General features: G+C 41.6%; 2 protein-coding genes across 3 annotated transcripts; one reads left to right on the top strand and one right to left on the bottom strand.

Moving 5' to 3' along the window:
* Nucleotides 1-8,280: 8,280 nt before the first annotated feature.
* Nucleotides 8,281-36,768, top strand: ALDH9A1 (aldehyde dehydrogenase 9 family member A1). Of its 2 annotated transcripts, none has more exons than XM_065881256.1 (11): nucleotides 8,281-8,461; nucleotides 10,248-10,393; nucleotides 18,706-18,835; nucleotides 19,595-19,729; nucleotides 21,009-21,205; nucleotides 21,873-22,013; nucleotides 27,381-27,569; nucleotides 27,795-27,882; nucleotides 31,649-31,790; nucleotides 34,753-34,865; nucleotides 36,444-36,768. In XM_065881256.1, exons 1-11 carry the CDS (start codon nucleotides 8,281-8,283, stop codon nucleotides 36,536-36,538), a joined length of 1,557 nt encoding a protein of 518 aa, XP_065737328.1. In that variant the 3' UTR covers nucleotides 36,539-36,768. The 2 variants fall into 2 exon arrangements, with proteins under 2 accessions (XP_065737328.1, XP_065737337.1); XM_065881265.1 differs by having other exon boundaries at nucleotides 8,281-8,431; nucleotides 36,444-36,538.
* A 17,533-nt stretch (nucleotides 36,769-54,301) lies between these two features.
* Nucleotides 54,302-59,790, bottom strand: MGST3 (microsomal glutathione S-transferase 3). Its single transcript, XM_065885404.1, has 5 exons — nucleotides 59,673-59,790; nucleotides 58,489-58,562; nucleotides 57,578-57,635; nucleotides 55,253-55,325; nucleotides 54,302-54,547 (listed from the first exon to the last, which is right to left on the bottom strand). Exons 1-5 carry the CDS (start codon nucleotides 59,787-59,789, stop codon nucleotides 54,411-54,413), a joined length of 459 nt encoding a protein of 152 aa, XP_065741476.1. The 5' UTR covers nucleotide 59,790; the 3' UTR covers nucleotides 54,302-54,410.
* Between the last annotated feature and the right edge of the window lie 8,643 nt (nucleotides 59,791-68,433).

Raw genomic sequence — 68,433 nt, 5'->3', positions numbered from 1 at the left:
TGGCATCAAGTCCAGAAGACAGTGGGATAATATTTTGAAAGCTGGAGAAAATAATTATCAACCTAGAATTTTATGTACAGCTAAACCAGAAGTTTGGGAGCAAAACTGGGGAAAATATTTTCAGAGCTACAAAATCCAAGATAGTTGAATTATTAAAGGATACATTTCAGGGATGGGAAAGAATACCAGGGGGAAGTTGTGGGATCTAAGAAACGATGGTCAACACAGAAATTGATAAAATATATGTATAAATTTAAATATTTTATGGATTATCTAGTTTAAGGATTATCTCAAGACAACCCCACAAATTAATTACTGTTCCTGCCCTCATTTAACAGATGAAGAAACTGAGGCAAGAGAGGTTAACTAACTTGCTCAGCATCCCTTAGCTAGTGAGTGGCAGAGTTAGGATTCGAACCCAAGCAGTTTAAAGCCATGTAGTCCAGGCTCTCAAATGCTATGTTGTATTATAACATCCCAATATAGCATGTGGTGAGTCTCTTCCCATCTCTTTCCCTTATCTCCTCAGCTAGAATATATGAGCTCTAAAGTTGAGGCTTTGTCTTTTTTGGTTGTTGTTCCTGTTTCCTCAAAGCCATCACATGGGTGGGAGGGAGCACAGCAGGAGCTCATTGAAAGCAGATGAAATGGAATAGAAATCTCTATTGCAAGGTTACCTTTATCAGAAAAGATGCCTGATAATGGATAGTGATAACTTCTAATGGTCTTTTCTCCATGTCATTAACTGTTCCAGGCAAAATAAAAATTAAAAGGGTGATAAAGAAGGAAATGATGATCACGATAACAATGATGAGAAAATGATGGAATATCTAAAATAAAGCATAAAGAGAGAAGAAACCACACTCAAAATTCTGCTGTTACCTTGTAAAGTGAAAATATATAGTTCATCCTCCCATCAGCCCTCTTAGGTTTTGAAGTTGGTGCTTTCTAATCAGATTTCTAATGGATGTTGAGGTTTTCATAAACTATATTTCAGTGGAAGAGGGTAAATAAGAGGGAGAAGTGAAAAAGGAGAAGGGAGGAGAGAGAACATCTATTCACCCTATTCCTAAAAGGACACAATAGCAAGGATGTGTGCAGAGGAAACAGAGCTATCACATCACAAGAATGTATATTCAAGGAGATACTAAGGGCTACTATAGCCTCACAGTTAGCTTTTTAATTTACTTGCCCTGAAAAATTTTCAAGACTAGCCATTTGGATGACTCTAAATCCAGACCATCACTGAATTAGTGGAGATGACATTTCAAGCCAGAGAAGCCTCTGAACAGCTCTCAAAACAGGTGATTTGGCTACTTTGCTTATGTAAAGGATAGATTGTCCCCGTCCTAGTTAAAAAAAAAAATCAAGCATTATTAATATTTACATTAGGCTACTCAGGTTGTGCTCATAATATACTTAGTAGTAAACTTTTTAAAAATGCAGGTAAACCTAAATTTATTAACAGATAAGACTTCAAAATCTAAGCCAGTTTGAAACCTGGAAAGCAAACGAGTGTACTCATATGCCTTTGACCAGTTTGTGGTTCCTCTTCTCTCATTTGTAAATTCTTCTCTTCAGTTTGTTTAGTAATTTAAAATGACATCAGTGTGTTGATGAGCATCCAGAATTTTCCCTTACATCCAAATCAAAACCGTTTTGTCACAGGCTAGTGTGTAGTAGGGTTTTTTCAACATAACTTAAACTTATATTGTGTATTTCAGTCCTGCCCTTCAATACAAGTAAAAGCACCATATACTTTCTCCTTTTTTGGATTAATTCTGCTTAAGTTACAGTCTTTTATTTTCTTTGAATTTACTTCTTGCTTTGAGTTTTAAAGCTTTTTAGAATGGAGAAAAACCTCAAAAATAAATGAAAGTTAAAAAGATGTATAAAGAACACCCAGATACTGATTATTCATCTTCAGCAATTAATTAATGGCCAATCTTATGTCTACCCCTTCTTGCTTCTATTCCTCTTATATTATTCTAAAGCAAATCCTAGGCATTGTATCTTTTACTCATAAACGTTTCAGGGCTTTAAAGAATATCTATATCTCTCTATATATGTCTCAATACCATTTTCACACTTTAAAAAATCGACAATTCCTTGATAGGATAATTGTCTATAGATGTCAGAATTTTTTACAGTTTTTTTTGAATCAGTTGGTTGACAAGCGTTGTAAATCTCTTCTAATCTATTATCGTGGTTCTCAAACTAGAATACATCAGAATCACCTAGAAGCCTTAAAACACAGACTGCTGGGCCCTACTGCAGAGTTTCTGATAAGACTGCAGTGTAGCTTGAGAACGTGCACTTCTAACAAATTCCAGGGTGATGCTGATGTTGGCTGGTTTGCAGTCCACTCACATTTTAGTTCCCCACCATCTCTCTTTCATTTCCCCCCTTGTTATTTATTTGTTGAAGAAACTGCATTGTTTCCCCTGTAGGGTTTCCCTCAGTTTGAAATCTGCTGATTGCATGCCTGTTTTACACACTGTTGGTTGTCTCTTTTTGTAATGTTAGCTTTTGCTAATCACTAATCACTAATTACTAATAATTAGGGATTGAAAAATTATGATACTCTACTATCTCTTCATTTATTAGGTAAAAATACCTCTATAGGTAGAAGCATCCCTTCATATACCGTTTGGTTACCCAGTGTTAAATTTTATAGGAAAGGCAGACTAAATGCGTGATTATCTGGTTTTCAAAATAATGAGCTGTTCACTCTAATGCTCCAGGGGTGAACAATGTGTGTGATTAGCAGTTCATAGGTTTAAACATACTTGATTCATTTCAGTTCACTGAAGTTATTTTTCTTGCGGATGCTCAAATTGTCCTATTTTTGGCCAGTGAGAGGCTCTTAAAGCTGACTCCTGGGACTGTTTGACATGACCCTAGTTTTCACTGGTGGCATCCTTGCTAAGTGATATGACAAGATGTTCCAGGGCCACCTCATATTTCCTGCCTGACCAGAAGGCAACACTTTCTTCAAGGAGGCCTGATTATTTTTACTGGGGAATGGTATTTGGAGACTGCAGTCAGAGCATAAAGATGCTCGTTGAGACTGGGTTAGTAGGTTTCTAGGCCCTTTTTGTGGACTAAGATAGGTAATACGTTTTGTTGTTGTTTTAAGGTAAAATGCATCATGTGTTTATACCAGTACTCTATGCCCCTCTTAAATTCCGAGCTACAGAGTTTTTCCTTAATTTCTTTAACCTGTGTCTCTTTTAATTCTCATGCTAAGAATTCCAGTTTTATTGCCAGAAATGATGGAATATCATATACTTAGTTTTTAGCATAATCCCACAATATCCACCCAAAAGTCCCAGAATATCAATACCAACATTACTACCAACAATATAATTACTAAAAATAATTGAAGTTTTTTGGGGGGGAGAGTGGGGGGAGGTTCTTTAAAATACATCCCACTCCAGGTATACAGTCAGATTACAGAAATTTCAGATTATCTGGAATAGTTTCTTTCTTTTTTTTTTTTTTTTAATGAAAATACCCTAACAGATATTTCAAAATACACTCATTATGGAGACTCACGTTGACACAGGAACAATGACAATACTGAATTGACAGTGCAGTTGTTTTGTTTTGTTTTTGGGGTACGCGGGCCTCTCACTGTTGTGGCCTCTCCCGTTGCGGAGCACAGGCTCCGGACGCGCAGCCTCAGCGGCCATGGCTCACGGGCCCAGCCGCTCCGCGGCACGTGGGATCTTCCCGGACCGGGGCACGAACCCGTGTCCCCTGCATCGGCAGGCGGACTCTCAACCACTGCGCCACCAGGGAAGCCCTGGAATAGTTTCTTTTCTGAGTTTCTCATTCATGTCCTCATTTCTGTCCCCTTAATTTCCCTGAAGTAGCCTCCCAGGTAGTCTCCTTTACTCTGGTCTCTCCTGGCTCATCATCCATCCTGTAAAGTCAATAATCTTTCTAAAATATAAATCTACTTGTGTTGATCCTCCAAGGAAAGTTGTCCACCGGCTTCCAGTAACCTGTAAGTAAATGTAAACTATTTAGCATAGAAAATCATCCTAGTCTGCATCTCCAGCCTCTCCCACTCCTAGGATCTACCCTTCTCCCATCCCTGTCTCGCATACATCCTAGGCTCTAGTCAAGCAAATTTATTTTTTAAATTCTGCATTTTTCACATTTTTAGACTTTATTACCTTTGTTTTCTCTGCCTGAAATATTCTTCCTCTTATTTGCCTGATTTTCTCATGTTTCCTTCCAACTCAACTCAAGCATCTCCTCCTCCTAAAGGTTTTCTCTGACCTTTACGTGTTAGGTTTCTTTTCCCTGTATCTGTTTGAGCTTTTCATATGAGTCATTTATTAAAAATGGGCAGATCTCTTAACTTTCTAAGCCTCAATGGCCTCATCTGGAAAATGGGATGAACACTCCAGTTAAAACTGTCATATCCAACATCACTCATCTGTGTCTTCAGCTAGATTCTCTTAGTTCCCTCTGAAAAGCCTGCTGCCTGCTGCCCACAGCACACTGGACACTCTCAGCCGCACGTATGCACTTTAGCTCTTACCAGGGAATTGTATAACGTTACTTGTTTTACTTGTTAATTTTAATTATGTACACTAAGTATTGTGTAAATTAATGAAATATGAATGCAAAAAAGAATTGTGTCCATGAAAACTAATTTGAATGGTTTGGAATGACTCAATAAAAGCAAATTGCTAAAAATAATTGCTTTGACTTACATATGGGTAAAATAACAGAGACTGAAAAAAGTAATAAAAGTTTAGAAAGATTCAGTACTCATATTCATTCTTAGTGTTTTAGTTCATACTTCACTTTAAAGAAATCAAAACTGGAAATCAGAGGTGATACATTTTCGTCTTAAAAACATTTTATTTTAGGGCTTCCCTGGTGGCGCAGTGGTTGAGAGTCCGCCTGTTGATGCAGGGGACGCAGGTTAGTGCCCTGGTCCGGGAGGATTCCACATACCGCAGAGCGGCTGTGCCCGTGAGCCATGGCCGCTGAGCCTGTGCGTCCGGAGCCTGTGCTCCGCAACGGGAGAGGCCACAACAGTGAGAGGCCGCATACCACAAAAAAAAAACCCGCAACATTTTATTTTAGGAAAGCATTGCCACAAAACATGGAATTTTCATCATCACAAGTTCTGTTTAGAGACTTCCCTGGCGGTCCAGTGGTTAAGACTCCATGCTTGCACTGCAGGGCACGCGGGTTCAATCCCTGGTTGTGGAACTGTGATCCCGCATGCTGCGTGGCATGGCCAAAAAATAAGATTAAATAAATAAAATTTTAAAACTCTGTTTTTAAACAGTCTTTGAAATCTTTGAGTTGCAAATGTTTGATTCTGTTGTTTTATTGCTATAAACTATGCATGGAAAACAAAGAGTTCTTTGCAATGAATGAGGCAGTCATGGTGAATCAAACAAACGAGAGGTGATACATTATGGGTTTAGTGTATACAAAAAAAGAAAAAAGGGACTTCGCTGGTGGCGCAGTGGTTAAGAATCCGCCTGCCAACGTAGGGGACACGGGTTTGAGCCCTGGTCTGGGAAGACCCCACGTGCCGCGGAGCAACTAAGCCCGTGCGCCACAACTACTGAGCCTGCGCTCTAGAGCCCACAAGCCACAACTACTGAAGCCCGCATGCCTGGGGCCCATGCTCTGCAACAAGAGAAGCCACCGCAATGAGAAGCCCACGCACCACAACGAAGAGTAGCCCCCGCTCGCCGCAACTAGAGAAAGCCCGCGCGCAGCAACGAAGACCCAAAGCAGCCAAAAATAAATAAATTTATTAAAAGAAAAACGAGACTCAAAAAAATAGGCTCATATTCAGGGAAAAAGCCTTGACCCTACATCAGAAGTGAATAGGTATATATTTGTTATAAGTTAGAAGTGTCTGAAGTACATACAAAAATTTTTTCATGATTCTGTAATTAACTTTTTAGGTTAACCTACAAATTACTGGTTCTAGTCACATCAGCGACATGGATATTTCCCTCATAGTGTTTTGGATGGATTATATAAAGCAATTGACATTATGCCTGGCATATTGAAAGCATTTGATCTTCAAACACAGCAGTCCTATAAAGTAGATAGGATATCTTTTTATTGTCCTGATTTTCTATGTGACAGATCAGGTTCTGAAATGTTGTGATGTGTCCAAGATCACAGCAAGTGGCAGAACCAGGAAGAGCCTTAGGCCCCAGGGTCCATGCTCTTTCCACTAGAGCATCCGGTAGGCTGACTCCATTGGGTCTACAATATAAGACAGCTGAGCTGGAATCCTGTCTGGACTTGTTACCCTTTATGCAAAATGTCTTCATGTAAGGCAAGCTGGGGTTCCCAGGGAGTATCATTTAAGTGACTATCACTGTCTCTTTTCCCTCTCTTTTTAAAAAACTTCCCCACATTCCTGTTTCACCATCTGAATGGTATATATTAACATGACTTTGTGAATCTTAGAAGAAAATTTTAAATTATTAAATCAGGAAATTGTCCACCTGTCACAAATGAATATGGAAGAGGATAAACATAAGTCTACTAAGAGATGATGTTTTTTAATTTCAAAATTGCTTTTTTTAATTTTTATTTTTCAAACTTACTTTACTGAAGTATAGTTGATTTACAATGTGTTAATTTCTGCTGTACAGCAAAATGATTCAGTTATACAAATATATGTTCTTTTTCATATTTTCCATTATGGCTTATCACAGAGATGACTTTTTTTTTAATCTTTGAGTCTTTAATTTATTTTATTTTTGGCTGCGTTGGGTCTTCGTTGCAATGCATGATCTTATCATTGTGGTGGCTTCTCTTGTTGCGGAGCACCGGCTCTAGGAGCGCGGGCTTCAGTAGTTGTGGCACGCAGGCTCAGTAGTTGTGGCTCACGGGCTCTAGAGCACAGGCTCAGTAGTTGTGGCGCACGGGCTTAGTTGCTCCGTGGCATGTGGGATCTTCCCGGACCAGGGCTCGAACCCGTGTCTCCTGCATTGGCAGGTGGATTCTTAACCACTGTGCCACCAGGGAAGTCCCAAGACAATTATATTCTATATGTGAAGAATGTGTGCATTCTCAAGGCTTAAAATGGAATTCAATCTGTAAACTATTATAAGAGAAAGTCCCTGTAAATATGGGCAGGAAAAGGATTCTGAATAATTTTTTTCCTCTTTTTGTGTGGATGGTTTTCTGGTTCCTCATTGAAAGAAAAGTGTAATAGATGTATTATTGTATCCAGGAAAAAAGTTGTATGAGTGTTTATTTTTAATGTAGTTCTAGAAGATGGAGTAAGAGCTGGCTACTCCCTAAAGACATTTTCTTTTACTCCTGGTGGATGTATCAAAGCATGGAGTACCGCTAATGATGAAACTAAGCCAAAGCAACAGCCTGGCAGCTGGATGACATGGGGGTGAGAGGGGAGTGAGGGACCCCAAATGGGTTCCCAAGGGCTCCCTCCTTTGGGAATCCTGGAGATGGGGGAAGAGGATCTAGTTGCTTTTCTCCTTCACCTCCAGTTCTCTGGGGAAGGAAATTTGGATATGGAGGCGGCTTTAGTGGCACCTAGGCTTGGCTTTAAGCAAATTGTGAGGTAGGCAGTTTCTCTCAGCTTCTCCTCCTCCTTTAGCAACCATTCCATTCCTCCCACTCCTCTTTATCCCTTCACCTGTGCCGTCCCTCGTGCATCCATCTCAGGAGGTGCACTCGTCTCACTTGGTGTGTGCCTGTCTCTTTAAATTTTCACCCAGATCACAACTGGCCAACACCCTCTGTGGCTTCTCAGCTGCTTTGGGAGTATTGCTAAGAAGCTCCTCCCAGGAAATTTACAGGTTCTTTAAATCTTTTCCCCAGGGCCAGCTTCCTGGGTTTCAAAATCCCCCTTTTCTTTGATAAATGACTACCCAATTAAGAGTGAATTTTGATGGCAACCTTCATGGGGACAACATCTGGACCTGGTGTAGTGAGAAGAAATGTGCTTTGGATTTGCACAGACCTGGATTCCCATCCCAGGTCCTCCAGGCGGGGAGATCTACAACCTTTCTGAGCTAGTTGCCTCATCTACACAAAGGATGATAAAAAGGTCTCGCAAACTCCGCCCCGGAAGGCCCGGCTCCTTTCCTGGAGGCCCCTTAACTCTAGTCCAGCGGCGCCACGCCCCTCAGCCCGTAGCTAGCTCTGCCTCCCCGCGACCCCGCCCCTCCCACGGCTCCCGCCCCTTCAGCGGCCCCCGCCCCTCCCCGCCTCCCCTTAACCTAGGGCACGACCCTGCGCCCGTCCCCCATGTTCCTCCGAGCGGGTCCGGCCGGGCTCTCTCCGCTTCGCCACACTCTCCGGCCTGTTCTAGTCGCCGCCATGAGCACTGGCACCTTCATCGCGTCTCAGCCTCTCAATTACCGCGGCGGGGCCCGCGTGGATCCTGTGGACACCTCCGGCACCGAGAAGGCGTTCGAGCCAGCAACCGGTAACGGGACGGAGACCGGGCGGCAGGACCGGGACGGCGGGGCGGGGAACGAGGCGGGGACCGGGGTGGGGGCGAGGGTCGGGCGCGGATTGACTCTCCCCCGCCCCAGGAGTGAACCTAGTCTACCTCCCTGAACCTTCATGTAGTGCATTCAGCAGACGTTTACTGAGCACAGGTAAGTGACAGTGTAGAGTATAAAGTTGTATGTGTAGGCAGCTAACGGTGCTGTGCAAACTTGAAAGCATGTGGACCGGACACGAAGGGGGTCTTAGGAAACTGGACAGGCTGGTGAGTTGCTCGACGGGGTCATGGGTAGTTTTACAACGGCCTGAACAGAGAGTCCACAAAGCCCCGGTGGGTGAGGTGGAGTCTTCGTTAATTTTATTAAATTTTAAGGTTAGGACTGCAGTAATGTCTTCAACCGTGCACGTAGCAGAGGAGTTCTAGAAGGACGAGGTGAAAAGAAACACTTGTGCCAAAATGGGGGAACGCGCACAGAGGTTTCTAGTTAGCGTGAATGAGGACTTTGTTGCCATCCCCTTATGTTAAAATATTTCCGATCATGAACCAGAACTGGGAAAGGGAAAAAAAAATCCTGCTTTTATCCCGTGTTTAATGTGTGCCCAGCACTGTGCCAGGCCCTCAGTTTGCCCTGCGAGCTCCATAGATCACAAAGCAAATGAGGAACAGGTTTTTTGTTTTGGTTTTGCTTTGTGTTTGTTTTGCTGGGTGTTATGGGATATTTATGAGGAGAAAAATGTAAATGTTTGTGCAAACCAAGTGGTATGTAGCCAGAGGGCTAAAACTGGATTTCAAGAGACTGGAGAATTTACATTTGACCAATAACACCAAACCACAGAGCAGGAAGGGGCCACAGACACCATCAGGCTCTTCTTTAGGTAGGAGGAAACAGCCTCTTGACCCCCACCCCTATAATGATACAAAAGAAAGAAAAATTGCTCTTTATTTTAATTGCCTACAGTGTGTGTGATCCTTAAGCACTGCCTTTACCAGTTGGCTACTTAAATTTGTAACAAATAGCAGGTTTGTGAAATCTCTGGAAAAAGCAGAGTCCCAGGTGTTCTTGTGGGAGGGGAGAAGAAACTGCTGACTTGACATCTTAAAGAATTCTTTTTAGTAGAGTCAGTCACAACGCTTGGGATTTGGGTCTAGAAAAACTGATCATTTCATATTTTGCCCAGGATAGGGAATAAGACTGAAATAAGAAAATGAGGGACTGTTTGTCTTTTCCCCATATTTGAGAAAAAAATTTTCTTGCTTTTAGGAATATCTTTTCTTGATATTCTGTTTATTAACCATATTCATCAACTATCATTATTATATGACTTGTATAGAACATAAACCAGTGATTTAAAATCAGAGTTCATAACTCAGGAGACAGAGTACTTTGATTTTGTAAGACCTCTGGGATTCTCAAACATAGTTAAGGAGCATTGTGAAATCATTGATTGGAGGTTAATGTTAGTAAACCCAAATGTAAAATAGAGGAGGGCAGGGGTTCTTACCCTGAAGTTCATGGTGTGCTAGGCAAGGGACATGTTCTCTCTATAACTCTGTGATACGGTTCAGTACATTTTTCTGGACAGAAGTCTGCAATTTTTATTAGATCTTGAAAAGGTCAGCTGCTGGTATAAGGGTAGTCACTAAATCAAACCATACTTTAAAACGAGAAGAGGATCAATAAAAGGAAAATTGGATACACAATACTTTATTTAAAATGTGTGGCAACCAATTGAGATAACACTGACTTTCCCTGTATTTCTAGGGCGAGTGATAGCTACTTTCACGTGTTCAGGAGAAAAGGAAGTAAATTTAGCTGTTCAAGATGCAAAGGCTGCCTTTAAAATATGGAGTCAAAAATCTGGCATGGAACGTTGCCGAATCCTTTTGGAGGCTGCCAGGATAATAAGGGTATGTTTTAATTTAATGTCTTCCAGAAAAGTCCTCTTGCACTGTTCTGTGAGTTCTTTATGATGCTTTGCAGTTAGACCTTGATGCGCTATTAGGTGATACCTTTTTGATGAAGTAGGAAGACATTTCCATATGCTCACCTTGGTATGTACAACAAGCTTTCCATCAGTGATTTCATTCTGGCTCTTGGCTCCTTGTGACATCTCCCTCGGCAGGTTTTCTTTTCCGTCTTTCTTTTTTTTGCGGTACACGGACCTCTACACTGCTGTGGCCTCTCCCGTTGCAGAGCACAGGCTCCGGACGCGCAGGCTCAGCGGCCATGGCTCACGGGCCCAGCCGCTCTGTGGCATGTGGGATCTTCCTAGACCGGGGCACGAACCCGTGTCCCCTGCATCGGCAGGCAGACTCTCAACCACTGCGCCACCAGGGAAGCCCTTTTTTCCTTTTTTGTTGGAGTGATAATGTATCCTTTGTAGCTTGTCTCCTTTTCATTTTACTATGTATACTTGTTTCCTTTTTACTTTTTCCTCTGATGACTCTTAAGTTCACTTTTCGTTTTCAGGTTTATTTTCTACCTTAGCTGCCTGGAAGATTTCATAGATTCATCAGTGTTCCCTTCTTAAGAAATAAAGTTTAGCTTTTTACAGTCTTAAAGAGCAAAAGTACTAGATTGTCATTACAGAAAATTAGAAAATTCAGAGGATATACACCAAAATATAAGTCAAGGATATCTCTCAGTGTAGGACTGTGATGATTTTTCTTTTCCTCATCAGTGTGTTATGTCAGAAACTGAGGGTCTAAGAGTTACCCTACTTGCAAGGTTATATGTGTGTTCTGACAAGAGACATGAAGCTTTCTGGATTAGGGAAAGGGTTTATTACAGCACCCAGATGCTGTACCCAGAGCAATACTTTAGCACTAGTTTTCTGAGTCCCAGTCCCCATGGGGTGATGCAGTGAGAGGCAGATGTTAACCCTGTTGCATGCAGTGGTTGCACCACAGGAGAGGAACCCTAAAATTATGAGACTCAGCTTATATGGGGGCTGCACATCTGCCCATTCTCTTCTCTGGAGAGAGGTTACTCATTAAGCAGATCTCATAAGGGGGGAAGGTGTCATTAGGTTTACTACCCTGGAATATAAGCAGATGTCTCCAGGAACAGGAAGGAGAGAGCTTTATATCTCCACATCGCTCCAGTGACCTCTATCTTTTGGGAGACCCTGTCTCTGCCTTCTAAGGCCTTTGTTTTTCAGTCAGCTTGTCAGTGTCCTTTGCTCAGAAAGCCTGGACCATGTAGTAGTGTAAAAATATTCCTGGAGAATTTTCTCCCAACAAGGTATTTTCTGCTATTAAAATTTATTTTTTATTTGATAGATTAAAAGTGGTAACTCAAAGCTGATAATTTATTATTCTGATTTGTCTCTCACGTTTTCCTTGTGCATAAGCATTTGGGTTGTAATATCTTCTTAAGAACCGGCTCCTTTATCATTATAAAATTACTTTTTAAATCCTGAATAATATCTAAATTTTTTTTTGCTCTGAAATGGACTATCTGATATTAATTTTCTTTTCCTTTAAACTCCCCATTCCATTTTCTTTAATATCTTATAAAATATTTTTACATATTACAGTCAAAAATATATTACTATATTTCTCTAAAGCTCTTGTCTGATGATCATACCCTGGATCTGCCTTTACCCAAAACTATTCCGTAACTAAACAAATCCCACCCTCTGACCACAGCCTACAGTTATAGCTCTCAGTTGTTTCTCGTAGTGATTTTTCTAGTTAATCGTGATCTGCAGTTCTTTGCCCCTTCCATTTTTAAACTATGCACAATTATCTTTTATAAGATAAAAATATTTGATATTTTCCTACATTTTTAGCATTTCTAGTGCTTTTCATTCCTTTGGGTAGGCCCAAATTTCCATCTGTTACCATATTTTTTTTTCTGCTTGAAGAAATTTCTTTAGCATTTTTTATAGTGCAGGTTTGCTGGAGATGTTCTTTCAGGTTTTGTATGTCTGAAAGTCTTTATTTTGCTTTCCTTTTTAAAAGAATTCTAGGTAGATAATTCTAGGTTGACAGTTTTTTCTTTCAGTACTTTAAAGATGTTGCACCGCTGTCGTCTGGCTTGTGTTGTTTCAGAAGAGAAGCCTGCTTTCATTCTTATTTTTGTTCCTCTGTTTTTAATGTTTTTTCCCCCTTTGGCTGCTTTTAAGATTTTTCTTCTTACCACTAGTTTTAAGCAATTTCATTATATCTTCCTTTTTTTAAAATTTAATTATTTTTTTATGCAGCAGGTTCTTATTAGTTATCTATTTTATACATATTAGTGTATATATGTCAATCCCAGTCTCCCAGTTCATTCCACCACCCCCCGCTTGCCCGCTTGGTGTCCGTATGTTTGTTCTCTACATCTGTGTCTCTATTTCTGCCTTGCAGACTGGTTCATCTGTACCAATTTTCTAGATTCCACATACATGTGTTAATATATGATATTTATTTTTCTCTTTCTGACTTCATTCTGTATGGCAGTCTATGTCCATCCACATCTCTACAGTGACCCAATTTCATTCCTTTTTATGGCTGAGTAATATTCCACTGTATATATGTACTACATCTTCTTTATCCATTCATCTGTCGATGGGCATTTAGGTTGCTTCTATGACCTGGCTATTGTAAATAGTGCTGCAGTGAACATTGGGGTGCATCATTATGGCTTTTGATGCAGTTTTCTTTATATTTCTTTTGTTTGGAGTTTATTGATCTTGAATCTGTACACTTACAGTTTAGTTAAATTTGAAAAATATTGGCTATTATTTCTTCAGATATTTTTTTTCTGCCCCCTTTTATATCTCCTCTTCTTCAGAGCCTCCAATTACATATATGTTGGGCTGCTTGAAACTATTCTACAGTTCACTGATGGTCTGTTCATTTTTTCCACAATTTTTTTCCTCTATGTGTTTTATTTTGGGTAATTTCCATTGTTATGCCTAAAGTTCATCTATCTTTTCTTCTATAGTGTCTAATCTGCTATTAATCCCATCCAGTGTATTTTTCATCTCTAGAAGTTCAACATGAGTCTTTTTTGTTGTTGCTCCACGTTGCTCCCTAACATGCTCATGTTTTCCTCTGCCTTCTTGAGCACATGGAACATAGTTATAATAACATTTTATATCCCTGTCTACTAATTCTGTCATCTCTCAATTCTGGTTCTGTTTCTATTGATTGTTTTTTTTCCTCCTGGTTAGGCATTATATAACATTCCTACATTTTGCATGTCTGGTAATTTATTACCAGTAGACATTGTGAATTGTATGTTGTTGGATGTCGAATATTCTTGTACTTTAAAAAATATTAATGAACTTTGTTCTGGGACACAGTGAAGTTACTGGGGATCAATTTGATCCTTGCAAGGCTTGCTTCTGTGCTTTGTTAGGTATGACCAGAGAAGCTAATTTTGCCCCACTACTGAATACCTTTTTGAATACCTAGCTTGATGCTCTGTGTATTAGTGAGGTTTTTCTCACTGTGGCTGGTGGGAACATGAACTATTCCTGGCCCTGTGTGAGTTTGGGGGATTTTTTTCACCTTTTTGGTTAGTTTTTTTCCTGGCCTTGGGTAGTGTCCTCACAACTGACCAGTTCTCAGATGAAGACTTAAGAGGGATCTCTGGGGTTCTCCTGTGCAGCTCTCTTCTGTCCCATACTCAGCCTGCAGACTGTAGCCATCACATACTCCCTGAACTCCCAACCTGTTTCCTCAACTCAGAGTATCTGTTGGGCCCCACCTAAGTTCCTCCTCCCTGCTCTGTGATGAACTCTTTCCAGGCAGTAGGCAAGAATACGTGTAGGGCTCACCTCTTTTGTTTCCCTCTCTCAGGGATCACTGTCCTGAGCTGTCTGTCCAGTGTCTGAAAATTGTTGTTTCATGTATTTTACCTGGTCTTTTTAGTTGCTTAAGGTGGAGGCTAAATCTGGTCCCTGTAACTCCACCTTAGCTGGGAGCGCATTGACTCCTAGTGTAGTGAATGTTTTTTAGTATATTTATTGGTCTTATGTTTCCTTTTTCACTTTGAATCTTTTGATGCTTTTTATCAGATTATAAAGATCTTAATGGTAGGCCCCAATCATTTCTTAGTTGGAGTGTTCTTATGAAAGTAGCTATCGTTTGACTTTCAAAGGAGAGAGAAAATGTGTTTTAAAACTGTGATAACACATTTACATATAAAAAGATTGTGTATATAGATTATGCACTTGCCTTCAGTGACTGCTTTGCTCAGCTCTGCCTCTTAAAGCAATCAGGGGCTCAGGCTTGTTAAGGTTTAGTGGGCACGTCTTTGCTCAGGTGGTTCTCTTATAAAAGCTAAACACTGAGCTTGCTGAGAGGTTTGAAGTGAAGGAGAGAGGTGAGTCTCCTGCCCTTTGCTTCTTCTCTTTCATCCCAGAGGACCCCTGGTCAGGTCACATGTGAAGCAGGGTGGTGGAGAGGATGACAGGGGTAGATAGGAAGTACATGTTTCCCAAGAAATACTTAACAGCAGTACATTGTCATGGTGGACAGTTTTGTTTTGTGATGGCTCTTGTACTAGTAGGGGCAGGAAACTTATATTGTTTTCCCATTCTCCCTCTGCTCTCCTTATTCTGGGAGGGTAAGCGAATACCATTTCCCTGAAAGCAATATTAAGTATCAATAGAGATCCACTTGGACTCTGATAGTTTTTGTCAGGGACTTCTTTTGATGATCCTTGAAGGTATGTTGAAAGATCTCATAATGGCTTTTTATTTTATTTTTTAAATTTTTGGCTGCGTTGAGTCTTCATTGTTGTGCGCGGGCTTTCTCTAGTTGTGGCGAGCGGGGGCTACTCTTTGTTGCGGTGCATGGGCTTCTCATTGAGGTGGCTTCTCTTGTTGCAGAGCATGGACTCTAGCTGCGCGGGCTTCAGTAGCTATGGCACGTGGGCTCGGTAGTTGTCACTCAGTAGTTGTGGTGCATGGGCTTAGTTGCTCTGCGGCATGTGGGATCTTCCCGGACCAGGGCTCAAACCCATGTCCCCTGCATTGGCAGGCAGATTCTTAACCACTGAACCACCAGGGAAGTCCCTCATAATGGCTTTTTAGAAATAACCTTTTTTGTGAGGGTAGAAAATGCTGGAATAAGATAAGAAAAATCTCAAAAGGCCAGCCAATAAATTGAATTTTCTCTTTGAGTTCAAACCTTGAAACAGTCCTCAAAGCTAATTGCCTGTCCGTTGTTTACCAAAATAATAATAATAAAACTTCCTTTCTTAGTAAATATTCCAAGGCTTTTCAGCAATAGTCACAGATTACTTCCTGTCTGTCCACTCTTGTATTAATGTGGAAGACAACAGCATTTCACTTTTGCCAGTTTAATATTTCTTCATGTGTTTGAAGTGTAATATACTGATTCATCAGTGTATTCATGCTGATGAGTGAACCAGTACCTACTTCCTCTTTAGGGACTAGTTGCCTTCTTGCATTCTAGAAATGTAGTTTAAGTCACTTACGGTTGATCATGCCTTTTGAAAATGTGTTTCATGTTGATCATACTCAACAGATCCAAGAAGGGGAATAACTTACACGTAGTTAAAAACTGTTACATCAGAACTGATGCTTGTTGTCCTTCTAGGTACCCTCTTTCCAGTATCAGTAACTTGGGAAACAAGTTAATTGTTAAAAAGTCGTTTTGGTGAGTGTAGAATCAGAGAAAGAGAAGGTAAATTGCTGGTTTAAAAGGCAATTTATTTTAGACTGTGTTGAATGTAAACAAATTATCCTTTCTGAAGGAACATGTCTATTCAGTAATTGCAGAATTTATTTAGAAGTTACTAACTTCCTTTTTTATGTTTTTTGTTTTTTGATTTTGTTTTTTCTTGGTTTTTTGGCTGTGAGGCATGTGGGATCTTAGCTCCCTGACCAGGGATCAAACCCGCACCCCCTGCATTGGAAGGCAAAATCTTAACCTTGAAGGCAGAGACTGGACCTATCCTTTTTTTCTTAGGCAATCATTCTGCATTTGTTACTGTCTCCAGTTCACTTAGTTGTTGTTCTGGGGTTTTATCCTGTTCCTTCATCTGGAACATATTTCTCTGCCATCTCATTTTGTCTAACTTTCTGTGTTTGTGGTCTCTGTTCTGCAGGCTTCAGGGTTGTAGTTACTCTTGCTTCTGGTGTTGTCCCCTCGTGTAGGAGGCTGGTCTAGAGGCTTGTGCAGACTTCCTGGTGGGAGGGACTGGTGCCTGCCCACTGGTGGGTGGATCTGGGCTTTGTCCCTCTGGTGGGCAGGGCCATGTCAAGGGGTGTGTTTCGAGGTCGTTGTGGGCTCAGGAAGACTTTAGGTAGCCTGTCTGCTGATGCGTGGGGCTGTGTGCCCACCCTGTTGGTTGTTTGGCCTGAGGCATCCCAGCACTGGAGCCTATAGGCTGTTGGGTGGGGCCAGGTCTTGGTGTCAAAATGGCGGCCTACAGGAGAGATCATGCCAATGAGCACTCCCCAGTACCTCTGCCACTAGTGTCCTTGTCCCCACAGTGAGCCACAGCCACCCTCCGCCTCCCCAGGAGACCCTCCAAGACCAGCAGGTAGGTCTGGCCTAGGCTCCTATGAAGTCTCGGCTTTTTCCCTGGGTCCTGGTGTGCGTGAGACCTTGCGTCTGCCCTCCAAGAGTGGAGTTTCTATTTCTCCCAGTCCTGTGGAGTTCCTGCAATCAAGCCCTGCTGGTATTCAAAGCCAAGTGCTCTGGGGGCTCCTCCTCCCGATGCCAGACCTCCAGGCTGAGGAGCCTGACATGGGGCTCAGAACTCTCACTCCTCTGGGAGAGCCTCTGCAATATAATTATTTTCCAGTTTGTGGGTCTCCCACCTGGCGGGCGTGGGATTTGATTAGATTGCGAGTGTCCCCCTCCTACCATCTCATTGTGGCTTCTTCTTTGTCTTTGGATGTAGGATATCTCTTTTGGTAGGTTCCAGTCTTTTTTGTCAATGGTTATTCAGTAGTTAGTTGTGATTTTGGTGTTTTCATGAGAGGAGGTGAGCTCAAGTAATTCTACTCTGCCATGTGTGGAATTCAACAAATATGGAATGAATGAATCAAAGCACTTTATACCTCTGGTCTTTGTAGAAACAGAACATGTCCAAATATCATTATCAAACTGTCTTTTCATGTATTTCATACTGATTTTCATATTCCTCCTTCCATCTTTTCTGAGATTTGTACTCAATCTTGATAGAGTTTGTGTTAATTAGATGCTTGTGTTAATTTCTGTTGCTATTTCATTTTGCTTCTGGTAAGCCTTACTGATTACCAGTTTTAGTAAGAGAATGCATCTTCTTGTCAATTATTTGATTCATCTTTTATGTATGTTTAGATTTTGACCACAATGTTTATTTTAAATTGGATCCATAATAGCAAATATCTGTTTCTTACATATTCAATATTTTGATCTCCTTTAGGGGCATTATTTAGCTTTTCTTTTTAGGTCTAATTTCCCAAACTTTTTCCTTCATCCCTGGACTCTCTTACCTCTAAGTTGTATAAACTACATCTGGAAACAGTATTAGAAAAGAACATTGATGAGTACTAAGCATTAGAAAATAATTGTCTTGTGATTATCTTATGATTTTAACATGCTGCATTTCTTTGGGTGAATTAAAGCCGTGGGTATATAACCTTTTAAATGCCGATTGTGTGTTTGGCTGTTTTGTACAGTTTTCCTAAGTAAGAACTGTTTGTTCTTACTCTATACATGCACATGTATCTATACATATTTATACAGATGTACATATATAATATTTATTTCTCAAAACATTCCTTTTTTTTTTTTTTTTTTTTTTTTTTATGCGTTACGCGGGCCTCTCACTGTTGTGGCCTCTCCCGTTGCGGAGGACAGGCTCCAGACGCGCAGGCTCAGCGGCCATGGCTCACGGGCCCAGCCGCTCCGCGGCATGTGGGATCCTCCCAGACCGGGGCACGAACCCGTGTCCCCTGCATCGGCAGGCGGACTCCCAACCACTGCGCCACCAGGGAAGCCCCAAAACATTCCTTTTATAATTGATCTTGAAATGAGGTGTTGGTCTTGTATCTGTGACAGTTACTTGATGGGGAGAACAGGGTACTGTTTAGCAATAAGTTTTATTTCTCTTCCAAATGTCCCATTGCCATTCCTTCTGTTTTCATTGAAAGTGAAAGCTGTTTCTATTTTTAAAAGTTGGGCAATGTATTCTGGTTTGACTGTTGAATGTGTTGAGGTGTATGGTAATTTGTTTTAAATCTGGTCTTCTGTTTCACCCAAAGGATCGGAAGGATGAAATTGCCACTGTGGAGACCATCAACAACGGCAAGTCCATCTTTGAGGCCCGCTGGGACATTGACACTTCCTGGCAGTGCCTGGAGTACTATGCAGGCTTAGCGGGATCCATGGCCGGTAAGCCCTCACCTGGCCTTCTGTGACCAGCTGACAAGGAGGCAGGAGAGCAGAGTCTGGGGGGTCAGGGTACAGATTTTGGAATTAAGACAGGCCTGGGTTAAAATCCTGGGCTTATCACTCTCTACTTCAGTGACATTGAGAACTACTTTATCTTTCTTTATTTAAACTGGAGATGGTAATCTCTATCTTCTTGGTTATTATAAGGATTAAATGAGATGATGTATGTAAAGCACCTAGCCTCATACCTGAGCTGTAGAACAGGTTGTGGAAAAACCAATTCTTGCAAGAGTCAGTAAGTACATCATATTTATTAGTTTTACCTACTTAGCAGAAAATTTTCTTTGTCTAGGAAGTGTACATCAGTTTACATGTCAGCTGCTTTAGCAGGGCCCATGAGGGCTGTGGGGAGCCGGAAGTCTGAGGTTTCAGGGTCCTCAGACTCTTCAGCTGCTGAGTCTTTCCCCATTTCTGTTTCATTTCATCTAAGTTATGTAGTGGATGCTTGGTTAATTTATAGAGGGTTATATTGAGTTGAACGAACATGGTTTTGAAGGATAGAAAGGACTATTTACGTGAAGAGAACATGCAGAAGCAGTGTAAGAATGACTAGAATGAACAAAAGAACAGAGGTGGCATGAGCCCAGTGGCTGGGGCCTGGGAGGGGGCTGGTCTGACAAGTCCAGAGTGAGTCCAGGTGCTGGTGGAGTCTTGGGACAAGCGGTACTGCACTCTTCTCTACCCTCTTTTTCCCCTTAGGCGAACACATCCAGCTCCCCGGCGGATCCTTTGGTTACACCAGAAGGGAACCACTAGGGGTGTGTGTCGGAATAGGAGCGTGGAACTACCCCTTTCAGATCGCCTGCTGGAAGTCGGCTCCAGCTCTGGCTTGTGGTAAGAATGGATTATTCCTCTACATGTGAGCCACCCTTTCTCCCAGGACACGGTTTCACCCCTGCCCTACCCCTTAGGGAGCTTTGAGGTTATACACACAGACCGTGTCTACATTATTCCCATTTTTATTTAATTTATTTTTGTTTATGGGAAGGAAGAAAGTTAATTTTGGTCTTGGAGGTCTTTCTTTTTTAAACTGTCAAATGAATTAGATTTGTGCTACTTGTAAGTTCTCTTCCTTTATGGACAAGAATTCTGGACATGAATTTCTGTGTAGGGGGTAGCACTTAGGAGTTTTGACTTCATTTAGGAAGCAGAAGATAAACTTCCTCCTTCATTTGTGTCTTAAGAGAAGTGATAAACAAGGCTTCCATCGGAGAAGCTTTGGCTGATTAACAAAAAGTTTTCTCATGCTATTTAAAGAGAAGGATCTGTCGGAAAAGAAGACATCGTACCTTAGAAAAACTGTCAGGTTAAAAAAGCTTTACTATTAGGACACTCTATTGAAATGCAGCTTTTTTCTTTTTGCTGCTTCACGTTCTTTTTGCACATTTCTCTGTGATAGAGGAGAAATAGAATTAAGTTACTAGTTTAGGGTACTTGCATCAAATTAATTAACCTTTCTGGTCTTCAGTTTCAACTCATAAAATGGCTCTGATCATACCTACTTCTTACTACTGTTGCAAATGCTGAGATTAATATATGCAAAAAGGCCTAGATATGCAAGTGTAAGGTATTATTGGCTGAGACACTGCAGGTGTGTGGCTTGGGGTCTGTTTAATAAGAGAAACCAAAGTGGGAAGAGCAAGATATATTTACTTATTAATAACATTTTTGACCTAGCATTTGATGGGGAACAGGAAACAATTGGAGGGACTTCCCTGGTGGTGCAGTGGTTAAGAATCCAGCTGCCAATGCAGGGGGGACACGGGTTTGAGCTCTGGTTCTGGAAGATCCCACAGGTCACAGAGCAACTAAGACCGTGTGCCACAGGTACTGAACCTGTGCGCCTAGAGCCCGTGCTCCACAACAAAAGCCACCGCAATGAGAAGCCCTCACACTGCAACAAAGAGTAGCCGCCGCTCACCACAACTAGAAAAAGCCTGCATGCAGCAACGAAGACCCAACACAGCCAAAAATAAATAAATAAATAAATTAATTAATTAATTAAATTTTTAAAAAAGGAAACAATTGGAGTTGTTCTTGGTGTGTCTTCTTGTCCCGTCTTCAAAGGATCCTGTCTTAAAAGTCTTTCTGTGTTTGTGTCTTGGTAATGCAGGTAACGCCATGGTCTTTAAACCTTCTCCCTTCACACCTGTGTCCACACTGCTGCTGGCTGAAGTCTATACTGAGGCCGGCGTGCCTCCTGGGCTCTTCAACGTGGTGCAGGGAGGGGCTGCCACAGGCCAGTTTCTGTGTCAGCATCGCGATGTGGCCAAAGTCTCCTTCACTGGAAGTGTGCCCACTGGCTCAAAGGTAAAGATAAGACCAGTATAGGAGAACATAAATGGCATGTAGATCCGGCTGTGTCAAGCCTCCCCAGAATATATGTTGGAGGCTTATCCTCTGATTTTACCCAGCTTGTATTGGCAGGGAGTCTGTAGGTATTATTGGGCAGAGGTCTGAAGTGTGCTTTAAAAGTATGAAGGATAATTAGAATAGCCCACTGGTGTTAGGCTCATTGGGGATGGGAGTCATCTTCTCCTGCCTGTGTCTGAGAGGGCAGGCCCTGAGCTGTCACTTGTATTGTTTGGTAACTTACCTCATCTATAGCAGCCACCTCAGAAGAAAGGGTATTTTCTCAGTTTATTTCAGATTCATTGTTTTGACCTTAGTTTGTGATCTGAACTCTGTCTGCCTTGAACATAGTAACAGTAATACAAAAGAGTTTCTGCCCATGACAGGGGAATTGACAGTATTTTTTAAATGAACTCCCTATTCAGACTATCAAGTGCAATTCTGAGGATTCTCTTCAGTGTTCTGGAAAAGAATATTTCAAGTAGACAGAGGACAAAGTATACTGAGAACAAGGCTGCAGGTCATGCATAGTTCAAGATGACTTTGGAGGGTCAGGATCTTGTTAACGTAGCATGTAATCTCATTGGTGTTAGACTTCTGAATGCTTTTATTCTTGTTCTGTAAGATCATGGAGATGTCAGCTAAAGGAATTAAACCTGTTACCTTGGAACTTGGAGGCAAGTCTCCACTGATCATCTTCTCAGATTGTGATATGAAGAATGCTGTGAAGGGGGCACTGATGGCCAACTTCCTCACGCAAGGCGAGGTGTGTACCTGACCCTGGAAGAGGTTTAATGGGAATCTCAACCCCTTCATCTTACAGCGTGTTTTATTTTTCTTTTTTTTTTTTTTGCGGTACGCGGGCCTTTCACTGTTGGGGCCTCTCCCGTTGTGGAGCACAGGCTCCGGACGCGCAGGCTCAGCGGCCATGGCTCACGGGCCCAGCCGCTCTGTGGCATGTGGGATCCTCCCGGACCGGGGCACGAACCCGTGTCCCGTGCATCGGCAGGCGGACTCTCAACCACTGCGCCACCAGGGAAGCCCTCAAAACGTGTTTTAAAGCTTATTATTTTGAAATAATTTCAGACTTACAGAAAAGTTGCACAAATAGTACAAAGAATTCCAATCTATCTTTGAACCAGGTCCCTCAGTGTTAACATTTTATCACATTTACCATTCTGTTGGTATGTCTATACCTACATATGCATATTATTACTGTTTTTTTCCTGATCTGTTTGAAAGTTGCAGACAGAAGATCCCTAACCTCTACATTCCTATGTGTATTTCCTAAAACCAAGTGCATTCTTTTAAATAAGCACAAAATACTTAGTAAAATATATAACTTGATATTAATGTAGTACTGTTACTCAGTCTATAGCCCTTATTCAGATTTCTCCATTTGTTTGACTAATGTCCTTTTAGAAACAATTTTTTTTTTTGCTGGTCCAAGATCTAATCCAGGAAGATGCATTGCATTTACTTGTTGTGTCTCTTTACTCTCACTTAATCTGGAACAGTTTTGAAGTCATTCTTATCTTTCAGGACCTTGACATTTTTGAAGAATACAGGCCATTTATTTTGTGGAATGTCCCTCATTTTGGGTCTGTCTAGGTTTTGGCTGTTGTTTTTTTTTTTTAATTGGATTCAGGTTATGCATTTTTGGCAAAACACCACAAAAAAGATGTTTTATATTTCACAGTGGTGTTGCTGACTTTGATCACTTGCTTAAGGTGGGTCTTTACAGTAAAGTTACTGTTTTTTCCTTTGTGGTTAATAAGTATATTGTAGGAGATAAAGTGAGACTATCTTGTTCCTTATTAAACTTTGACCTGCTAGTGTTAGCACCCTTGGTTGATGTTTGCTGGAAACATTTTTTTCTGGTGGTCACCAAGAAAAATTGGTGTATTTCCAATTCTGTTACTCCTTCTACATTTATATAGTTCACTGTCTATTACAAGAAAGAACTTTTTTCCTTTTCCCTTGTTTGTTTTTCATTCATTATATCAGCATGGACCAATGGATTCTTATTTCATTCTGCAAGTTATAACCCATTACTAGTATTATTTATTTTGATGCTCAAATAATTGCAGATTCAGATAGTGGGAGCCTCTTTCTGTGACTTTTTGATATGTTCTCATTATTCTTTGAGCACTTCTTTACTTCCTGACACAGCAAGGTGTTCTAGACACGTCTTGTGCTTTCTCTGGTGGAGCTCTGTAATGAGCCGTTTCTCTAAGGAGGCTTGGTCGCATTTAGTGGTAGGTGGTATTTAGAAACCAAGATCTGGGTGCCAGCTGTACTCGTTTCTACTGGAGTATCATTGCTCATATGTCTTCTCAGAGGCCAGAGCCAGGAAATATATATTTGGCATATGTGTATGTATGTACACACACATCTATTTATGTATCCATCTATATTAATAACTATAAGTTTATACAGATATTTCCAATCATTCCAATACTGCAAGGTTTATTTTAGCCTCCTCCCTTTCATATTTATAATTTCCTTCTCTGACAGTGAGACATTTAGCTTCCATTACTCACAATATATGTAATTACTCCGTCCTAGAATATGTTTATAATAGTTTCAGATTTGTGAAAGTACACTACTGTGAAAAATCTTCTAACTAGAGTACAACATTTTTTTTTTACAACTCTTTTTTTCTTTAGCCTGGGGTACAGTTAAAATTCTGTGTTCAGAAGTTAATGAGTCAGTTCTTCCTTCACCACCCCCTTCAGTATGGTTATGATACTCATTTTAAATAATGAGTTTATTCATTTCTGTTTGTATTTCATTTGGGGTTTATTTTCACCCATCCTTGCTTTAGGCGAAATACTAACATGGTTCTAAATGTCAGAATTTTACCAAAAAAGGAAACAAATGGCACTCCTCCTATCCCTTCTACCCATTCCCGTTCCCTCCTTCTTCCAATCCATCCCTATCCAACCAAACCTGTTTCTCATTTTTCCTTCCTATTTCTTTTTACACAAATGACCAGGTACTTGTATATTTCTTATTTTCTCTTCTTTCCTCAACACAAAAGATAGCAGAATTACTGTTTCACTTTTTTCACCTGGGAATCACTTCATTTCATAGAAATCTTCTTTCTTCTTTATAGCTGTGTAGTATAATTCCTTGTATAGCTGTTAGTTTATTCAACTACTCTCTTTTGGATGGGCATTTAGTTTCCAGTATTTTGTGATTACAAACAGTTCTGCAGTGAATAACCTCGTGCACGTGTGTGTTCACATTGTTGGAGATATATTTTCAGAGTAAATTCCTAGAAGTGGTAAATGTAATTTTTTGTGCTTATTTTTTTGTGGTAAAATATATATAATATAAAATTGACCGTGTTAATCATTTTTGAGTGGACAGTCCAGTGGCATTAAGTACATTCACACTGTTATGCAGCCATCACCACCGTCCACCTCTGGAACTCTTTTCATCTTATAGGACTGAAACTCTACACATTAAACAATAACTTCATGTATCCTTTTCTTCCCAGTCCCCAGTAACCACTATTCTACTTTCTATCTATATGGATCTGACTATTCTAGGTATCTCATTATAAGTGGAATCAAACAGTATTAGTCCTTTTGTATCTGGCTTATTTCACTTAACTTAAGGTCTTTAAGGTTCATCTATGTTGTAGCATGTGTCAGATTTTTCTTCCTTTTCAAGATTGCATAATATCCCGTTGTATATGTATGCCACATTTTCTTTATCCATTCATCTACCGGTGGACATTTAGGTTACTGCTACCTTTGGCTATTGTGACTAGTATTGCTGTGAACATTGATGTGCAAATATCTATTCAAGTCCCCACTTTCACTTCTTTTGGGTATATACCCAGAAGTGGAATTTCTAGATCATATAGTAATTCTGTGTTTAATTTTTCAAGGAATTGCCATACTGTTTTCTACAGCAGCTGCACCATTTTACGTTCTCACCAACAATGCACAAAGGCTCTAATTTCTCCACATCCTTGCCAATACTTGTTATTTTCTGGTTTTTTTGGTCACAGCCATCAGAGTAGATGTGAAGTAGTATCTCACTGTAGGTTTTTATTTATATTTCCCTTATGATTAGTGATGTTGAGTGCATATATAATTTTGTAAGATAGTGCCATATTCCCCTCCAAATGGGTTGGACCAACTTGCATTCCTACCAACAATATATGTGTGCCTATTTCCTCACAAGGTAAGGGGTGATACTTCACTGTAGTTTTAATTTCAATTATCTAATTATGAACGAGATTGAACATCTTTTCTAGGCTTAAGGACCATTTATATGTGTGTGTGTGAATTGTGCATAACTTTTATCCAATTTTATATTGAACATCTAGTCATTTCCTTCAATTCTTTTTGTAGAGATTTTTTTCTTATTCACACATAGTGAAGTTCACTTTTTTTCTTTTTGGCCGTGCTGCAACACTTGGAGGATCTCAGTTCCCCAACCAGGGATCAAACCCGGGCCCTTGGCAGTGAAAGCACCAAGTCCTAACCACTGGGCTGCCAGAGAATTCCCAAGTTCACTTTTTTTGGTGTGTTATACTATTAGTTTTGATTTTCCCTCAGTTTTTATAAGTTATTTAAATATTGGTGATAGTACCCTTTATCTGTGATGTACGTTGTAAATGTTTTCTTCCAGTTTGTTGTCTTGGCTTTGTTTAGGATGTTTTTGCCATGCAAAAGATTATTGATTTTATGTAGTCAAATTTATCATTTTTTTCTTTCATTGCACCTAGATTTTTTTTTTTTTTTTTTTTTTGTTTTTTGTTTTGTTTTTTTGCGGTACATGGGCCTCTCACCGTTGTGGCCTCTCCCGTTGCAGAGCACAGGCTCCTGACGCGCAGGCCCAGCGGCCATGGCCCACGGGCCCAGCCGCTCCGCGGCATGCGGGACCCTCCCAGACCGGGGCACGAACCCGCGTCCCCTGCATCGGCAGGCGGACCCTCAACCACTGCGCCACCAGGGAAGCCCTGCACCTAGATTTTGAGTACTAGTTAGAAAACCTTTTCCTGCACCTAGGTTATAGTAGAATTCACCTATATTTTCTCTTGGTAATTGGTTTTTTATTCTATATTTAGATTCCTTATACATTTGGGGTTTACTCCTATGTACAGTATGAGATTGTATCTTTTTTTCCACATGGTTAACCAGTGGGACCACTTGTTACTAATTCATCTTTACTCTAGTGGTTTTAGATTCCACCTTTATTGTAAACTAAATTTCCTTGAGTACTTGGATCTATTTTTGGACTTTCTTTTCTGTTCTACTGTTCTGATATCATTTGAGTAGTATTTATGTCTCATGTCTTTGGGAGGGTCTAAATAGTCATTACTTGTGTGTGTGTTTTTTTAAAATTTTGGTTGTGTTGGGTCTTTAGCACTGCGTGCGGGCTTTCTCTAGTTGCAGCGAGCAGGGGCTACTCTTCATAGCGCTGTGTGGGCTTCTCATTGTGGTGGCTTCTCTTGTTGCGAAGCATGGGCTCTAGGCGCACGGGCTTCAGTAGTTGTGGCACGCAGGCTCAGTAGTTGTGGCTCGCAGGCTCTGGAGTGCAGGCTCACTAGTTGTGACGCATGGGCTTAGTTGCTCTGTGGCATGTGGGATCTTCCTGGACCAGGGATCGAACCCATGTCCCCTGCATTGGCAGGGGGATTCTTAACCACTGCACCACCAGGGAAGTCCCATTACTTGTGTTTTTAGAGACAAACATTGACTCTGAACCACCCTAGGTTTTTATTAGACTGAAGGCCTCAGTTCTTGATCTATTTTTACTCTTCAGTCCCTTCCACTCTTACCTCCTACTCTCAAAATATACAGCCAAATTGAGGATCTGAGATGAAGAAATAGAAGTCCTGTGGGTCATATGGATCTATTAATTGCTTTAAGGAAATTTATACAAAAACAAAGGCATAGCTTTTTTCTCATAGGGCAGAGAGTTTGTGTGTGGGGTACTATGTCCACAATTACATGTGTGATCCTATTCAGTATGGTGATAATTTTTAGAAGTGGAACTAACCTTTAAAGAAAGTATGTTGTCTCTTTTAAATTTAAAGCTGTTGAACTTTTTATCCTTTTCCTTTTTCCCCCCTCATCTACATATAAATTTTTATGTGTCTGTCCTTTAGGTTTGTTGTAATGGTACAAGGGTATTTGTGCAAAAGGAAATTCTTGATCAATTTTCAGAGGAAGTGGTGAAACAGACCCAAAGGATAAAAATTGGAGATCCCCTTCTGGAAGATACAAGGATGGGTCCCCTGATCAACCGACCACATCTGGAGCGAGTCCTTGGGTTTGTTAAAGTGGCAAAGGAGCAGGTGAGAAACAAGTGGAGGTGAGATGAGAGGAGGGGGAGGGGTAGTTACTCCTAGGTTACTTGCTCTATGCTTCTTTCCTATGGTCATATCCATTTGGGAGCTGTATTCTGCATTGTACTTGCAGTGGAGTGACTAAGTATGCATTTGTTCAGGACACAAGTGGCATTTCGGGAATGCATATTGGGGTTTTATGTTTAACATAAAATATGCGTTCTTTTTTGGCAGGGTGCTAAAGTATTATGTGGTGGAGACCTCTACGTACCTGAAGATCCCAAATTAAAGGATGGGTATTACATGAGACCTTGTGTGTTAAGTATGTCCTCTTGTTTGCTTTTAAACAGTTTGAATTAAATGTCAGATAGACAAGAATATTTATAAACTGTGTATATGGTATAAGGCAAGGGTTGCCAAACTGTGTGTCCCTGCTACTCAGATTTAAGGAGTAGAAGTTCTCCCTTACCTTAGAAGCCTCATGTGTGCCCCTTCTCTTCTTGGACAATGATATCAGTTACATGGGACTTAACTGGGTGTACAGCTGTTGTTCTAGAATCAAGGCACTCCAAAAAAATGAAAGGGCATGTTTGTTAAAAATTCAGTAATGAATTTCTTTTCTCAAGAAAGTTGGTAAAGAATGTGCTTTTCTTTGAACTTTAGGTCATCAATATAATAAAACCAATTTGTTGGACAATATATTAATATTTTCAAAAATTATATGATATAATAGTTTTAGCACTTCCTTTCAATCTGAAAAATCTCCTGGTTTGGACAGTCAAGTATGTGGTCATCCTACTGTCCTCACACCCATCTCCTTCTCTTCTACTGGGGGTGACACTATTCTAGATGTTGTTGTTGTCATTTACTTTTCTCTGTCATTTTATATTGTATGTTAGTATCTCCTATAAAAATATTGCTAGTTTCCTTGACTTTAAAAACCTATATATAGATGGAATTATGTTGTATAATTCCTTACACCTTATCCTGAAGATAGATTCAGCTGATTTTTGTCCCTGAGGTCGATAGTGGTGTCACACTTTTCAACCCTTGATATTTGGTACAGTTTAACCTTTTAGGTCTTGCTAAAAAGCTAAAGATCTGCTGAGGTTTAAGGGCTGTGAATTTAGCATCCATGCCATGGATTAGCTTGTAGCTCTTAAGGAAGAGGGAAAACTTACTATATGTTTTTACATAGAAAATACAGGTTAAACAGTAGTGTATATGGTATTATCCCAAATCTATTAAAAATCAAATATGTGCACGGGAAAAAGAAGGAACAGAGAATATGCATCATATTTTTTTTTAAAAGGAATCAGGTTTTTTGTTTTTAAATAAATTCATTTTATTTATTTATTTTTGGCTGTGTTGGGTCTTCGTTGCTGCACACGCGCTTTCTCTAGTTGTGGTGAGTGGGGGATACTCTTCGTTGTCGTGTGTGGTCTTCTCATTGCACTGGCTTCTCTTGTTGTGGAGCATGGGCTCTAGGTGCATGGGCTTCAGTAGTTGTGGCACGGGGGCTCAGTAGTTGTGGCTCACGGGCTCTAGAGCACAGGCTCAGTAGTTGTGGTGCACGGGCTTAGTTGCCCCGTGGCCTGTGGGATCTTCCCAGACCAGGGCTCGAACCCGTGTCTCCTGCATTGGCAGTCAGATTCTTAACCACTGTGCCACCAGGGAAGTCTGCATCATAATATTGATAGTGGATTTCTCTAGATGCTGGGATTAAAGGTGATTTTTTATTATACTTTGTGCATTTCTGAATATTACAGATTTTCTACAGAGAGCATGTATTTTACAATTAGGAAAAAAAATGTTTTTAAACAAACTGTGAACCTATGCAAAGGACAGGGAGCTAACTACCTTAACTTCATTCTAGTGATTCTGAAAGCCTTGTTTGTCATCTACAGTGTCAGTATCACTTGGAAAACTTGTTAAAAATGCAGATTTCTCTTCCCTGCCCTAGACCCCCAAATGTCACTTTCAGGGTCCAGGACCTTGAGATCTGCATGTTAATAAGTCCTCAGTACATTTTTACACATATAAAATGACTGGAGAATGACTCCAGAACCTCAATCTTTAGATTCATTTACTTGAGATTTGGGGCTAAAGTATAATGAGTGTTATGTGTGGGGCAGGAACCTTTTCTTTTCTCGTAACATCAGCTGCCGCTTTATCCCCTCATCTCTTTTGACTCTCCAATATAGAATGCATTGCACACAGAGCCATACTGTGTTATCAACCTGTGTAAGACAAACTGTATTCTGGGACTGTCGGGTAATGAATTATCTTGAGTAATTTAATATTCTGGCTAACAATTTCCCTAAAAATTGTATGTGGATTAGTAATTTTCAAAGATTCAGATTATAATAAACTATCCTTAAACACAACCTAAAATTATTTAATATACCTTTGAAGATAGTTTAGGTGTCCCCAGAGTACAGTGTAACATACACACGACCAGAGTGCTGTTCTTACTTTGTATGCACAAGCTCTGATTCATCTCTCATGAGATTTTAGAGTCCTCCTCTTTGTAGATATGTGAGAAGTTGGTTTTTAGCTTTGGCTAGTGGAAAGCTGGTGTTTAAAGTAGGGTTGTCAAGCTGTTTTTCTGCCTCCACATTGTTTACATGTATCACACAACCTTACAAACAACATATCTCACTCCATGCGTGGTTTCCAGCACTGAGGTGAGCTGTTCTTCAGCCAAAGTGTGGATAAAAGCACCACTGTCTTGAGGGTCAGTGAGGTTCAGTATTTCACATCTAAATATATGAGCTTCTTTAGACATATATGCATATTTTAAAATGTCAAGTGTGAATTTAATCTTTTTAGGGATTTAGCCACTTAAAAACTTAAGTACATTTTCATATGAAATGAACACTCCTTCAGTTATATCTAAGTTATTATTTTTACATTGTATTTTCTTTTTTAAAAATATTGTTTCTCGTTCTAATCATATCAGAGTCATTAAGAAAATGTGAAAAAATATAAAAAATGTTAGTCATGTGTAACATTTTAACAGAAATTGGGAGGATATATACAGTTTGTACCTTTTCAGTGAATGTTAATCATGAGCATTTACTTATTTTCTTCAAAAACATTACTTCTCTTTTTTAGTAATCATTTTAATTCATTTGGAGTGCATCCTATACACACACATGCGCACACACACACACACACACACACACACCGTTTTTTTTTTTTTTTGGCTGCGCTGAGTCTCTGTTGTGGTGCATGGGCTTCTTTAGTTGTGGCACGTGGGCTTCTGTAGTTGTGGCATGTGGGCTCCAGGGCACGCAGGCTCAGTAGTTGGGGCGCGTGGGCTCTCCAGTTGTGGCGTGCGGGCTTAGCTGCCCTGCGGTATGTGGGATCTTAGTTCCCCAACCAGGGATCAAACCCGCGTCCTCTGCATTGGAAGGCGGATTCTTAACACTGGACCACCAGGGAAGTCTCCAAAACATTACTTTTTTTTTTTTTTTTTTTTTTTTGCGATATGCGGGCCTCTCACTGTTGTGGCCTCTCCTGTTGCGGAGCACAGGCTCCAGACGCACAGGCTCAGTGGCCATGGCTCACAGGCCCAGCCACTCTGCGGCATGTGGGATCCTCCCGGACCGGGGCACGAACCTGTGTCGCCTGCATTGGCAGGCGGACTCCCAACCACTGTGCCACCAGGGAAGCCCCGAAACATTACTTTTTGATGCTTCATAGAAGTTCATCATTGGGTTGTGTACCATTCACGTGATCATCCCATCTATTTTGGATGTCTAGTGTGTTGCTTCTAGTTTTGACTGTCACAGGGATGTTGTGATGGAAGTCCTTGTATGTACATCCTTGTACACCTCATTAGCTATTTCCTTATGATGAATTCAAAAAAGTAGATTTAGAATGAACACAGAGGCCGTGGCTCCTTAATATGTAGTGTTAAATCGTCATGCAGAAAGGATGCTCGGATTTATATTCACACTGAAAATGTCACATTGAAATTTCTCTAAAGCCGTGTATTCACTGTTTACTATGAACAGGAAATTTTAACGTGCCAGAAATAATCATTCCTTTGCTGATGTTTGGTTTTTTAATAATGTTTGCAGCTAATTGTAGAGATGACATGACCTGTGTGAAAGAAGAGATTTTTGGACCGGTTATGTCCATTTTATCATTTGACACTGAAGCTGAGGTTCTGGAAAGAGCCAATGATACCACTTTCGGACTAGCAGCTGGTGTCTTCACCAGGTAGGTGGGGAAGGACACCCCAAGTGGCTTTGAAGAAATGGGGCTGCAGTGTCTTCTTAGATATTTAATTGATCTTATTCCCTCACTGGAGTTTGCCCTCACTGCATTTTCATCAGCACTTTCTATTTGCTTCAGCTAAAGTCAAAAGATGGCAAAGTAGCATTTCACAGTTAGCCCTGAATAGCCAGAGAACCCTAGTGTTGAGTTTAAATTAAGCTATTAGCTTTATTGATGAAAATTCTATCCTTTTTTCATTCATACATTGAATAAATAATTTAAGTTTCTGATCTATGTAAAGCATCATGTTAGGTGCCTGTTAAAAACATGTATGTCAAGGAATTTAGAAATCCATAAGCATATGAATACTGGGCAGTATCCTTCAAAGCCATGATTTTTAGCTTTATAGAAGTCCCTAAATTGGAATGCATTGTAACACATGTGGGCCTTTTTTCTATTGTTGTGTATTTAGGGTGCTATTTCCAATTTTAACTGTTGCAAGTAATGTTGGGATTAATATCTTTGTACATAAACTTTAACCACTATAAGAAAAACAAAAAGTGATTTCGGAGAAAAATTTCTTAGAAAATTCTTGTAGGTTGCTTGTATATGTACAAAATCTGATTAGTCTTTGGCAGTAGTAGGCAGTTTTCTAAGACTGTTTACACTTGGGATTATGCTGTTTCTTTAGTGACATACAAGGTTATTATTTTTTGTAGATTTGTGGTCAGGAACGTGGGATGGAAGACCCAAGTCTCCCTTGAAGACCTGATGTAGTAGCTTCTTTTTGAGTTCTGAAGAAAAAAATGAGGAGCTACTTTTTTTTTTTTAATAGACTTTATTTTTAAGAGCACTTTTAGGTTCACTGCAAAACTGAGTGGAAGTACAGAGATTTCCCAGCTACTCCTGCCCCACACATGCATAGCCTCCCCCATGATCCACATCCCCCACCAGAGTGGAACAGTTGTTAGAATTGATGAAGCTACATGAACACATCTTTATCACCCAAAGACTATAGTCCACATTAGGGTTCACTCTTGGTGTGCATTCTATGGGTTTGGACAAATGTATAATAACTTGTACTCACTGTTGTAATATCATACAGGGTAGTTTCACTACCCTAAAAGTCCTCTCTGAGGAGCTGCTTTTTTGCTTGTTTTGTTTTGTTTTGCTTTGTTTTTTGGGGCTGTGCCTCACAGCTTACGGGATCTTAGCTCCCCGACCAGGGATTGAACCCAGGCCCTTGGCAGTGAAAGCACAAAGTCTTAACCACTGGACCGCCAGGGAATTCCCAGGAGCTGCTCTTTTTTTTTTTTTTTTTGTATATATATGTATATTTTAAAATATTTATTTATTTGGTTGTGCTGGGTCTTAATTGTGCACGTGGGCTCCTTAGTTGTGGCAGGCGGGCTCTTTAGTTGTGGCATGTGAACTCTTAGTTGCAGCATGCGTGTGGGATCTAGTTTCCTGACCAGGGATCGAACCCAGGGCCCCTGCATTGGGAGTGTGGAGTCTTAACCACTGCACCACCAGGGAAGTCCCAGGAGCTGCTTTTTTTGATTTGAGGATTGAGTGGGATAAGTCTCTCCTCTTGCTTTGCTTCACCACCAAAATACAGACAAAGGCCAGTTACAAAGGAGGGTAACTCCTTTTTTTCTTTTTTTAAACAGCTTTGTTGGGATAATTCATGTACCAAACAATTCACCTATTTAAATTGTACAATTCAATAGTTTTTAGTATATTTACAGATTGTACAACTGTCATAATCTAATTTTAGAACATTTTCTTCATTCTAAGAACAATAACAGTTACTCTGCATTTTCCCCTCCCCTCAGTCCCTGGCAACCACTGATCTACTTTGTCTTTATAGATTTGCATATTTTGAATATTTTACGTAGATGAAATCATACAGTATGTACCCTTCACGACTGGCTTCTTTCTCTTAGTTCATCTACTGGCTTCTTCTCAAAGTTCATTTACTGTTATAGTATGTATCACTACTTTATTCCTTTCTACTACTGAGTAATATTCTGTAGTATGGATATATCACATTTTGTTTATTCATTGACCCATTGATAGACATTTGGGCTGTTTCTACTTTTTGGCTATTATGAATAATGCTTCTGTGAGCATTCATATATGAGTCTTTGTGTGGATATTTGTATATTTCATTTCTGGTATATACCCAGGAGTGGAATTGCTGGATCCTATGGTGACTCTGTGTTTAACTGTTTGAGGAACTGCTAAACTGTCTTCCGAAGTGGCAGTACCGTTTTACATTCCCATCAGCAATTTATAAGGGTTCCAGTTTCTCCACATCCTAGCCAGCAATTGTTATTGTCGGTTCTCTTGATTTTAGCCATCCTAGAGGTTGTGCAGTGGTGTCTTGTATCAGTTTTAATTTGCATTTCTGTGAGTTGTCTTTTTACTTTCCTGATAGTCTCATTTGCAGCACAAAATTTTAAAATTTTGTCAGTGTAATTATTCTGTTTTTTCTGTATCTGTTACTTTTGGTGTCATGTCTAAGAAGATTGTATCTAACCGAAGGTCTTGAAGATTTATTCCTGTTTGCTTCAAAGAGTTCTGTGGTTTTCACTCTGACATTTTAGGTCAGTGACCCATTTGAGTTAATTTTTGCGTGTAGTGTAAGAAAGGGATCTTCCTTCATTCTTTTGCATATGTATATCCAGTTGTTCTAGCACTATTTGTTGAAAAGACTATTTTCCCCCATTGAATTGTTTTGGCATCCTTGTTGCTGCTGCTTATTTTATACATGCGTTTGGATGAGACTATAAAATTCAAATCCTTATCTATTTTGCATGGATGGTATAAGATTTTAAAACACAGTTTGAAGAAACAAGAATTTGGCAATGTTTTGAGACCCTTAGAAGTGACCGTCTAACTTTTCCTGGTAAGATTGTAGCAAAAGAAACTGTGAATAACCAATGCATTTTTTTCTTCATAGGGACATCCAGCGTGCCCACAGAGTGGTGGCTGAGCTTCAGGCTGGAATGTGCTTCATTAACAACTATAATGTCAGCCCAGTGGAGTTGCCCTTTGGTGGATATAAGAAGTCAGGTGAGGATCTGGGAACCCTGAAAGCAAACCCCCGTCTCTAGAAACACTGGTCATAATTCAGTCCTTATGGAACAGGTTCCTAAACCTGTGTGTGTATCAGAATCACCTGGAAAAGTATATGAATTCCTGGTCCTCCCCAGGCCCATTGTATCCGTCTCTAGGAATGGAAGCTGAGCATCTTTATTTTTTCCAGAAGCTCTCCAGAAGTCTTTGAGGTGTAGACTGGATTGTGAACAGCTGACATATATCTGAAAAAGGTTTATCTCGTGGGTAGGATTACTTTTTCCTCACAGTCTGTGATTGCCATTAAGTGTAAAACCACCCCTAGGCGTTCTAACCATGGCAAGTTTGTAAATCTAGTCTGTTAGGAGATTTGAGGCATCAGGAACATAGCCATTACTTTGAGGTTCTTTCTTTGGAGTTTGTTGCTAATTTCACCAATTCTGTATGAAAATTGGTTTGGACTTTGTAGGTGCACCATTCTAAGAGTCCGACCCCTACTCTCCTGGCAGATATTTATGGCCATCACCGTGTTGGCAAACACATAAACACGGATGAATGATGATGAGATGGTGGGTGTTAATTTGACAGTTTTATTTGGTATTGCGTTTGGTATCATTCTGGCATTCTCTAGTCATACTTCACTAGTCATCCTTGTCCCTATGGGGTACCTGGAGGAGCTGTAACACAGACCTAAAGGCAGGGTAGGAACCAAGGCTCTGTTTTATTAATTCATAACCCTCAGTTTGTTTGGAATCTGCAGCTTTGGCCTCAGTGGGGCCTCTGAGGCCAGCTTTCCCTTCCCTAAACCTGAATCTTTGGATCAGTGCCCATGGATATGCCTATATGAGATGAGAGGGACAGAAAGCTGGCCTAACATGCCCAGTGGGCTCCATGCTGAGAGGATTTGGAAAGGAACAAAAGGCAGAGTGAGGCCTTAGCAGGGCCATTGTGTATGTCGCATTTGGAATGATGCCCCCTGGAGATGTGCATTTTTGGAGACTGGGCCTTGCTCTTAGGATGCAGAGCCTGCCTCAGTCTGGGGTAGGGGACACAAGGAAGGCTGTCCTGTAACCTCATCTACTATTGATTGGGCAGTGTCTTGGCTTTGAGTAACCTGAGAGCCTAAAGGGTCCACTCCCCACGTGAGTGGACAGAGTATAAATAGTAGGTGCTCTTACAGATTTAGTATAAGAGAAGGTTAATAAGCCTATTATGTAGAGTTAAGTTCTAAGTTAGCACTGACTTTCAAAGGCATCAGGTTGATAATTGTAGAGAATGCTCTAATGCTTGATAAGAAAGTCTGAACATTTTTAGACCTTAGCCTAGAAGAGTAGATACTAGAAGTTAAGAGTCGTACTGGTAAGAAATGAAACCTAAATATTTCCCCGTCCCCGAAGGCTAGTGTGTCACTTTTCCCACGTCTAGCTCCACAGCTAATACATGCAGTTGAGGACTTGATCCCAGAACTTCTTGGCTCTGCACTCTTCTCCAGCCCTGGGAGCCGTGCCTGTTTCTGCAGGTCACTGTGGCTGGATTACCGCAATGGCTCACCCTCACCCCTTCTCTTCCTTTCAGGGTTTGGCAGAGAGAATGGCCGTGTGACAATTGAATATTATTCACAACTAAAGACTGTGTGCGTGGAGATGGGTGACGTGGAGTCTGCTTTTTGAAAACGTACAGAGAAGCCAGTGAACACGGCCGGGCCTGGGAATAATGAGAAGCGGCTCTCTTGACCGCGGCGGTGCAGCCACCTACCAGTTTAGATCCAGAATGTTGGCCATTCAGGATAAGAGAATGGTTCAGTGTTACTCTTCATCTCTCAATCAGTTTCCTAAGTGAAAATGTGCGTAAGTGCCTTTTAGATGCTAATCAAGAAAGCTGTGATTTTCCTTAAAGCAAATTTCTGGGAAATCTTTGAGAGCCACTAGCCACTACTGGAAAACAGGGGGAGGGACCAGGATTGTTCTTCCACAGAGCCGACCCACTGACAGGTTCATTCTCTAGCTTGCTTTAAAGAACCCGTGCCTTTATAGAGGTTCCTGGGGGAATCAGCAGAGATTTCTGCTCCTTGACGTTTTTAAAGAGATGGCCCCTTGTCATTCCATTCAGAAGGCTGGCAGTCGGGAGAGAGGGCTTGGCTTATTAATAGACGGGTCTGTTTGGTGTGAATGCTGACTGGCCAGAGCCAGCGCTGTGGGGATGGGGGAAACCGGCTCCAGTCCTTGAGTTACAGCTTGCTCTCTTATGACAGAAGAGTTTCCTTTTAAACGTACAGATTATTTGTAATCCACTGCAGTATACTGGAACTAAATAAATCATACCGTCAGTCCTTTCAGTGTCATGTTTTGAAGCTATACACATCTCAGGGTTATAGGAGGACACAGGATAGGGCTAAAGTTAAACGTTTAAGGCAGAGGATTTGACCTTCTTTGCAGTGAGTACATGTGGGCAGGCTTCTGTTGCTGTAATGAACTTTCAGTGGCCCATTCAGACTTCTGGGCTCCATGTTCTTCCCAGACCAGATAAACTGGGCCTGTCCTTAAAGGGCTGTCAGATCATGGTGACTTCTCAGACTGTTGCAGTGATCCTCATCTTGCCCTCTTATCTTCCCTTCAGGGGAATAATTTAGATTTAATAGTGGTATTAGGGTTCTCCAGAGAAACAGAACCAATAGAATAGAACAGATACGTATAAGAGAAGATTTCTTATAGGAATTGGCTTACGTGATTATGGCGGCTGCGAAGGCCCACAGTCTGCTCTCCATAAGCTCGAGATCCAGGAAAGCTGGTGGTGTAAAACCAGGAGTGCTGCTGTCTGAGGGCAGAAGATGGATGTCTCAGCTCAAGCAGAGAGAGTGAGTTTGCCCTTCTTCTGCCTTCTTGTTCTATTTGGGCCCTGAATGGATTGGATGATTCCCACCACATGGGGAGGGCCGTCTGCGTTACTCAGTTCACCAGTTCAAATGCTGATCTCTTCTGGAAACACCCTCATAGACATACCTAGGCATCCCATCGCCCAGTCAGGTTGACATGTAAAATTAATAATCACAGTAGCTAAGAGGTAAGGGATGGTTCTTGTTACTGGGCCTGCATCTGATTATCTATTATGATGGGCAGAAACTGTAGTTAGAGGATGAGAACAATTGAATCAGCCTCTCTCGATGGATATTCGCACAGCGGGCACATACGTGATACCGAGCAAGGCCAACAATGATCTTACCCTGGGTCTTCGGGGGTCACGCTGGGTCCTTGTGTGACTTCCACAGTAGGAGCCGCCTGGGAGAAGACAAGTTTCTGGCAGTTCCTCTGAAGAGAAAACAGCCAGGGAAAGGGAACCAACATTTGAATACTCCCTGCGATCCATCTGCTACTTCCCTTCTCATTGAATACTCACACTAAACATGAGGAAGTCGTTAGCCCCAATTTTCAGGTGAAGAAGCTGAGAATTGGAGAAGCCTGGACCACAGCCAAGTCAGTAAGTTGAAGAGTAGAGTTCCAGTCCAGCTATGTGGGACTTTAACTCTTACACTTCCTGCTCTCCGTCCCCGATTCCTAGACCTTAACTCATTGTATTCATTCCGTATGACTGCTGTAACAAATTACCACAAATGTGGGGACTTTAAAACAACACATTTATTATCTTGTAGTTCTGGAGGTCAGAAGTCCAAAATGGTTTCACTGGGCAAAAACCAGGGTGTTGGCAGGGCATGCTCCCTCTGTAGGCTCTAGGAGAGAATCTTTCCCCTCCTTTTCCAGTCTCTAGAGCTGCATTCTGTGGCTCATGGCCCCTCCTCTTTGTTTAGTAGCAGCAGCTTAGCATCAAGTCTCTGCTTCCATTGCCTTCTTTCTCTGTGTGGTCAGATCCCCCTCTGCTTCCCTCTTATATGGACACTTATGATAGCATTGAGGGCCCACCAGATGGTCCATAATAATCTTTTATCTCAAGATCCTTAACATAATCATGTCTGCAAAGTGTCCTTTTGCCATAAAATATTCACAGGGCCTGAAACTTAAGATGTGACATAGCTGGTGGGGGGCATTATGCAGCCTACCGCACCCGGCGTGGTCCAAAGTGTGTTCCAGGATGTCATCAGCTATCGTACTTCACAAATTTACCTGAACAAAGATTCTTGTTTGTTAATGAAGCATCTTAGGAGAGTAATAATATGTACAAAATGCACTTAAGGAAACATGATTTAACCAAGAAGCCAGGCCTTCCTTTGATGTGGAAGAAGCTGTATCATCTAGTTAAATGCTCCTGGAGTCTCCTTTTTCTCTACTAGTATTTTTTTTTTAATATTTATTTATTTGGCTCCACCAGGTCTTTAGTTGCGGCACACAGGATCTTCGTTGTGGTGTGCAGGATCTTTAGTTGTGGCGTGCAAAGTCTTAGTTGTGGCATGTAGGCTCTTAGTTGTGGCATGCGGGATCTAGATCCCTGACCAGGGATCGAACCCGCGCCCCCTGCATTGGAAGCATGGAGTCTTACCCACTGGACCACCCAGGAAGTACCTCTACTAGTATTTTGATTAACTTTTGAAAGTTAAGCAGAAGGTACCCTTCTTTTTCCTTCTCCTGTCTAATATTATCTCCTAGAGGTAACTACTGTTAACATTTGGGTGCCTGTCTTTCCTAGGATTTTCTTAAAGGTAATAACTGCCAACTAACCCTGTATCCTCATGAGGCCACATGTAAATTTATTCAACTCATGTCCTTTTATATGCATTTTAAGATTTATTTGGTTGACAGCTTCCTGTGCTACAGCGTCCTTTAACTGCTACTGATAGAAATGGTTTTGGAATTGTATTAATGAGAGAAATAAGAAAACCAAGACCCATGTTGGCTTACTCCTTTGCAATAGCTCAGAGTCCTGATCTCTGGCTTGGCTTTTCTGTGACTCCAAACAGAGGCAGTCTCTCACTTCGGCAGGTTTTTTTCAGACAAAAGGTGGCCACTGGGTCCCTTCTTTCCTCCTGCTGCTCTTTATTTCTTATACCTTCAATCCTCTTGCTGCCTAAGGCAAGAATCTGGCAGAAGGAAGGTGGGCTACAGTTTACTGACACCATCCACGGAAGTCATCCACCAGGAGCTTCCGGAGAAGGGGGGCAACCCTGAGTTCCTTGCCTGCTTCTTCCAATGGCAGAGTCTCCACCCTAGCTTCTCTGAAATGCGTAGTTCTGAGTTTGGCTTTCCTCGGAAGTAAAAATGATTCCTTGGTTTTTCTTATACCTAGAGACCTATCTTTGTATTTCTTTTTACAGCGTGAGGGGGAAAAAATCAGCAAAGGGGAAAGAGGAGACCAAGTCTTAGCAGTTAAATGATGCTGTGAAAAACTATCAGAAAGTCAGATCAGCAGTGAGCAAATCTCTTCAGAGTAAATCAGCATTCCTCATGCTCTTGCTTAAGGCCCTACTGCGGCTTTTAGTTCAGTTAGAACACAGTCCAAACTCCTCACCGTGACCACCACTGCCCTTCTCTGATTCCCCCCTCTGTCACTCTCCCCGGTCACCTGTGCGTTACTCTGCCAGGCCTTTTCTTGCCTCAGGAGCCTCACACTCACTGTCCCTCTTCCCCAGAGAGCATGTTTTTCTAGATCTTCACCTGTAGGCTCCTGAAAGCCAAAAACTAAACATTCACCTCCTTAAATCTGCAGTTGGCCGCACACATCCTTATCCCACTACACTGTTTCATTTACTTCAAAGCATTTATCACTGTTTGAGATTACAAGCTTATTATTTCTCCGATTAGAATGGAAACTCTAAAAGCCAGAACTGTCATGGCACTGGGCTCAGAAAGTACCTAATGTTTGCGTGAGTGAAAGGATTCGAAGGGCTGGGGTAGAGCCTTGGTACTCAGTGTGGCCCAGGGGCAGCAGCCTGTGCTTGTTTGACCTGTGGAATCTCAGGTCTCACCTCAGGCCTCTGAATCAGAATCTGCATTTTAACAAGACCCCCAGGAAGTTCTTACGCAGGATAGTTTGCCAAACGCTGGTTTTAGAGCAACATGATCGAAATACCCAGAAAGAGCTTAAAAAATACCGAGATTCTAATTTAATTGATTCGGGGTGTGGTCTGCTCATCTGGATTCTTAAAAGGTCCCTGCTGGGGTGAATTTAGGGGACAGACAAGGTTGAGAACCACTGCTTTACTGCTGTGCTATCCAAGTACAGTCGCCACTAGCCACATTTAGCTATTTAAATACGATTAAAACTAAATAAAAACTCAGGTTTTTAGCTGCCCTCGTCACATTTCAAGTACTCGATGCCACACATGGGTTGTGGTAACTATAGTGGACAGTGCAGTTGAATAATACTTCCATCATGTCAGAAAGTTCTATTGGACAGTGCTGCTTAAGAGAGGGAACTGAGAGAGCTGTTTTTGACTGAGTTAGGAGAGCATCTTTGGAGGCAAGTGATATAGGGATGAAAGGAAAGTGGGGCAAACTCTGGGGGTGTCCTTGGAACATAAGAAGATAACCTGGTTGCTGACTTTTGATGGATGAAGTTTCACCAGCAGGTGGCTCTCCTGCTTCCTACCACACCTTGTGCTGGAAACTGAGCTGGCCCTTGGCCACGGGAGCACCGCGCTAGGTTTGATCCTCAAGAACCTTATACAGTAAGGACAGGTGGAGGTCAAGATGGCGGGATAGAAGGACGTGGAACTCACCTCCTCCCACAAATACATCAAAAATACATCTACATGTGGAACAGTTCTCACAGAATACCTGCTGAACTCTGGCATAAGATCTCATACAACCAAAGCTGTAAGAAAGATCACCGGGTAGGACAAAAGGGAAAAAAAAGAAGTAATTAGGACAGCACCTGTCCCAAAGTAAAAAAAAAAAAAAAAAAAGTAATTAGGACAGCACCTCCCCTGAGAGGGAGCTGTGAAAGAGGAAAAGTTCCCTCACTCTGGGAAGCCCCTTCAGTGGCTGGGAGATCAGCTGGGACAGAAAGGGAGCTTCAGAGGCTCGGAGGGCAGTGCAGTAGCTGCATTGTGGTAGGCAGAAAACAGACCTACACAGACGGTCCTGGCCATGGGCAAACTAAATGATGCAGAAGAATGAATAAGTGATCTGGAAGATAAAATAATTGAAATCACCCAGTCAGAACAGCAGACAGACTAACGAAAAAAATGAAAGCAATATATGAAACCTATGGGATAATATAAAGTGAGCCGATCTACACATAATAGGGATCCCAGAAGGAGAAAAAGGGGATCAAAAATGTACTTGAAGAAATTTTGGTGGAAAACTTCCTAAACCTAAAGAAGGAAACAGATATCCAGGTACAGGAAGCACAGAAGGTCCCAAACAAGATGAACCCAAACTGACCTACACCAAGACATCTAATAATTAAAATGGGAAAAGTTAAAGCAGGCATCCTGAAGGCAGCGAGAGAAAAACAGAGGGAACCTCCATAAGGCTATCAGCTGGTTTCTCTACAGAAACGTTGCAGGCCAGAGGGAGTGGCAAGATACATTCAAAGTCCTGAAAGGGAAATATCTGCAACCTAGGATGCTCTACCCAGGGAGAGTATCATTTACAATAGAAGGAGTGTTGGGCGGCACCCTGCAGGCCTACAAGCCTTGTACTTGCCCATCCTTGAGACCAAAGAAAGATCCTGGAGTCAGTGATAGAGACCTCAGTGGTTTAATGGGTGGTGGATCTTTCATGTCTGAAGCAAGACCCTGGAACGACACCCCACCATGTGTGGCAGACAGTGGGTAGGACATGGCAGCAGTCTTTGTTCCTGGGGCGAGGGCGAGGTTACCAGTTATTGGGGGAATTGAGGTCAGGATGGCTTATCAGTTACCAGGGAAACTAGCAGAGGGGCATGCTCTTCACCACCCCATTAATAAGTTATCATGGTGGAGATATTCTGATCTGAAGATTAGAACAATCACTAGCTGGGTTGGGGGCAAGTATGTAGGAAGGTCAGTCATGTGAGTAGGGTGTAGGTGAAGCAGGCACTGGTTGAGCAGGGGATGTACAGAGAGCAGCCATCTTGGTGGCCTGATCATACACTCCACCCCTACATAACGCTGCACGACCCTCACAATCTTGGTCTGCCCTTCTTCTGTGATATCCCTGGGGTCAGGTATGTAGGGGGGCACTGCAGCCAGATGCCACAAATACAGATGGCAGCAGCCAAAGAGCATCAAGAGTAAGATACCTAGTAGGCTAAGAACAGTCATTTGCCAGAATATGGGCAAATTTTGGAGCCAAGCACTTACTGGGGTAATGGAGAGGGAGTCAATAGCAGCAGTGCCCTGTCTGGTTATAAAGAAGGTAAGGCCAACCCTGTTTTTCACAAATCCCGAGCAACCCCCATGGGGAGGAGAAGGCCTCGGCTCTAAAAAATACATTCTGGTGGAGTTAGCAGTTACCCCATGTTTTGTTAGGGGTGGACGCATTAGGTCTTTCCCAACAAAAAAACAGTTAATCACACTAGTTGGACTTGTGTGTCCAGAAGCCAGCCTATTCCACTCCACACAGCATAGCCTGGGTGGGGGGCTCATGGGCAGTCAAAGTGTATGATGTGTTACATGGTAGTGTTTACCGACAGGGTCCTTCTGACGTACTGGCATGTGGGATAGGAAGATGGTAAGGGTCTTCCCCCGCCCCTACCCCACCCCGCCACTGTCAGTCGTCTCCACATGGTCACATTAGCCAGGTCGATTTTTCACGGAAATCCAGAGGGAGACAACAACGGCATCTTGCTGTTGCCATTAACCCAGCAATTAGACTCTTTTTTCAGTGAGGTTATTGTTGCTGCTCAGTCCTCAAATAGATTTCCTCCACTCAGGCTAGGGACAAAATGTAAGACACCTAACAGGCACAGCACAGGGAAGATCATGACCATTAAGCAAAATACAAGCCGTATCCGTATTCTGAGATAGTATCAACCACACCTGCCTGTCGTTTTTGTCCAGGTCTGTAATATAGTTCAGAAAACAAGTTTTCAGTAATACAGGAATATGTCCAAAATCACACCTACAGTGGCCACCTAGGCTCCTCCAAACTGGCTGTTGTGGAATTCCTCAGAAGTCTCAGACTGAGTTCCCAAAAGGCCTTTCAAGGCCAGGAAAGCCATACCAAGGCCTGCCATCAACTCTGCCTCGGTGGAGTCCTCTCTTGTAGAAGTCCCCCAAATATTGAGATTCCTGCACATGCCAGGAGACAGTCTTTCCCATTCACCTGCTTGGAACCCAAGAGTCTTCAATTTCTGGAGGGACCAGGTAGAGAGAAAAGAAAAATGTTTCAATTCTACCCATAGGTATAGTTTAACAAATTGCTGGAAGTCGTAACTAACTTGAAGGGAAGGGCTTCCCTATATCTGAAAAACATAGATCAAAACCAGTAATACTCCAGACAAAAACCATAAAAATTATAACCATATACACCAGTTCACTCAGTAACGAATCCTTTTAACTTTTTATGAAATCATCAGGTTTTCCATTAGCATTGTTTGATTTCTTACCCAGTTCAGCACGATGAGCTGAAACTTATGAGACCTGTGCTTGTCAAAAAGTCCTTCCTATGAATCTTCTTGAAGATGGAGCACTTTTTGCAAGAGCATCAGAGTACAACAATAATTGTCTATAAATGACAGAAGACTTAAAAAGGTATAGTTAAACACCTGATTACAATGTAATCAATAAAGAAACTTGGTTATAATAACTAGAATTATGACATTATAATCTTAACCCTTAAAAACCTTAATCTCTGGCAAAAACCAAGGAGTAAGTAATTGTGAACTTTTTTTATACCAGCATTTCCTGATTGGAAAACTTACGCTTTAGTCTTCCTCTCCTAAGAAGGCAAAGGTAGGTAAACTTAGACCCACCTGGCAATTAATGTTCCAATATTTTATCCTATTTGAAATGACCCAGACAGTCAATGAATTCTCTTCATTTAGTTTCAAGTTGTCAAAATCTGGAGAGACTATTTTAGATAGACATTCCCAAAACATAGTAATTCCTAGAGTTTGTCCCAAACCTCTTATCTCATTTACATTTCCTTAAAGTTTCATTATATCAAGTTCTTTTATTTTTTTAATTAATTAATTTTTGGCTGCGTTGGGTCTTCGCTGCTGTGTGCAGGCTTTCTCTAGTTGTGGTGAGCGAAGGCTACTCTTCGTTGTGGTGCATGGGCTTCTCATTGTGGTGGCTTCTCTTGTTGTAGAGATGGGCTCTAGGCGCACGGGCTTCAGCAGTTGTGGCATGTGGGCTCCAGAGGGCAGGCTCAGGAGTTGTGGCACACTGGCTTAGTTGCTCCACAGCAGCACGTGGGATCTTCCCGGACCAGGGCTCGATCCTGTGTCTCCTGCATTGGCAGGCGAATTCTTAACCACTGCGCCACCAGGGAAGTCCTCAAGTTATTTTCCTTGCTGACAGATTTGCAACAGATATATTAAGGTCTTATTTTACCTCTTGTAAACCTAGGTACAACAGAAGTATTATACTTAACACCGATGACTCTAAAGACATATCTATATTAATCAAGCCAACAAGCTTAAGTAGTTTCAATAGCAGATATCAGTTCAGTACTGAATATTTCCCAGATCATGTGAACCTGAAATTCATTCTGGACAGTTTCTTTTATCTTTCAGAGAATTTATGTAAGTGCTTAATTTCTTTTAAGCCAATTAAACAGAGCTCATCCACAAACCAATCTTCGCCATGCCATTTGGAGACAGAGACACATCATATTTATAAGGTACACATAGACATACATATATCTATATAGACACAGAGACCTCACAGTTTTCCTAGAATTTAAGAGGGTCTCTTTTTCCCCCTTCACTCTCAGGTAGATTATTTACATCTCAAAGGCACAGGAAGAGAAATACCATTTCCTTCTAGAAAGCTAATTTCCTCTAATGGCATATGCAGAAACCAGTTTTAGAATGTCAAGAGTCCCATCTTGGACATTTTCATGGAATTTTTTCAATTTCTGAATAGCTAATTCAGTTTAAACAAATAATAGTGATAGACAATAGTACATATCATTCACTCACATTCATATCCATCACTTTCAGAGGAACATGCATCAGCACTCAAGTTACCAGGACCCCCTAACAAGGGTCAAAACCAAGGAGAGACAACAGGATTTGGACTCATATACTGGGGCACTCATGCACACACCCAAGATTAAAGCCAAACCAATTACAAAAGGCTCATTTTAATACAGTAGCAGAGCCATTAGGCCATTGTTCTCCATACTCTCTTGGCAGCCCTCATTCATCAAGGACAGCCACCACAGGGCCCCACATACTAGTGGATAGCCACCCCAGGATTTCCCCTGCAACTTATGGGCCCCATGTGTAGTGGACGGCCACACTGGGATTTCTCCCACAACTTTTGTACCCCATGTGTTAGTGGACAGTCCCTGCAACTTTCCATTCCCTGTCCTTATTTCCTGATATCTCTGTGCCCACAGGAGTTTCCTGGGTCTCCTTGCTGGCTTTGTCAATTGTTGGGCTGCACCCCGCAGGCCTACAAGCTCTGTACTTGTCCATCCTTGAGACCAAAGAAAGAGCCCCGAGTCAGTGACAGAGACATTAATGGTTTAACGGATGGGGGAATCTTACATGACTGAAGCAAGGTCCTGGAGCAACACCCCACTGTGTGTGGCAGATGGGAAGGACATGGTGGCAATCTTTGTTCCTGGGGTGAGGGCAAGGTTACCAGTTATAGGGAGAATTGAGGTCAGGTTGGCTCATTGGTTACCAGGGAAACTAGCAGAGGGGAACACCCCGTCACTGCCCCTTTGATAAGCTATCAGTCATGGTGGAGATATTCTGATCTAAAGGTTAGAACAGTCATTAGCTAGGGGCAAATATGTAGGAAGAACTAGCTGAGGTGGGGGCAAGTATGTGTAGGAAGGTCAGTCATGTGAGTAGGGTATAGGTGAAGCAGGCACTGGTTGAGCAGGGGATGTACAGAGAGCAGGAGAACAACCGTCTTGGGTGGCCTGATCATACAAGGAGAGAGAAAGAATTTCTCAGACATGCAAAAATTTTAAAGTACAGCAAGACTAAATCTATCCTGAAAGAAAGATTGAGAATCTTCTCTAAATAGAAAAGAAGCAAGAATCTATAAAGGAAAGAGAAAATCACAATAGGAAAGTAAAACACTAAAATAAGCCAGTATATAGATTTTAAAAAAATCAAAATAATTTTTGTGGAAGTGATTATAACTACAATGAACAGCAAAAGGATAAGCATGAAGATGTAAAAGAGGATATCAGAATCATAAAATGTGGGGGATGGGAGTAAGAAAAATACAGATTTTTTCTTAGAATGTGTTTGAGCTTATATGACTACCAATCTAAAGCAAATAGATATAGTAATGGGTTAACATACTTGAAAACCAGGGTAACCACAAACAAAAACATACAATAGATTCACAAAAACCAAAAAGAAGAGAACTCAAGCATAATATAAAAATAACCATCAAACCACAAAATGAAAAACAAAAAGAAAGGAACAAAGAAGAAATACAAAATCAACTGGGAAACAAGGTTTAAAATGGCAAAAAAAAATACATATCTATTAATTACCTTAAATGTTAATGGACTAAATGCTCTGATTAAAAGACATAGAGTGGCAGATTGGATAATAAAACAAGAGCCTACAATATGTTGCCTATAAGAGATCCACTTTAGGACGAAGGACACACAGATTGAAAGTGAGGGGATGGAAAAAGATTTCTTGCAAATGGGAATAAAAGGAGAGCGAGGGTAGCAAGATCCATATCAGAAAAAAATAGACTTTAAAACAAGACTATAAAGAAAGATAAAAAAGGACACTATATAATGATAAAAGGATCAATAAAAGAAGAGGATATTATACTTCTTAACATATATGCTCCCAATATAGGAGCACCTAAATACATAAAACAAATACTAACAGACATAAAGGGAGAAATTGATGGGAATACAATAATAGTAGGAGACGTTAACACCCCACTGACATCAAGGGACAGATCTTCCAGACAGAAAATCAATAAGGCAAAAGAGATCCTAAATGACACAATAGAACAGTTAGACTTAATTGATATTTTCAGGACATTACATCCAAAAAAAAAAAAACAGAATACACATTCTTTTCAAGCACACATGGAACATTCTCTAGGATAGACCACATACTAATACACAAAACAAACCTCAACAAATTTAAGAGGGTAGAAATGATTTCAGTCATCTTTTCTGACAACAGCATGAAACTAAAAATCAACCACAGGGACTTCCCTGGTGGCGCAGTGGTTAAGAATCCACCTGCCAACGCAGGGGACCCAGGTTCGATCCCTGGTCTGGGAAGATCCCACATGCCACGGAGCAGCTAAGCCCGCGATTCACAACTACTGACCCTGTATGCTGCAACTACTGAAGCCTGCACGCCTAGAGCCCATGCTCCGCAACAACAGGAGCCACCACAATGAGAAGCCCGCACACCACAAGAAAGAGTAGCCCCCATTTGCTGCAACTAGAGAAAGCCTGTGCAGCAGTGAAGACCCAACACAGACCAAAAAAAAAAAAAAAAAAACCCACAGAAAGAGAAACAAGGAAAAAAAATGATTACATGGAGACTAAACACGCTACTAAAAAAACCCAATGGGTCAACAATGAAATCAAAGAAGAAATTTAAAAAATACCTTGAGACAACTGACAATGAAAACACAACTAAACAAAATCGATGGGATGCAGCAAAAGCAGTCCTAAGAGGGAAGTTCATAGCAATACAGGCCTTAATCAAAAAACAGAAAAATCTCAAAACAACCTAACCTACCACCTAAAAGAATTAGAAAAGGAACAAACAAAACCTAAAGTCAGCAGAATGAAGGAAATAATAAAGATCAAAGAGTAAATAAATAAAATAGAGAGTAAAAAACAATAGAAAAAAATCAAATCAAGAGCATGTTGCTTTTTTTTTGGCTGAGTTGGGTCTTCATTGCTGCGCACAGACTTTCTCTAGTTGTGAGCAGGGGCTACTCTTCGTTGCAGTGCACAGGCTTCTCATTGCAGTGGTACCCCTTGTTGTGGAGCATGGGCTCAGTAGTTGCAGCATGTGGGCTCTAGGGTGCACAGGCTTCAGTAGTTGTGGTGTGGGGGCTCTAGAGTGCAGGCTCAGTAGTTGTGGCACACGGGCTTAGTTGCTCCGCGGCATGTGGGATCTTCCCGGACCATTGGCAGGCAGAGTCTTAACCACTGCATCACCAGGGAAGTCCCAAGAGCATGTTTTTTGAAAAAATAAAATTGATAAACCTCTGGCCAGGCTCACCAAGATGAAAAGAAAGAGGATCCAAATAAAATAAATGAAAGAAGAGAAATAACAACTGATACCACAGAAATATTAAAAACCATAAGAGAATACTATGAACAATTATATGTCAACAAATTGAACAAGCTAGAAGAAATGGACAAGTTTCTAGAAACATACAGCCCACCAAAACTGAATCAAGAAGGAGTAGATAATTTGCACAGACCAATCACTAATCTGCAATTTAAAAAACTCCCTGCAAAGAAAAGTCCAGGACCGGATGGCTTCACTGGAAAATTCTACCAAACATACAAAGAAGAACTTATACCAATCCTTCTCAAACTCTTCCAAACGACTGAAGAGGAGGGAACACTCCCAAAGTCATTCTATAAAGCCATCATCACCCTGATACCAAAACCAAGGACACTAACAAAAAAGAAAACTACAGGCCAATATCTCTGATGAGTACAGATGCAAAAATTCTCAACAAAAATATTAGAAAACCAAATCCTACAAAACATAAAAATGATCATACACCATGACCCCAGGGTCACAAGGATGGCTCAACATATGCAAATCAAAACAAAACAAAACTGCTTAGTTTACTTGGAAAAAGTATGCAGCTTATAGCTATCTAATCAAAAGTCAGAAGTCTTTACTCTTGGCATAGAGAAATCAGGTGAACTGTTAATTTATAGTCCAGTTACAAGCATAATTTATCCTTCAGTGTTGGTCACATGAAAATATTAACATCATAGTAATACTTCTTTGTTTATTCAAAGTATATGTAATCTAATATGTACATATATTTCCCATTACCTGTTGGAGCTCATGCAATATAATCTATTGTAAAGTTTACTTTAGTTCAACTTTTCCTTTGTTTCAATGGGATAAGCCTTAAAACTTTTCCATAAAATAAATTACTTCTCCCAATACGATTTGATTTTAAAAAATACACAAGTCAATTGATGTGATACACCACATCAACAAAAGAAAAGACAAAAACCACATGATCATTTCAATAGACACAGAAAAAGCAATTGATGAAATTCAACATCCATTCATGATAAAAACTCTTACCAAAGTGGGTATAGAGGGAACATATCTCAACACAATTAACAGTCAACATAATACTCAGTGGTGAAAAGCTGAAAGCCTTCCTGCTAAAATCTGGAACAAGAGAAGGATGCCCACTTCTGTTCAACATAGTACTGGAAATCCTTGCCACAGCAATCAGAAAAGAAAATGATATAAAAGGTATCCAAATTGGAAGGGAAGAGGTAAAGTTGTCATTACATGCAGATAACATGATACTATATTTAGAAAATCCTAAAGATGCCAAATAAAAACTACTAGAACTGATAAAACGAATTCAGCAAGGTAGCAGGATACAAGATTAACATACAGAAATTGGTTGCATTTCTTTATGCTAACAGTGAAATATCAGAAAAGGAAAGTAAGAAAAAAGTCCCTTTTAAAATCACATTTTAAAAATACATAGGAATAAACCTGACCAAGGAGGTGAAAGATTTATATCTGAGAACTATAAAACCTTGAATAAAGGAAACTGAAGATGATTCAAAGAAATGGAAAGTTATCCCATGCTCTTGGATTGGAAGAATTTGTATTGTTAAAGTGGCTACACTACCCAAAGCAATCTACAGATTTAATGTGATCCCTATCAAATTTCCCATGATATTTTTCACAGAACTAGAACAAATTATCCTAAAATTTATATGGAACCATGAAAGACCCAGATTGCCAAAGCAATCCTGAGGAAAAAGAACAAAGCTGGAGGCATGACCCTCTCAGACTTCAGACAATACTACAAAGCTACAGTAATCAGAACAGCATGGTATTGGCACAAAAACAAACATGGATCAATGGGACAGAACAGAGAGACCAGAAATAAACCCACACACCCACAGTCAATTAATCTTTGACAAAGGAGGCAAGAATATACAGTGGAGAAAAGACAGTCTCTTCAGCAAATGGTGTTGGGAAAGTTGGAAAGCTGCATGTAAATCAATGAAGTTAGAACACTCCCTCACACCATACACAAAAATAAACTCAAAAGGGCTTAAAGACTTAAATATAAGACATTACACCATAAAACTCCTAGAAGAGAACATAGGCAAAACATTCTCTGATATAAATCATAGCAATGTTTTCTTAGGTCAGTCTGCCAAGGCAATAGAAATAAAAGCAAAATAAACAAATGGGACCTAATCAAACTTATCAGCTTTTGCACAGCAAAGGAAACCATAAAGTGACAAGACAACCTATAGACAGGGAGAAAATATTTGCAAACGGTGCAACCCACAAGGGCTTAATTTCCAAAATATACAAACAGCTCATACAGCTCAATAACCAGAAAAACAAAACCCAATCAGAAAATGGGCAGAAGACATAAACAGGCATTTCTCCAAAGAAGACATACAGATGGCTAACAGACATAAAAAAAAGCTCAACACTGCTAATTAGCAATGGATTAGAAAAATGCAAATCAAAATTACAGTGAGGTATCACCTCACACTGGTCAGAATGGCCATCATCGAAAAGTCTACAAATAATAAATGCTGGAGAGGGTGTGAAGAAATGGGAACCCTCCGACACTGTTGGTGGGAACGTAAATTGGTACAGCCACTATGGAGAACAGTATGGAGGCTCCTTAAACAACTAAAAATAGAGTTGCCATGTGATCCAGCAGTCCCCCTCCTGGGCATATATTTGGAGAAAACCATACTTCGAAAAGATACATGCACCCCAATGCTCATAGAAGCACTATTTACAATAGCCAAGACATGGAAGCGATCTAAATGTCCATTGACAGATGAATGGATAAAGAAGATGTGGTGTGTGTGTGTGTGTGTGTGTGTGTGTGTGTGTGTGTGTGTATAATGGAATATTACTCAGGTATGAAAAAAATGAAATAATGCCATTTGCAGCAACATGGATGGATCTAGAGATTATCATACTAAGTGAAATAAGTCAGACAAAGACATATCAAATAATATCACTTATATGTGGAATCTAAAAAATGATACATATGAACTTATTTATAAAACAAATACACTCACAGACATACAAAACAAACTTACGGTTACCAAAGGGGAAAGGGGATGGGGGAGGGATAAGTTAGGAATTTGGGCTTAGCAGATACAAACTATATGTAAAATAGATAAGCAAAAAGGACCTACTGTATAGCACAGGGAACTGTATTCAGTGTCTTGTAATAAACTATAATGGAAAAGAATCTGAAAAGAATATATATATATATGAAACTGAATTACTTTGCTGTATACCAGAAACTAACACAGCATTGTAAATCAACTATACTTCAATTTTAAAAAAAGAACCTTATACAGTAAGTATTATCATTATCCTCAACCTACAGCTGAGCAAATGGAGGCTTAGGGAGGCTAATAAACTCAAAGGCATATAGCTACCTGCGGAGGGGGGGATACTTGAGGTTCAGTATGGAGCAACGGTAGACTGGTATGGTTCTCTAATTTCCACCTGTAACAGAACTCAGAATGTGTTTTTCCATAGAAATAAACTGACTCTTTGGAATGTACCCTGTGGAACAGCAGTGAGTGGAAGCAGTACTTATGCCCTTTTTTTTTTCTCCACGAGACCAGGGAATTTAATAGAAACTAGCTTGCCAGGCATGGTTATTCTCTATGGCATTGATACACACTGGATTCTGCCCAGCCCTTGCGTGCCCTGGAAGTGTGTTGGTGGAGGAAACAGGGAAATGAAAAGGCAGAGCTCTGGGTTCCCCACTTCAACCACAGCACCCTTTCATGTGTTGGGTTCCTTATAAAACTTCCTTTGGGCCCATTCTATAATAGCAAAATGACAAAGATGGATCATATTACTTTGAAAAGCATACCCTGTTAAGACTTCAAACAAAGGTGAAAACCCAACTTTGTCTCCATGTCTCCCCTGCCCTGCTTCACTGATGCCTCCTATACTCCGATGAGAAAAGAAACCTTAACAAGTTCTCCAATTTCTTTAGGTGCATTTCTTATCAAACAAAAACCAAAAAGGCAAATATCAAAATAAAAAACAACCCAAACCACAACCCTAGCTTATTACAAGTTTTTAATTATATTATCTTTTTAAGTCAGGAACAAAAACACCGTACTATTCATCACCACCATCATTTCATAAAGGCACATTTTAATGTAAAAAAGAATACAAGTTAAAGCTTTATGAAAACAGTCCTCATTTTTCTTATTTTGCTCTCCACTGGTGAAAATTTCTCATGAACAAACACTGATCTAGTCCAGCTTTTTCATCCAATGCCCTGAGGACTCCAGGCAGTCACCTGGCCAAAGCTGACCATCTTCAATTGCTGACCAGGGCATTCTATCCTTAAATGTTTTAGCTCCTCAAAGTGGTAGTGGGGTACAATGGAAAAAGCATGGATTTGAGAGTCAGGCCTGGGTTCAAATCCTATCGAATCCTCAAAGGCTACTGAACACTTGAAATGTGGTTAGAGCAACTAAAGAGCTGATATTTTTGTTTGTTTTATTTATATAGTATAGCATAAATTTAAATGTAAATCGTCTTATGTGGCTAGTGGCTGTATTGGAAAGCACAGATCTAGACACTATTACGGTCAAGTAGTTTAGGGCCACATTCATTTCTGGAACAGCCATCTCATTCTGCCAACTCGCATTGTTCTCCAAGTCAGCTAAAACCTTTTAAGTCTTCCATATTTTGTTGCTAAGGGTGTCCTTCCCCATTTGTACCTATGCAATCAGATCTTTGCATCCAAATGCAGGAAATTAGATTCATCTCTATTAAGTTTCATAACCTTAAATTTAGTCTATCATTTCAGTTTTTAAGCATTAGAAGCAATCTTCAATCGAGATTTTTTAAAAAAATCCTATTGTTATCCTATGTATTAGCAAGTGATAAGATAATCTTATATCATAACTAGCAGTAAAAGACTTTCTTCGAGCCCCAGTTTTTCACTGCTGTGGCCTGACTATGAACATATTTCCACAATTAGACTTTTTTCCAGCTCACACATTAAGTAAACATCCTCTGGCAGGGTGAGAAGGGGTGCTTAATACCTGTGGCCCCTCTCTCATCTACTAGGAACAGGCTACTTATATTTTAGATAAAGACTCAAAAAGAAATAAGTGATAGAGTCAGGGTTAGGTATGAGGCTGATGCCAGGTAAGTTTTTATTTAGGGAAAAAAAAAAGTCACTGAAAATAAAAGTCACTCAAAATGAATGAGAGGTTCAAAACACCCTATAACTCTTTAATGGCAGCTTTTGCACCCACTGCTCAAGCCAGTTCTAACCCAACCAAGATGCTGGAAAGCAGAGCACACAGTGGTGCCCATCAGGCCAATGAGGGCGATGAAGCTCAGGGCTCCCCGTTTCCGCTTTCTAGGTTCTAAAAAAGAGGAAAGAGCAGAAGTTACTGGGGGTGTTCCAGAGTGACAATGCTGTCAACATCCACCAGCCATTCTGTCAAGGCACCTGGAGCTGTACATTAGACCATCTAGTCTTAGGAGGTCAACCAGCTCTTCAGCCTAAGCTGTCAGTATGTCAGATACTGCATGCAAAGTCGTGTGCCACAACAGTATTGAACTTTAAAACACATTAAGGGATAATAATTAGAGCACCTCTGCTCCAGGATCTTTTGGAGTTTTCCCTCTCCCGAGAGGTAAGGACAGCCAGAAGAATCTCTTCCTCCTTCTCTCAGGCACACCATTTATAGCACTGATTAGGAGCAGGGGATCTGGGCTCAGACTGCCTGGGTTTGAATCCTGGCTTTCCAGTTTACACTTAGTAGCTCTGTGACCTAGAGTCTTAATCTTTCTCAGCCTCAGTTTCCTCATCTATAAAATAATATTATCTATGTCAGAGAATTGTTGTAAGGCTAAACAGCATATGCAAAGTTCTTAGAACAGCAATTGACACACTGAAAATGCAGAATGCGCTTTGTTACTATTCAAAGGTTAATAAAAAGAAGATAACAGATCTTTCACCCAAATATCAAGTTACTTTCCCTTTTCTTAAAGCCCTGCTAAACAGAAAAATGTAGTAATATAAGATTTTAAATTTGTTTCCTTGACAGATGTCAACATGTCCTTACCTCCTGTGTAATAGCCATAAGCATAAAGAACTCGTCCAACAATCCAGGCCAAGCCCAAGCCAGAAACTACACGCTAAAATAAAAGGGCTCCATTAGTTATTTGCATGAAAGAAACGGGCAGAATTTTATTAACATCTAGGATTGATTACAGAACGTTTTAACAAAAAGTTAACAGTTTCATGGATATAGTAAAATACTCCCTACCAAAGTTAGGGTAGAATGAAGTTGTTTCAGTCAGGAAAATCAAAGCGCTGTGATCCTTCTATGAACTGCTCAGAGACCTGGGAGGTGATTGCTGGCCTTCTCCTAGGTAGGTGGGATGGGAGGAATCTCCCGGCCTGCCCCAGGGGACTCAGTGTGCTAGAGCACAGGGGAAGGAGAGGCAGGCCTGAGGGTCACAGAGTAAGCCAGGAGAGGAAACCGACTGAAAGGCAGGACTAGGGGAGGAGCCCTGTGGACAGGAGATGGACTGTGCACTCCACGGCTGTGTGCTGCTTCGTCTCAGCCAGGTCTCCCCTGGGAGGGCTCTAAGGGGCTGTGCTGCGGCCCACGCATAGGCATGGGGCTCCACTAGAAAAAGTCGGGGGAGTGTGTCATGTTGTGAATCCCAGAACATGTGGTGTTGGAGGGGAAAGTCTCCCCATTCCCAACACCCTTGGGAAGAGAGAGTGAAAACTCATGCAACATGGGAAATCCTTCCATTTGGACACCCTGCTGGGGTGACGAACCCATTTGGTCTAAAGGAGACAGGGGAGAGGAAGAGAGAGGGTGTGTGAGGACATGAGTCACTGTGCGTCACTGTCCCCAACTGTCCTTTCAATTTAGCAGTGGCATCAGTGGGGGTGAGGTTCCTACTTTATAATTTTTATTTGTTTTTTTTTGATGATTTAATGGAAGTTAAGTATCAGTAGGAGAATGAAACAACTATAAATAAACCCCCAGGCATACAAGTCCCTATCTAGAAGCTCTGTAGTTTCTGCCTGGTCTCTCTTTAAAGCCGCATAATTACCATCAACCCGGGAACAATATCAGGTGCTTGTCTTCGGAGTAGTCTCAGAGTATTTCCAAGAACTAAGCACAAGGAATAGGATCTAGGGGAGTGGGACAGGAACGGGGCTGGGGCGGACATCAGGTGACGCCTAGAGAGACCAGCTAGTCTGTTTAGACCAGTTAGCCTAGTTACTTGCTAGGACTGGGGCTCTTTAGAGGCACAAGAAAGAAATATCCTCTCTAAGAGAGTAGCAGACTTTTCTTTGAAACAAATACAAGACTTTGAGGTCATGAACTATAGATGTGCCATTCTGGCAGCTGACAAAAAAAGCACAAGGCCATTCAGGTACAGACCAGAGGCTTATGAAAGTCTCAGAACCAGAAATGTGAGGTGCCAGCACTCTGGTCTGAACTCAGTGGAGGGGAAATCTGGGCCCTGAAAAGGAAACACTTTATGTGTAAGGCAAGATCCCAATGGCAACTAATCAGGCTCAGATAAACTTGCTTTATTTAGATAAGGTGTAGTGCAGACCAAACCTAAGGCTCACAAGGGCCTTAGCGGGCCACAAGGCCCCGAGGTCCACCCTCACCTCCAGCCCTCACCTCCTGCTCACCACTGAAGCCGCCCTTACTCACTGTGCACCACACAGACCAGCCAGGCTCCTGCCCCAGGGCCTCGCCCTTGCTCGTCTCCTGCCTGGAGGTGTCTGGAGACATCTGCAGCACCTGCTCCCTCACCTACTGCTTAAGTGTCACCTTCGCAACAAGGCGCTCCTCCTGACTGCCCCACTCAGCACTGTCCCCCCCAGTCCCCAGGCACTCCCTTTCCACCATCCCTGCTTTTGCTTCCTCTGTGGGGCGCATCACCTTCTAACATGCTACGCGATGTCCTTGAATTGCTTTTTGTCTGCGACCCCCAACTAATAGTCAGCTCCACGAAACCAGGTGTCTTTGCCTGTTTTGTTCACTGCAGTAACTTCCGGTGTCCAGGAAATGTTCGTTGCATGAATAATGTGGCAAAGGAAAACTCAATGGACATGAACCTCCTAGGATCAGAGAGACCTGGGATCAAATTCTGATTCATCTACTCTGTAGCTATTTGATCTTGAGAAAGTTACATAGTATCCAAGAGGTTTCTCCTTATCTGTAAAACACGGGAAAAATGCTACCTACTTTAAGGAACTTTGTAAGAAGTAACTGAAATTCTTTTAAATACATGGTGCCTAGACATTGAAGATGTTCATTAAATTTTCATTTCCTCTTCCCTCCTGAATGGCTCAGTGAATTAAATCTATTCAATCTAATTAGATGAACCCCCTCCCCGGAAAAACTTACTGGGTGGTAAACACCTCCGACAGCTAGAAAAAATAAGAAGGGAGGGTACACTTCCAACCTGGAATAGATAAAAAAAAAAAGTTTTTTTTTTCCTTTTAAGTGCTCTATATAAGTATGTCTACGTAAAACTAAGAACCCTTTACATTCTTACTTGCCAAGTTAGAAACTTGAGAATAAAAATAAACATTGACCAGAGGCAGAAGGCCTGACCACTAAGATCCACCTTCTTTTGCTCTGCTTGGGATTAGATTAGAGGTAACTGAGAACACAGTGAGTCAAAGACCTCAAATCTAACAAACTGATGGGGCGAATTAGAGTAGATTTCCTTGCAGAGCTCAAAGCCTCTCACCCCCTAGGCTGAGAGATTCAGTATCAGTTTAGAGTGAACGTGGTGCAAATACCGCAGAAGAGTAATGCAGCATTAAATTCAGATTTGAAAAGGGCATTGGGGGAGGGATGAAGTGGGAGTTTGGGTTTAGCAGATGTAAGCTATTATATATAGAATGGATAAACAACAAGGTCCTACTGTATAGCACAGGGAACTATATTCAGTATCCTGTAATAAACTATAATAGAAAAGAGTATCAAAAAAGAATATATATATTTATAACTGAAGCATTTGGCTGTACAGCAGAAATTAACAACATTGTAAATCAATTTTACTTCAATTAAAAATAAAAGAAATGGAAGAAAAAAAGAAAAGGTTATCTAGAATCCCACCATCCTAACAACTCTTAACTTTGCTTAATATTTAATCTGTTCACTTATACATTTTTAATGATACTTTTGATGAGTATTCATGATCATCATCATTGCTATTACTCAGCAAACAGAGTACCAAGGGTTGAGGTGTTGTACAGAAAACACCCGCTCTGCAGATGTCTTGGGGGCCGGGCAGGGCCAGCACTCACGTGTTCTGGTGGGCCCGCTGAATGCAGTTGAAGAGGTGTCCGTTTTCAGGGTCATTGCTGTACATTGTAGGATACTGTTAAAACAAAGTGTGTGTGATCAAATGGTCAGGTGTAGCATTCAGTGCTGAGAGTTAAAATCAACCTTAAAGATAATGTATCCCAAAGCATCTTCTGCCATAACCTTGGTAAGATGATCATTCCGTTTCTGCTTACATGCATGTGGTGACAGAGGTCTCATTCTCAGAGGCAGATTCAATCTGTGTCTATTAATATCCAGTGACGAGAATATATGTCTGTGCCATTCAAGGGATAGAGGCGGCTTGTGCCAAATTCAGGGTTTTTGTTGACGTTATGCCACCACTGGTGGCTTTGGGATGGATTACAAGGATGCCATTGGGAAATAGCTCCTTCCCAAGAGTCAGCAAATACCACATCCTTTTAAGGTTCCCCTTAATGGGGGAACAGAAACTGAGTGTGTGAGAGTTTCAATGTGTCCATCAAAATAATGAACTAGACGTGAAAACTTTAAAAGGAGCTCTAATTAGAAATTGCTCAAAAGAAGTAGACATTTTAAATTGCTCACCAGGGACAGCTTCAGTAATTATCCCTTCTAGATCAGCTAGAGCTAAAGGAAGCATTCAGTAGACCTCCTCCCTATGTCTGATGTCCAAACACAGGCTAACTCAGCACCATGTGCTTCGTTTCTACTTGGGAAACAGGAAAATCACCAGAAGACGTCATTTTAAAGTGGCATACCAGGAAACAACTGCTATTTAACTCCAACCCCCGTTTTCTTTCTGTGCAGCTTGTGGGATCTTAGTTCCCTAAACAGGGATCGAACCTGGGCCCTTGGCAGTGAAAACGCAGAGTCCTAACCACTGGACAGCCCGGGAATTTCCTATTTAACCCCCTTTAGAAAACAGCTGTCTTCCTAGCAAAGAGCTCCAGCCAAAAGCACACCTGGTCTTTTTACAGAAGAGACAAAAGTAAAACAAGATGGAAATGACTCTCCAGAAGGGCCCCATATTTCTTGGCTTCCTCCTGCCAGACAGGGGCAGAATTTCTAATAGGAACAGGCCGGAAACTGCCACCGCTGACCACTAGCACCTCACCTTTCCCTCCACAACTGAAAACAAGTTCTTGCCGCGACGAACCCACAGAGGCACCACTGTGTTCCCACTCACCTCCACTTTGTACTTCTTGCGGGCCTTGGAAACGTTGATGGCTAGATGAGTTACCATTAGGAAGCTGGCAGCACCAGTTAGAATCACGAAACCATATTCCTTAGAGAGGACGGCCATCCTGACTCTGTGGGAGAAAGAACACATTAGGCCGCCACCTGGCACTGTGGGCTCCAAGCTGCAGGAGGCCTCAAGAGTGGGATGTTTTGTTACCAGCAAACATATCCCTACAGATCAAGAAGAGGCGTGAGCGACCTGGTGGTTCTAAGAGGTAGAGATATTACTGTATACCGATATTACTGTATACCACCCAACAGAATTAAAAAATGATTCAAGTCTGCAATATACACACAGAAAAGTTCACGATCACGTTGTATATTCCCTTTTGCGCCTGAGTTCTTTTGATCAACATCGCATGTATGAGATTTATCTAAACCACTGCAGTAGCCATTGCTATTGGATGGTCTGGCCACTAAAAACCACAATTTAAAAAAATATTTAGCAAGGCAAAATGCTAAAAGATATACTAAGTTACAGAGAGAGAGAGAGAGAGACAGAGAGGGAGAGAGACAGAGAAAGAAAGAGAAAGAGAGAAACAGAATATAGTCAGTAAGTACATAGTGATTCCAAGTTTTTCGCTTGTATGTCTGTTGGCATCGGGGACACTCAGGGCAGGAACCCTAGGGCCTCCCTTGGATCCTGAGGCACGTACTGGTACAGCAGCAGAAATATCACACTGGTAGGGAAGGGATCAGTTATAGTTCTTTGAAAGCCAGAGCAAGGCTCTGGGCAGCTCTTGGAGAACCCAGATTCTTCATCAAATTAACACTTCAAAACTAACCCCATGATGTGTTCTAGTGTCTGCAATGCAGCTTATTTTGAAATGCATCAAAAAATGATGATGCAAGCTAATATAGCAAAATATTAATGCTAGAACCTGGGTGGTAGCTATATGGATGTTCACTATACAATTCTTCCAACTTTTCTGCATGTTTGAAAAATTGCATATGAAATGTTTGGAGAAAAAGCTCATCTCAGCATTTTTCAGTGTTCAGCAATTTCAGCTCTTTTAGCTCTTGTCCTGCTCCAGCAGGAAAGAAGAAAGAAGGAAAGAAACAGACTGGAGATCAAGGAAAGGAAAACCTGCTGGGTGGGAAGAAGCCCTAATAAATTCAGAGTAAGTTAGTGCTGCCCTCCAGTCTCTCTGAGCATTGATCACCAGATGTCTGAAGGGTCAGAGCACAGCAGGACACAGAGAAATAGCTACAATGCTTCCAGAGATCCTTAGCTGCTGTCCCATCACGTGCATGGCTGCCACAGGCCAACAGCTCCTGTGTGTATTCTGTCTTCAGTTTAAAATTTCCATCCCTAGGAATTCCCTGGTGGTCCAGTAGTTAGGACTCTGCGATCCCACTGCAGGGAACACAGGTTCGATCCCTGGTCAGGGAACTAAGATCCCGCATGCCACGTGGCGTGGCCAAAGAAAAAAAAATTTCCACCCCTGAAAACTGTTTGGCTGCAATCTCTCCTGAAAGCCTGGGAAGGTTACCCTGCTCCAAAATGTTTTAGCCATCCTCACAAACAACCCAACAAGATGCTAATATCCCTATTTTCCAAAGAGCACCCAGAGGTTAAGTAATATTCCCAAGGTCTAAAAGAGAAAGTATCCGATTTGGGATTCAAATTTAGGTTCCAATTCAGTTCCAATGTCCCCTTTCAATCCCACTTGATGATTTAGAGCTGAACTGACATTGGGATCACAGAATCTTTCTCAGTGTGGAATTTGGGGCCAGCAAACAGGTCAGTTCTTTAAAAGTAAGCTTCCCTTAGGTCTGCAAAATAACATTTGGAACCAAAATCCTAAAACCTGCCCATCCCCAACCATGTTTCACAATAATTCCCGTTAGTTTCCCCTGCTATATTCTTTCTTTACCTGGAGCTGCTTGTGGAGGGGCACCCAGCATCCCCTCCTCCGGGACAGGGGACACACACACTGGAAAGGGCCATCCCCAGGACTCAGCATGGGAATCACCTCCAGGTCAGCCTCTCCTGGGCCATCTTGTGTGGCTGCGGAGAGCAAGGAGTCTTTGGCTGCCTCCCAAGCTTCCCTGCCCTCATTCTCTTTTAGAATTAGTCCTTTCCAGAGTTTAGAAAATCAGCTTGGGGAGGAAGCTTTGGTAGTAGTTATTAAATCAAAAATATGGGGTGAATACTGAACACCTCTTTGAAAATAAATAAATATGACTACCTGATATCCCTGGAGTTCAACCCATCTGGGCCAAACAGGCCACTGAAAATGGAGCTATCTCTAACTTTGTCAAAAGCCGCCTGTTTAAGAACGATACAATTAAGCATATCCGGTTTAGGTCAAAGTGTGCAAGTTGAAAGTCTGTTCAGACCTCACCTTTAGACAGGAGGCTAGGCTCTCACGCAGCCTGGGGTCACCTTGTGTTGGTGCAGACTTTTCAGCTCATTTTTCATCTCCCCCCAAATCCCATAAGCTCCATTTTACAGAAAAAGAAATGGAGGCTCAGGTAGAGAGATGAGGGCAGAGCTAAGACCAGAGCAGGTTTTAGAATTCTTCCCCAAATACTCCAGCTAGCCCAGGCAAAACATTAGAATTCGGTGGCTCGGTCACTGGCCTCTGTTTTTCTGGCCTGTAAGGATTTGGGTAGGAGAAGCTAGGTGGCAGGACAGAGAAGTATCTTTTGAGTAGATGTTTCTGTTGCAGGCAATGAACACTCAGAAAGGCAACCGCTCAAAAACCTGCAATTAGAAATTAATGTTTACTAGTGACCTCCTCTTCCAAAGTATAAATGCAACCTGGGAGGTTACACTCTTAGGCAGTCACACCCTAGTGAAAGTGACTCTCTTGACACTTTGCTATGGTGATAGGTACTGAGGGGGAAAGAATCTAGGTGAGGGCAAGCAGAGCCGGGAACAAGACCTTTGAAGGACAGAGAATTTACAGTAGGGGAGACCCAGAGTCCGATGCTAAAGTCGGTAGTGTGCAAAGGACAGTATAATCGGTCAGGAAACAGTGAGCGTACTAGGGGCGGGAGGAGACAGGCGGCCCTCCCCAAGGCTCTCCCTGCATGAGCCCTGGACACACCTGCATAGGTGCCGGAGCCAAGACTGTTCAGCGCTCCCCGCCACACACACCTCCTTGCACTTTCACCACGTGAGGAGCCCTGTTTCACAGGCCATTGTAGCCAGCACTTCCCAGCTGGTGTGATCAGGGCTAGAACAGAGAGAGCAGCCAATTGCATCAGACACTAAGCTCCCGTGAGGGAGGGACCGTGTGTGTCCAGCATCCCCCGTGCCAAGCACAGAGTGTGTGCTTATAGAAAGCTGTGGAATAAATGAAGCAAGCTGTAAGTCCAGGTAGCTTTCAGAATGCCTCCTCTGCTCTGCACAATGCCTGGCATAAAGTGTGTGCCTAACCCATGTCAGTTTCCTTTTTCCCTCTCAAAGCCTCTACTGAAACAATGGAAGCAACTGGATGTATGAATTCCTGGAGAAAGAGGAGATCAGAACACAGAGAAAAGCTCTGTCGCTACAGCTGCTGAAAACATAAATCCAGTAGGGACTGCAAAATGCTTAAGTCTTGTCCTTTAAGGAAAGAATCGGTTTAATTCACTTAGGGTTCAAAAAAAACTTTGTCATTTGCTGAATTCTTATTTTCTGAGGGCAAAGAGATGCACGCTCCCGCCCCGTCGTGGGTGGGGGTGCGTACACTGGCGAAAGGGGAGGCACCTCGGCTCACAGCAGCCACGTTCCAGGCAGCTCCAGCCACGCCCGAGGTTGGGCCGGTCCCGCAGCTAGCCGATAGCTCCCAGAGCACAGGCTTGAGAAGCTGATACGTGCAACACAACCTCTTTCTGACATGAGCACGCATTCGGACTGCACACTATAGTTTGTTGATTACATACCTGCTCTGTGTCACTGGCAACCCCTATATCCACCCAACAAGATAAGGTTCTTGCGGGTGGGAACTCTGCCCTAGAGTTTGCCTTCTACATGGTGATAGATACACAGCATGCAGTCCAGTGGTCCTTTTGGAGCTGAACTTTCATGACTGGTATAGATTACTTTGTAACTCACTTGGTTGTATAATAGCACTTGTTAATTATCACGCAGTTTCCGAGGTTAGTTGCACACCAGCTGTAAAGATTAAAATTTAAGATTTGTACAAATAAAAATTTATTTAGTTACTTGGTAGTATTACACGCTGCTGGGAGAAGTGTAAAACAGAACCACCTGGAGGACAGCCTGGCGGCAGGCAATATGCTTTACATTGTCCATAACCTTTTGCTCATTAATTCTACTGGGAATCTATCCTGGGGTAATAATCAGGAAGGCAAACAGATTTGGTTCAGAGACATTCACTTCAGCACTATTTATAACAGCAAAAACAGAAATGGTATAGATGTCCAAACAAAGAGGACTAATTAAATAAATAATAAATCTGTAAAACAGAATAGTATATAACCATTAAAAATGGTGAACCATTAAGGATGGTGAAACAGACTTAATATACAGCATGTTAAATTTAAAAAAAAGAAAACAAAAAGAGTATATCTAGTTTTCTCAATAGAAAAAAATTAAAGAAGAAAATATCAAAATCATAAGCATAGCTATTTCCAGATGGCTGAATTATAGATTTTCCTTTGTACCTTTCTATAATGTGCAAAATGAGCAAATATATACCAAAAAAGTTATGTAAAAAAATGGCCTGACAGTAGTTAGTAATTGAGGAGACAGGAGGGATAGACAGTATGTTACAAAGGGAACCAAAGAACCGGACCTGATTTTTAGCTTGAATCCTGTCACTTATCCACTCTGTGCAATATAGAGACAGCCTTGCAGGTAAGGGGGCAGTTTTGGAATCACATTGTCTGGGTTTAGAACCTGGATCTCATATTCCTAGCCGTGTGTCCTCGGGAAAATTACTCAACGTCTTTCAAGCATCCTTGGTTTCCTCACTTGTTAATTGGAGATAATCACGACACCTACCCCACACCATATAGTTGCTGTAAAGATTAAATGGGGACACTGTCTCTAAACACGCATCAGGATGCCTGTCACATAGTAAGTACTCAATAAATGTTACATATCAGGTTATACTATGTGTGCTGATGTTCTGTTAACTGTCTCTGCCCTGATTCAGTGATAAAAGCAGATATTCGAATACATGATGATGAGATACATTTAAGAATTTATAATTTAGAGTTATCATTTTAAAATAGCAAACAAAACTCAGAACTACATATATTCCCCTCCTTTTTGAACTCTTAATAGCCAGCCATGTTATAATCTATTATCTGAAGGGCAGGAGTATTCAGAAGGAAGCAGGCTTCTAGTACAGACTATGGAAATCAGCAAACTGCAGTCATGCAGACCCTCCTTGTAGCCAGACATGCTTATCCCCGCATGGGGCTGAGCATTCATTCATTTACTTGTTCAAGTTTATTGAGTGCCTACTATGTGCTACTCAGTGGGCCCATGCTGGGGATGAGGTGAACAAGCCAGACTTTGGTCCCTGCCCTCAGGAAGCTCATGCTTTACTGGGGGAAGCAGGCAAATAAGTAAACAAATACCCAATTCCAGATTTTTCCTTCATACCAACGATCAGAAACTGAGTACAAATCCCCCCAACCCCCCCAAAAAATGAAACTAAAAGGGTTGGGGAGAGGCAGAGATAGGACAGAAGTGTTTCTGTTCTGTCTTCACTTATTAGTAACTACAGAGGTGTATGTTCCTAGTTAACTGTTTCCTGGCAGGCTTGAGTCAAAATAGTTCAGTTGAGAGAACATTAAGTCGAAGGTTTAAAAGGAATTAGTTTTTCTTTGTATTTAGAAAATTCGTGTCACTTATTTAATGATAGAGATCCTTTTGGGAATGTTTTGTTTGTTTGTTTGTTTTGCGGTACGCGGACCTCTCACTGCTGTGGCCTCTCCCGCTGCGGAGCACAGGCTCCGGATGCGCAGGCTCAGTGGCCATGGCTCACGGGCCCAGCCGCTCCGCGGCATGTGGGATCTTCCCGGACCGGGGCACGAACCCGTGTCGCCTGCATCGGCAGGTGGACTCTCAACCACTGTGCCACCAGGGAAGCCCCCCAGTGGATTTTTAAAAAGCTACAAGGCACCATTGCAAAGTCTTACTTTAGGAGTGATCAAGCTTGGACTTCAAATGAGGCAGTGTTGGTCTCACCCCTAGAAGGTATGCTCTATTCCAGTGCCTGAGTTAGCAACATGAAGTTTCATTATGATATTTGGCTAAGGTACTCTCTCACAGGAATGTGACTGACAGATTCACCTGGAAGCATAACTACTCCAGCGCTTATACTTCGCTCAACTTTTCCTCCAATTCCTGCTTCTGCCACCACTTGCCTTATCTCACTGGGGCAGGGGTTCCTTCAGTTACAAAAGGGTTACTCAGAGAACTTCCTGAACTACATTCAACGGAATACTCCTGGGGTAAAGGTCTCCTTCACTTATTTACTCCACTCCATCTTAGCTGCCAATAGAAATTCCCCAGGGCACAATCAACACTGCACAAATGGAGCAAAAGGTAGGCTTTATCATTTGGGCACTGGCCTCAAATAATTTATGACTTCTGAGCCATGAAGTTACAACTTATCTTCTCCTAAATGAAAATCTATCAAATGTCTTAAGGGAGAGAGGATTTCAACTTTCAGCTCTCTCTTTGCCCTCAAACAAATAAAAACCAGTGTGGACAATGGTAACCCTTACTTCCATTTGCAAGATTGCTCCCCTCCAACTGTACTGCAATTTCTCAGCAGTCTTTTTTTTTTTTTTAATGCATCAGGAATGGGACAATGCTAAAGCACTTATAGACTGACTTGGAGCCATTCCCCAATGTTTCATTAAAATACTTATTTGGCTGCTGTATTATTAATCCAATCTTCCTTATATATGGTCCTTTATTTTATTTTATTTTTAAAATTTAGCTATTTTATTTATTTATTTTTGACTGTGTTGGGTCTTCATTGCTGCGTGAGGCTTTCTCTAGTTGCGGCGAGCGGGTGCTACTCTCCCTTGCAGTGCGCAGGCTTCTCATTGCAGTGGCTTCTCCTGCTGCAGAGCACGGGCTATAGATGTGCAGGCTTCAGTAGTTGTGCCACGTGGGCTCAGTAGTTGTAGCTTGCGGGCTCTAGAGCGCAGGCTCAGTAGTTGTGGTGCACAGGCTTAGTGGCTCCAGGGCATGTGGGATCTTCCCAGACAGGGCTCGAACCCGTGTCCCCTGCATTGGCAGGCGGATTCTTAACCACTTTGCCACCAGGGAAGCCCCGGTCCTTTATTTTACATGGCATTTTCATGAGAATAATACAAGGATGGTAACTTAAAGGGCTTCATCTGATCACATCAAATGGACCACCATGAGTCCCCAACACTGGGAGGTGGTTCCAAAAACTCTGAGGTTGTGCTAGGGGTCTACTCAGCCTGTACTCTTTTAATGAGGTAGCTGTCCAGCCTCATTTCTGCCTCCAAATGTATCTACAAAGGAATAGTCCTCAAAATTATTTCTAGGCAAGGCAGCTGAGCCCATATAAAGCTAAACGGAAGAGAGATGGGAACATTATATGTATAACTGATTCACTTTGTTATAAAGCAGAAACTAACGCACCATTGTAAAGCAATTATACTCTAATAAAGATGTAAAAAAAAAAAACAGCTAAATGGAGAAACTTGAGATCCTAGAGGCAAGCAGCACAAAAGTTAATTCCCTGTTTCCATGATGGGAGAGAAAAAAAGGAGAGTCACAGAATTTCTTTGGGTCCATCCTACATTTTCAGAACGCCAGTCTGGTCACTTCTACAGTACACAGATGATAAAATCTGTTTGAGTGTCAAAGTCTCAAATGGCAGTGAGATTTTAGAAAGAGTACACGGGGGCTACCCTGGTGGCACAGCGGTTAAGAATCCACCTGCCAATGCAGGGGACATGGGTTCGAGCTCTGGTCCGGGAAGATCCCACATGCCGCAGGGCAACTAAGCCCGTGCGCCACAACTACTGAGCCTGCACCCTAGAGCCTGTGAGCCACAACTACTGAGCCTGCGCTCTAGAGCCCACGAGCCACAACTACCGAGGCCCATGCACCTGGAGCCCGTGCCCCGCAACAAGAGAAGCCACCGCAACGAGAAGACCACGCACCACAACGAAGCGTAGCCCCTGCTCGCCGCAACTAGAGAAAGCCTGCGCACAGCAACAAAGACCCAATGCAGTCAAAAATAAATAAATAAAATAAATAAATTTATTTAAAAAAAGAGTACATGGACAGTTGAGAGAAGGAATAATAACCATGTGAAGAAAAATAACTATTCCCCACAATTGTTTTGCATATTCAGTAAATATCACTCCAAGGGCTAAAAATGAAAAGTTAGTTGAATAGGCAGGCCATTATTTGTCCAGCCTTGAATATTAACTCAAGTGAGGCAAACAGCAGAGGCAGGTAATAAAGTGGGTCTTTCCCGGTTTCTCATATTCTTTAATTCCTCATCAGTGTTGCTGGCAGAACACCTGGAAAGCGGAAGCACACTACAAGTTAGAGGGATGGAAGATCTGTCTTCTTAAGAGATAAATGTCCTATAAATGCAAACATATTCAATTTTATAGTTAAGTGGCCACAGCTTGGAATATAAAATATTCAAGTTCCACATGTCATTTTAATTCCAACACTCTCGTGAACTGTCAGCGCTGAGGACAGCTACATTACTGCACTGGCTGAGAGCGGGAGGGGG

This window comes from Phocoena phocoena, chromosome 1 (assembly GCF_963924675.1).
Source record: "Phocoena phocoena chromosome 1, mPhoPho1.1, whole genome shotgun sequence".
NCBI classification, from domain to species: Eukaryota; Metazoa; Chordata; class Mammalia; order Artiodactyla; family Phocoenidae; genus Phocoena; species Phocoena phocoena.
This window is presented reverse-complemented; position numbering and strand designations above follow the sequence as displayed.

Bases quoted from the DNA above. Each gene is read 5' to 3' on its own strand.
- ALDH9A1 (XM_065881256.1), top strand. From the start codon at position 8,281: ATGTTCCTCCGAGCGGGTCCGGCCGGGCTCTCTCCGCTTCGCCACACT. The intron at 8,462-10,247 runs GTAACGGGACGG...CTGTATTTCTAG, and splicing joins GGCGTTCGAGCCAGCAACCG to GGCGAGTGATAGCTACTTTC. The intron at 34,866-36,443 runs GTGAGGATCTGG...TCTTCCTTTCAG, and splicing joins TGGTGGATATAAGAAGTCAG to GGTTTGGCAGAGAGAATGGC.
- MGST3 (XM_065885404.1), bottom strand. From the start codon at position 59,789: ATGGCCGTCCTCTCTAAGGAATATGGTTTCGTGATTCTAACTGGTGCT. The intron at 57,636-58,488 runs GTGAGTGCTGGC...TATCTATTCCAG, and splicing joins CAGCGGGCCCACCAGAACAC to GTTGGAAGTGTACCCTCCCT. The intron at 55,326-57,577 runs GTAAGTTTTTCC...CTTTTATTTTAG, and splicing joins TCGGAGGTGTTTACCACCCA to CGTGTAGTTTCTGGCTTGGG.